Source organism: Desmodus rotundus, chromosome 4 (genome assembly GCF_022682495.2).
Source record: "Desmodus rotundus isolate HL8 chromosome 4, HLdesRot8A.1, whole genome shotgun sequence".
In the NCBI taxonomy this organism is placed as follows: Eukaryota; Metazoa; Chordata; class Mammalia; order Chiroptera; family Phyllostomidae; genus Desmodus; species Desmodus rotundus.
This window is the reverse complement of record NC_071390.1, coordinates 32,025,876-32,097,964: the sequence shown is the minus strand read 5'-3', so window position 1 is coordinate 32,097,964 and position 72,089 is coordinate 32,025,876. Positions and strand designations below refer to the sequence as shown.

Sequence of the window (72,089 nt, the reverse complement as noted above, 5' to 3'; positions counted from 1 at the left end):
AGGCAGCTCAATGAATACATGTCCACCAAACCAGTTCTGCAAGAGATGCTAAAGAGACTACTTGAAGAAAAGGAAGAAAAAGAATGAGAGAGACAGGAACACAGGTACAAATGAAGTAAAATGGCAATGAGTAAGTACCTATCAATAATAACCTTAAATGTAAATGGGTTAAGTGCTCCAATCAAAAGGCATAGAATAGCTGAATGGATAAAAAATCATGACCTACATATATACAATCCACAAGAGACCCACCTCAAAACAAAAGACCTACACAGACTGAAAGTGAAGGGCTGGAAACAAATAGTCCAAGCAAATGGACAGAGAAAAAAAAGCCAGAGTAGCAATACTCATATCAGACAAAATAGATTTCAAAACAAGGGCCATAAAAAGAAACCCAGAAGGTCACTTCATAATAGGTCAAGGGAAGACTCCATAAAGAAGACATAAACATTGTAAATATATATATATATATATATATATATATATATATATATATATATATGCATCCAACATAGGAGCACCCAAATGTATAAGGAAAATCTTGGAGGACTTCAAGAAAGATATTGACAGCAACACAATTAGAGAAGGGGGTTTTAACACCCCACTGTCAAAAAGGGATAGATCTTCCAAACAAAATATCAAAAAAGATATTGTGGCATTCTAGATCTAGGACATCTAGAACAATGTCCTAAATCAAATGGACTTAACTGATAGACATATAGAAACTTTCACCCAAAAGAAGCAAAATACACATTCTTTTCAAATGCACATGGAACAATTTTCAAAGATAGATCACATGATAGGACACAAAAGAAGCCTCAACAAATTCAAGAAAATTGAAATCATATCAAGCATTTTCTCTGACCACAAGCGACTGAAACTAGAAACCAACCTAAAGGAAAAAACTCAAAAACACTCAAACTCATGGAGATTGAATAGCATGCTATTAAACAATGAATGGGTTAAGAATGAGATCAAGGAAGAAATCAGAAAGTTTCTGGAAACAAACAAAACATTACTCATAACAATCCAAAACTCATGGGACACAGTGAAGGAAGTCCTGAGAGGGAAGTTCATAGTGATATAGGCCTACCTAAAAATGATAGAAACATTTCAAATAAACAACTTAACCCTACACCTACAAGAACTGGAGGAACAACAACAAAGACAGGCCAGAAAAAGTGGAAGGAAGGAAATAACCAAGATCAGAGCAGAATTAAATGACATGGAGACTAAAAGCACAGTTCTAAGGATCAACAAATCCAGGAGCTGGTTCTTTGAAAAGATAAACAAAATCGACAAGCCTTTAAGCAGGCTCATCAAGAAAAAAAGAGAGAAAACCCAAATAAACACAATCAGAAATGAAAAAGGAGACATTACAACTGATACCACAGAAATACAAAGGATTGTAAGAAATTACTATGAACAACTATATTCCAAGAAATATGAAAACCTAGGTGAAATGGACAAATTTCTAGAAAAATATAATCTTCCAAAACTGAATGAAGAAGAAGCAGGAAGCCTGAATAGACCAATAACAGATGATGAAATTGAAGCAATAATCAAAAAACTCTCAACACACAAAAGCCCTGGACCAGACAGTTTCACAGGAGAGTTTCATAAAGCATTTAAGGAAGAGCTAACCCATATCCTTCACAGACTATTCGAAAAAATCCAAGAAGACGGAAGACTCCCAAACTCTTTTTATGAAGCCAGCATCATCCTAATCCCCAAAACAGATAAAGACACAACAAACAAGAAAACTACAGGCCGATATCACTGATGAACATAGATGCTAAAATCCTCAACAAAATATTTGCAAACCCTGTCCAGCAATAGGTTAAAAAGATCATATACCATGATCAAGTGGGATTCATCCCAGGGATGCAAGGATGGTACAATATTCACAAATCAATAAAAGTAATACATCACATAAACAAAAGCAAAGACAAAAACCACTTGATCATATCAATACACGTAGAAAAAGGATTTGATAAGGTACAGCACCCATTTGTGATAAAAATACTCAGCAAAATGGGAATAGACAGAGCATTCCTCACATAATAAAGGCCATATATGAAAGACCTACAGCCAACATCATACTCAGTGGGCAAAAACTAAAAGCCTTCCCACTAAAATCAGGAACAAGACAAGGATGCCCACTTTCACCACCCCTATTCATTGTGGTATTGGAAGTCCTAACCACAGTAATCAGACAAGAAAAAGAAATAAAAGGCATCTAAATTGGAAAGGGGGAAGCAAAACTGTCATTGTTTGCAGATGACATGATAGTGTACATAGAAAATCCTATAGATTCCACCAAAAAAAACTACTCAACCTAATAAATGAATTTGGCAAAACAGCCGGATACAAAGTCAATATTCAGAAATCAAAGGCACTTTTGTATACCAACAATGAAATACCAGAAACAGAAATCAGGAAAAAAATCCCATTTGATATAGCAACAAGAAAAATAAAGTACCTAAGAACAAGCCTAGCCAAGGAGGTAAAAGCCCTGTACTCAGAAAAATACACAACACTGAAGAAAGAAATTAAGGAAGATACAAACAAATGGAAGTATGTACCATGTTCATGGATTGGAAGAATTAACATCATCGAAATGTCCATACTACCCAAAGCAACTTATAGATTCAATGCAATCCCTATTAAAGTACCAATGACTCCTGTGTTCCAGGCAGACACAACGGATGACACCATCAAGCCGTGCAGGAATAAGGTCACACATGATCTTCCAATATGGGGCGGCATCGGCACTGAGGAGAGGCTGGTTCTGCTGCCTGCTGAGATGCCTTGGCAGTGGAGTCTAGTTTCTATCCAGCCACAACCTTGTGCCACTACCCCGTGGTACCTATCAGTTATGCCAGCCAGATGGAGAGCTGCCCCTGTCCAAATCCTATTCTTCTGGAAACAGAAAAGGCTTTCTCTCCGGCTTGCTAGATAATATCAAACAAGAATTAGCCAAAAACAAAGAAATGAAAGAAAGTATAAAAAAATTCCAAGACAAGGCCTGGAAGTTGGAAGAGTCAGATGCACTCCAGGAAGCCAGAAGGAAATACAAAACCATTGAATCCGAAACTGTGTGGATGAGTGAGGTGATCACGAAGTTGGGGGCTATCACTGGCACTGTGAAGGAGAGTTTGGACAAAGTCAGTAAAAGCGACCTTGGCTGGAAAATCAAGGAGGGTATGGAGGAAGCAGCCAAGACCGCCAAACAGTCAGCTGAATCCATGTCAAAGGGTGGGGCCTTCAAAGCCCTCTCCCAGGGGGTGGAGTCAGTGAAAAAGGAGATCGATGAAAGTGTGCTGGGCCAGACTGGACCCTACTGCAGGCCCGAATGGCTCAGGAAAAGGAAGGAGTTTGCTGGACAGAAGTTCAAGGAAGAGAAAGTGTTTGAGCCCAATGAGGAGGCCCTGGGGGTCATGTTGCACAAGGACTCTAAGTGGTATCAGCAGTGGAAGGACTTCAGGGACAACAATGTGGTGTTCAACTGGTTCTTCCAGATGAAGATGAAGTATGACGAGAGCAACAACACATTTATCTGAGCCTCCCAAGCACTGACAGACAAGGTCACAGATTTGCTGGGAGGCCTGTTCTCAAGGACAGAGATGTCAGAGGTGCTCACGGAGATCCTGCGTGTAGACCCCGCTTTCTACAAGGAGCGGTTCCTGCAGCAGTGAGAGAGTGACATCATCCTCAATGTCCTGGAGTCCATGATTTCTGGAGAGCTTGACATTCTCAAAGACTGGTGCTATGAAGCTACCTACAGCCAGCTGGCCCACCCAATCCAGCAGGCCAAGGCGCTGAGCCTCCAGTTCCACTCCCGTATCTTGGACATTAACAATGTTGACTAGGCCATGGGCAAGATGATGGGGCTGGGGCCTGTGCTGATCGTCACTTTCCACGCCCAGCTGGTAATGGTGATCAAGAACCCCAAAGGCGAGGTGGTTGAGGATGACCCGGACAAGATACTATGCATGCTGTATGTGTGGGCACTATGCTGGAACCAGGATTAGCTCAACCCCTACACGGCTTGAACACTTCTGTACATCTCCGCTTCCAGCACAGAGCAGGTCCTCTGAGCTCAGCGCCACAATGGGGACTCCAAGCTGTATCATTCAGGGCAGCTGCACGGCATGAGACCGATGTCCACCTATGGCAACAGACCTCTGGGGACAAGACTGTGGACTCTGGTCTACTCTGCCATAGTGGCTGCAGAACCAGCTGGGCAGGGAAGGGCCAGGGACTGTGGAGGGCTGCTCCCCACAGTGCCAGCCCCTGCACCAACCTGTGCTGCACAGGGGCTGCTGGCAGGCAGGTCACCAAGGCACACAGGCCAGACAGTGCCAAGAGGCCCTGGCCCAGAGACAACTCTGGGGGTGGGGTGGTGGGGCCTGCTGGCCACATCAGCCAGGCTGCTTAAGCTCTATTTAAAAAAAAACTTTAACAGTGCTCTTATTATCCTCTATGTATGCCTGAGATTTGGAAGTGATAATAAAAACCAAAGAGCAAGAGAGCAAAATAAATAAATAAATAAATAAATAAATAAATAAAATAAAATAAAGTACCAATGGTATATTTCACAGATATAGAACAAACATTTCCAAAATTTATATGGAACTAAAAACAACCCCAAATAGCTGCAGCAATTTTGAAAAAGAAAAACAATGTAGGAGGGATCATAATACCTGATATCAAACTGTATTACAAGGCCACTGTAATCAACACAGCCTGGTACTGGCATAAGAACAGACACATAGACCAATGGAACAGAACAGAGAGCCCAGAAATAAACCCAAGTCTCTGTGGTCAATTAATATTTGACAAAGAAGACAGACGTATAAAATGGAGTAAAAACAGCCTCTTCAACAAATGGTGTTGGAAGATCTGGACAGCTACATGCAAAAATATGAAACTCAATCGTCAACTTACACCATACACAAAAATAAATTCAAGGTGGATAAAAGACTTAAATATAAGTTGTGACACCATAAATGTCCTAAAGGAAAACATAGGCAGGAAAATCTCAGATATTCCCTGCAACAATATTTACCGATATCTCCCCCAAAACAAGGGGCATAAAGGAAAGAATAAACAAATGGGATCTCATCAAAATAAAAAGCTTCTATATGGCTAAAGAAAACAGCATTAAAATGAAAGGAGAATCAAATGTATGGGAAATCATATTTGCCATTGATACCTCAGACAAGGGTTTGATCTCCAAAATATATAAAGAACTCACACGAGTCCACTCCAGGAAGAAAAAAAAAGCCAATTAAAAAATGGGCAAAAGACCTGAACAGATACTTCTCCAAGGAGGACATCCTGAGGGCCCAGAGACATATAAAAAGATGCTCCGCATCACTAGCCATCAGAAAAATGCAAAGTGAAACCCACAATGAGATACCACTTCACACCAGTGAGAATGGCCAACATAAACAAATCAACAAACAAATGTTGGAGAGGATGTGGAGAAAAGGGAACCCTAGTGCATTGTTGGTGGGAATGCAGACTGGTGCAGCCACTGTGGAAAACAGTAGGGAATTTCCTCAGAAAACTAAAAATGGAACTGCCTTTTAACCTGGCAATTCCACTGCTGGGATTATATCCTAAGAACCCTGAAACACCAATCCAAAAGAACCTATGCACCTCAATGTTCACAGTAGCACAATTTACAATAGCCAAGTACTGGAAGCAACCTAAGTGTCCATCAGGAAATGAATGGATCAAAAAACTATGGTACATTTACACAATGGAATACTATGCAGCAGAAAGAAAGAAGGAGTTTCTACCCTTCGTGGCAGCGTGGATGGATCTGGACAGCATTATGCTAAGTGAAATAAGTCAGGAGGTGAAAGACAAATACCATATGATCTCACCTATAAGTGGAACCTAATCAACAAAACAAACAAGCAAGCAAAGTATAACCAGAGACATTGAAATAAAGAGCAATCTGACATTAACCAGAAGGGAGGTGGGAGGGGATAATGGGAGGAAGGGGAGAAGGGTTTTCAGGAACATCCATAAAAGACACATGGACAAAACCAAGGGGGGGGGTGGCATCAGGGGAGGGAGGTGGGGATGGCAAGGGTGGGTGGAAAATGCAGACAAGTGTACTTGAACAACAATAACATTTTAAAAAATAGAAAGTCAATGTTACCTTTTCAAAATCCCCAGGGCAATTACGAAAGACTAAATGAAGGCACATTTTCTTGGTCCAGAAATGTGCTTTTCAAGTTAGTACAGGATCAAATTCAAAGGCTATTACCTACAGGTAGTGTGATACTCCATTACAAGGCAAGGGTAATAGAATGATACTAAAGTAGTGGAAGAGACTGGCTGTTCCAGCATTATAATGAAGTGAAGAAATGTTAACAGGTGTTCTTTCTAGTCTGTCTTGTCAAAATGAAAAAAAAGGATCGATTTTGATACTACCTCAGTCTAAATTTCCAATGACTCTCACTTCACCTGGAGTGGAACCCAATGGAACTGAGACACTGGCAAGACTAACTAGAAAAAGAAGTGGGACCCCGAGTGAGAAGAACAGAGGAGGACAGTGCTTCCTACCCCAGACTTTGCATTTCCCTCGGGGAATTCAACAGAACAAAGAAATGCCCAAGGCCTCGCCCCAAACCAAACTAATCAGACTCTCTGGGATTTGGGCCTAAATGTTAGTGTAATTGAAAAACTCCTTAGGAAAGTTCAATGCACAGTATGGATTGAAAATGTCTGGGTTAAAGGAATTGAGGGGCCCTGAAACACAGGGGAGGGAAGAGAGAAAGGGCACAAAGGGAATGGGTGCCTTGAGAGACTAAAGGAGCTACGCCCCTTGAAGGGCTGAGGGACCATTGAAGAGAATGAAAGAGCCACTCCCCAGCCCCTCACTCCCTGTAGACTTTGTGTGGTTTGAAAGATATGATTAAAGCATCAGTTAACGAACTGTGGCTTCTTTTGGACTATTCACGTGTGACTGACTGAGATAACAAAGTTTAACTAAACCATCCCCCCTCTTATACTTTTAAGTACATAATACTGAAGTTTCATTATTTTTCCAAGGTTGTTCTTAAAATGGAAGTAGGAAAGTTCCAAATGGATTCACTTTCTCGCCATCCAACATACATTGGTTGTCACCTCTCAATTATTTCAGTTTGAGTTGGTGTTTGAGTACTGACTGGGTTTTGGTTGCTAAGTATCTGTGCTAACCCGCCTTCACAGGCTGACATTGGAGTATTTGCATTGCAAACTTTATGTTGGAGCTACTATCTATGGTTAATGGGAATAGATTACAGAGACTCCATCATTGTTACTAGTGCCCACAAAAAGAAATTCTGAGGAAACAGAAATGTTTTTTTCAGGCTTTAGTTGATGAAAGTTTCAGGCAAATTCAGACTAGGAAGCTGAGATTTTAAGGACTCCAGGACAGCTCCTTCCCACCCAATATAAAATGTTTCTACTCATTCTGGTATGTCCCAAATTGATCATTGAATAGACCTCAGTACAAGTGCAAATGTTACCACAAATAAATAGCATTAGCTCAATTTACCCCATTAGCTAGTCAGCTGGCAGAACCCTGGGAGAACTGGAAAATCAGTAATTTCCAATGAATTACAAGAAAGATCTGAGGTTTGGGATGCTACCCTGGACTGGTAAGACTAAAGTGGGAAACTCGACTCAATCAAGTCCCCTGAACTCAGTGGAGTCTATGTGGGTGTAGAAGAAAGGGAGCACTGGAAGAGGAGTAAAGAAATCTGAATGTATGTGTTGGCTACTTTATAGTTGTTAAAAATTCTACGGAATGCATTTTCAAGATCTTACAGTCTCTATTCAGCAATTCATGAATGGGGCAGCAGCCAATCTAGCAGATAGAAATGAATTCTGAGGAACTGTACAAAATGAAGCACTTTTTAACCAGGGTGCCCTGATCATTCAATAAAAAGAAAAAAATAAAATGAAACACTTTTACAGGCAGAAGGGATCAAGAATGAGGGAGTTATACTAGGAACAAAAGCAGGCTGATTATTGCAAGGTTACTTTCCCTGTAGGGGATATCAGAGGCTTATCAGGCAAATTACCTAACAAATACTAATCAGGTATTTCCTGATTGGCTGGTGTGGTGATGTGGGGCTTAGCATAAACACCTCTACGTTGGGCCTATTATCTGGTCTTGAATGTACTCCTTAACCAGGAGACTGAACGTGATGAAACCTGATCAACCAAGAGGAAAACACAGGGTTAAGAGGAAGTCTCTTGAGCTCTTTTCCCTGAGGTTCATTGTAAATATGAGCTCATGCCAAGAAATGTGCTACATACTACCTTTGGATCAGTCTTTGAATGGCTCTTTGTGAATCACATATTGCACTGAAGACTTGGCTAATGGATAGTTAGAAGTTTATACTTTCCTCTTTGACAAACAAGGAAATATTTTGGTTACACCTCTCAAAACTTTCAAATAAACAAACTATGCTAGGGATGGAAGTTACAAGTTTAGACAATATTAAGGACCAATCTTTAAGTTATTTAAGTTAAGGACCATATGAAGTTATAATGGGGGAATAGACTCTGATGTGGCAGCAAAATATTATGTGTCTAACATTACATTTGTGAGACATCTATCTTGTCTTTCACTTTGCCATACTGGAAGTTTTAAGATCCTCAAGCGTGCTCTATACTCTAACTAATGAACTAGATTTGAGAATGCATCTCATAGTAAGAATCTCAGGAAGAGTAGAAAGGTCGTATTTCCTTAGAGCTGCAAAAGAGCAGACATCATCCCATATGGTACAGCCAATTCTGATAACGTAGAGAACTTAGAACATTCACCGAGTATCAATCACACTCTCGTGTACAATGTGAAGGCCTGTAAAAACTGTAATCTTACTCTGACTTTCTTCTGTTTAACAGAAAAGTCTTTTAAGACACCTGGACTTTTGAGTATGCTGCTGAATGTCCTCTGTAAAGAACCTTATAATTGCTAGGAGTCTATCATTCTGATCGGTAAACTTATGTAATAAATTTTTTCTCAAGTAATAACCTCTGTTTTCATAAAGGTATAAATGTTTACAGGATTTCTTCACTAAGCACAAAGAGTACCATAATGTTCTTCTTTTCCCTTTATATATAAAACTGTAATAAACCCAGGATTCTGTTGTGTTCCTTAGTCAAACCAAGAGTGTGACAGTCTTCATCTCATTTAAACTCGCACTGCTAAGTGCTGTGATAGAGGAAAAACTAAGGGTCACAGCTGTCAACAGAAAATAACACTTCTGTTTGAGGACGGGGACCTGAGACCGCTTCATACAGGAGGTGACGTTTGCTGTGCTGTGCTGGAGCTGTAAAATCTCTGCACGCAAAGCAGAGGGGAAGGGTAGAGGGGAGAGCCTTTCCAGTGCGACGAGCTGTAAAGCCTTGAAAACAGAAAGTGCCTTTTGTTTAAGCACTACTGCCTGTTGCAGTGTGGTAAGGGGTGGGGGCCGGTTGCTGAATTAAGCTGAAAGAGTTGATTGGGTTGATCAATTAAACTCTTAATTAAGGGTTTAAAGTATTACAGTATTTACTTGCCTAGTTTACCTATATTTCACTTTTAAGAAATTCTCTCCTAAAGTACTTAGTTTTAACTGTTTTTCTTTCCTGGCTTGCCACATATTTTCTTATGTATTTATGATTTGGGTTCAGGAAAGGAAACTTGTACTTTGTACCCTGTTGTCCCCTAACTCTGAGATTGTCCGGCCTTAACATTATGGGGCCTAATGGACTCTTGGTTTTAAAATGAAAACTTGGAGTCCTTGTGGCTTTCGGAGTGGTGCTCTACAGCCACATAACCGACAGCTAGGAGTGTTGAAGAAGCGAAGTCTGCATTAGGAGGGAAATAGATGATCTGGGGCCCCTTTCCAACTCTGAAGCTTATGATTATATCAAATAACTTACTAATTATTAACAACACTAACAATCTTTCTTTTTAAAGTATTAAGAATATCTTTAATAAACAAAGTAAAACTGCAAAAACAATTTTATGCCTTTTTCATGAAGGGCACTGCTTCAAAGTGCTGTCATGCGGACTCAAGAATCGTCAATTTCACTCTTGAAACTCATTGAGAACAACTTCAGCACAGCTGTCAGGCGACAGTAACAGGAGACTAGATGTGGGCAAAACATTAATAATAGCATTTAAAGAAGAAATCCAGAGCCACCAGCTGCAGGTCTGGATGGGTGAAAAAAAAGACAGAGCTGTGGAACTGGGATTCATATCTAATTTTGAGGGTGTGGATCTCTGGGTACCTTGAAGATTTGATGGATCATTTTTTAGCAACTTTAGACTTTCCTGGGAATCTGGGTGCTTCATGTCACAAGTAGACTGTTTCTATCTGAAAAGGGTGACATTCCGTTCCTAAAAAAAGAGTTCTGAAGAAAATCTCTTATGCATGACATGCTACACTGATCTCAGAATATGTTGGAAATACTTTGGACCAAATCCACCAGCTAATTCTGTGCTGGTAGATGCTGATAAATGGAAGAAGAATGATGATTGATGTTTTTCAGTTCAAGTTGATAGTGATATTCAAAAGCATTGGGGTTAACATTATCACCTAGGGAAGTTGAAGCAGGCGTAGCTGCTATGAGCCAAGCTGCTGCCTTTACAGATTGAGTGGCATTCTCTAGCGTCAGCAACTTATGGTTCATTGCTCCATGTCTTTCTCTCAGAATCTTCACTTCGAGGTTTTTCTTTCTGAGTTCATGTTCATATTCAGAAGCATTGGGGTCGATGTTTTCGCCCAGTGATGTTGATGACATTGCTGGTAGGAGGCCAGCTGCCTCATTTAGACATTCAGTGGCTTTCTGTAGCTTGAGCAACTCACACTTCAATGCTCCGTGTCTTCCTCTCAGAGTCTTCATTTCGAGGTTTTGCTGCTGGAGTTCATGTTCATATTCAGAAGCATTGTGGTAGATATTATCACCCAGGGAAATCAAAGCAGGCGTAGCTGGTATGAGGGTAGTTGTTGCGTTTATGGATTCAGTGGTTTTCTGTAGCTTGAGCAACTTACGGTTCATTGCTTTGTGTCTTTCTCTCAGAATCTTCACTTGGAGGTTTTTCTCTTCGAGTTCATGCTTATATTCAGGAGACTTGGGGTCGATGTTTTCACCCAGTAATGTTGAAGACAATGCTGGTACGAAGCCTGCTGCCACATTTAGATATTCAGTGGCTTTCTGTAGCTTGATCAACTTGTGCTTCATTGCTACATTTCTTCCTCTCAGAATTTTAATTTGGAGGATTTGCTGCTCGAGTTCATGTTCATATTCAAAAGCACTGTGGTCCATATTGTCACTGAGGGTAGTAGGAGGAGACATAGCTGGTACGAGGCCAAGTGCCACATTTATAGATTCAGTGGCTTTCTGTAGCTTGAACAACTTGTGCTTCATTGCCACATTTTTTCCCCTCAGAATCTTCACCTCGAGGTTTTTCTGTTTGAGTTCATGTTCATATTCAGAAGCATTGGGGACGATGTTATTATCCAGTGATGTTGATGACGTTGCTGGTAGGAGGCCAGCTGCCTCATTTAGACATTCAGTGGCTTTCTGTAGTTTGAGCAACTTACGCTTTATTGCTACATTTCTTCCTCTGAGAATCTTCATTTCGAGGTTTTGCAGCTGGAGTTGATGTTCATATTCAGAAGGACTGTCGTCAATATTATCACCTAGGGAAGCTGAAGCAGGCATAGCTGCTATGACCCTAGCTGTTGCCTGTATAGATCGAGTGGTACTCTCAAGCTTCAGCAACTTACGGTTCATTGCTCCATGTCCTTCTCTCAGAATCTTCACTTCAAGTTTTTTCTGTTTGAGTTCATGTTCATATTCAGAAGCATTGGGGTCAATTTTTTCACACAGTGATGCTGACATTGCTGGGAGCAGACTGGCTGCCCCACTTAGACATTCAGTGGCTTTCTGTAGCTTGAGCAATTTATACTTCATTGCTACATTTCTTCCCCTCAGAATCTTCATTTCGAGGTTTTTCTGTTCAAGTTCATGTTTATATTCAGAAGCGTTGTGGTGCATATTATCACCCAGGGAAGTCGAAGCAGGCATAGCTGGTACGAGACCAGCAGCCACATTCGGATATTCAGTGGCTTTCTGTAGCTTGAGCAATTTATGCTTCATTGCTACATTTCTTCCTCTCAGAATCTTCAGTTCCAGATTTTTCTGTTCAAGTTCACGTTCATATTCAGAAGCATTGGGTTCGGTGTTTTCACCCAGTGATGCTGACATTGCTGGGAGGAGACCTGCTGCCACATTGAGACGTTCAGTGGCTTTCTGCACCTTGAACAACTTTTGCTTCATTGCCACATTTCTTCCCCTCAGAATCTTCATTTCGAGGTTTTGCTCTTCCAGTTGATGTTCATGTTCAGAAGTGTTGGGTTCATTTTTTTCACCCAGTGATGCTGACGATGCTGGGAGAGGACCTGCTGCCGCATTCAGACGTTCAGTGGCTTTCTGTACCTTGAACAACTTTTGCTTCATTGCCACATTTCTTCCCCTCAGAATTTTCATTTCGAGGTTTTTCTGTTCAAGTTCATGTTTATATTCAGAAGCGTTGTGGTCCATGTCATCACCCAGGGAAGTCGAAGCAGGCATAGCTGGTATGAGACCAGCAGCCACATTCGGATATTCAGTGGCTTTCTGTAGCTTGAGCAATTTATGCTTCATTGCTACATTTCTTCCTCTCAGAATCTTCACTTCCAGATTTTTCTGTTCAAGGTCACGTTCATATTCAGAAGCATTGTGGTCCATATTATCACCCAGGGAAATCGAAGCAGGCATAGCTGGTAGGAGACCAGCTACCGCATTTAGACGTTGAGTGGCTTTCCGTAGTTCCAGCAACTTATACTTCATTGCTACATTTCTTCCCCTCAGAATCTTCACCTTAAGGTTTTTCTGTTCGAGTTCATGTTCATATTCAGAAGCATTGGGTTCGCTGTTTTCACCCAGTGATGCTGACGTTGCTGGAAGGAGACCTGCTGCCACATTCAGACGTTCAGTGGCTTTCTGCACCTTGAACAACTTTTGCTTCATTGCCACACTTCTTCCCCTCAGAATCTTCATTTTGAGGTTTTTCTGTTCCAGTTGATTTTTATCTTCAGAAGCATTGTGGTCCATATCATCACCCAGGGAAGTCGAAGCAGGCATAGCTGGTACGAGACCAGCTTCCGCATTTGGACGTAGAGTGGCTTTCTGTAGCTTGAAAAACTTACGCTTCATTGCTTCATGTCTTTTTCTCAGAATCTTCACTTCAAGGTTTTTCTGTTCAAGTTCATGTGTATATTCAGAAGCATTGGGGTCGATGTTTTCACCCCCTGATGTTGAAGACATTACAGGTACAAAACCTGCCGCCGCATTTACTGATTGAGCATCTTCCTGTATGTTCTGTAATTGTTGTGTTACAAGTGTCTCTGTTCCAGTGGACAGTTTGATGTCTAAGTCCCTTTGTATTAGTAGATCATTGTAAGCTGCAGTTTCCTGCTGATTTTCAAGTTTTGGATCAGTATAAAATGTCATACATCTTTCAACCTTTGGTCTTATAGATTCTTCAGTGGTTTCCACCTCCTCCCTTCTTAATTCATTTGACTCCTTCTCTGTTTTGCATTCTGTCATCCACACATCTTTAGTGCACCTAGAGATGTGCCTAGTTAAGGACACCACACTGTGGCCCATTATTTCCAGGTAACAGCCTAAGCTAGAGCTAAGGCCACCAAACCAGGAGGCCATCACTGCGGGTTTTAGGACTGACCTGGTCTGCTCTGCCAAAAGCATCCACTGCCATTGAACAACTCTGCCAACTGTCGCAGAATGGCCTCTCTGACAGACTAAGAGTGAAATCACAATGGCCTGTTGCTAGGCAACTCCTGATTGGTGGGCCTTCCGTGTGGGGGCAGTTGGGAAGAGACTTGCTTTGGGCCTGACAACAGGTCCTTCTCCAGTGATATTCCCCCAGGGGCCTCCTCGGTTTCCTGTCTTGGTGAATACACATGGCCTGATATTGTTGGCACACAGCTCATGTTGTCTTGCAGCTTGTGATTTCCATGCCACCACTCTTTTCACAATTGAGGTAGAATTGACTCAGTGCCACTCATCCATCTTAAGAGCACAGTTGGGCTCATCTGGCAAATGTCCAGGCCTGTGCATCAGCACCTACGCTGGTAATCTTTCGGTTGCCATTCCTAATGCCCACCACTCCTGAGCTGTCATTAGGGCTGTCCCAGAGTCTCCCCACCTGATGGCCTTGTGAGCCTGGCTTCAATCACTGATGTAGGAATTGACAAAATAAGGAGAACATTTGCTATGTTTGTATGTGACACCGGATTGGAAGATGAGGTAGTTAGAATTGGGAAAAATTAAAGTGAATATCTTAAAAGATAAACAGAACACACAGTGATAGATAAGTTAGAGGTGCATTTACATTTTTAACTAAAGAAATCTAAAGTCAAAATAGTGTTATTTCTGAGGAGAGGACTCAAGAAAATACTTCATACAATGGTGAAGGACTTAACTGTTGTAAATCACAGTGGAAAACTGTCTACTGTACTATAGTTATAATAAGGGTTAATATTATAACATCACAAATGTCTTCACTTAGAGAGCTGCTATGCAGCATCAACACTTCCTTTCCCCATTGGAAGTTTAGTGATGTTGTTTAAGACCCCACTTTCTATAGTCATACTTTCTAGAATTAAAGCAGGGTCCTGCTACAAATCACTGTTATGTGGGCAGGTCATGGTTCTGTTTCCTGGTCTATAAAAGGAGTAAAAGATAGAGCCTGGTTTATGCAGTGTTCTGCAGATTCAGTTATAATATAAGGTGCTGAGCTCAGGAATTGGTTTATAGTAAGTTTTCAAATGCTATTATTATTCAGTTTTAAATTAGAGTACTGTATTACGGGTATCAGAATACTTATTATTCCTAACCTAGGAAGTTTTAAAAGGTAAAAATTCTGACATCACTTAAGCAGCTTTTGAGATCTTTACCTTTTTGATGGCAGAGTTTTCGGTCACATTACTAACCTATAAGTATCTTTAGGGAAAGCCGAATAACTGTAAATGGAAATTTTGTTTAACAGCGTTATCTTTATTCTAACTTGAAATAGTTCATGCTATCATCTATTCTAGCCCTTAATTACACAGTCAGTAGGAGGCAGAACACAGAGCATGGGGATCACGAAGACATACACTGAAGATAAAATTAAAGGTAAATTTTTAAATAAAATTTTCATAGTAGGAGTGACAAGTGCTCGAATATATTATTATATTTGTTGAAGACATCTGTCAACAATGTACGACTTAATCAGAGTATTACATCCTGCTACACAGAAGCACCATGAAGGCAAGGATCTTAATATGCCTGTTCTCTGATGTTACCCCCACATACACACATGGAACTGTGCCTAGAGCATAGTACGCACTTAATAGCTATTTGAATGATTAATGAAATTGTTACTTAATTCAACATACAGTATTGGCCGAAATTATTAAATTCATTTCAATAGCTCCTAGTGTACATTTCTTTGCATGAAATAGACTTAAGTATTTGTTGAATTGATTTATATTAGGCACATTATTTGCATTCCTTATTTTAGCTAAGGAAGATTAAAGGATGATATTTGCTTACAAACTCCTAATGAAGATGAACTTACTTTTAAAGAGGAAGAGATAGTCCATTTGATCAATAAGGTAAGATATTTCTCAGTTTTTCACTGGATCATGTAATTTATTCATAGAAAGATTTCTCAATATTCTAACATTTTCCCTAGAATGTAAGCTCTATAAGAACTAAGACTTTGTTTGTTTCTGTGCCCTGAGAACCTGGCATGTAGTGGCTGCTCAGAAAGTTCTTTTTGTTTTCTTTTTTGAGGAAACTTTTATTGTCTATCTTTGTTATAATTGATGTATTGGGAATTATTTTTACCATCATGTAGTGTTTTTTCTCTAAGCCTAACCCCCTTCCAGGTTTCTGGCCTCACTTCTTCCACCTCATTCCTTTTTTTCCCACCTAATATTTCTTGTATTATTTATAATATAAAAGGACAAAGAAAAATAAACAATTTAAATGTCCCTCAACATGTAAATGGTTACGAAACTTCATACTGTAGAAAATGGTGCAGCAATTTAAAAGAATGAGGTAGTTTTATAACTTGAAATGAATTAAGGCAAAAGAAAAAGAAAACCCAGTAGTGTTGGGATATGGGCAGAATCCTATAATTACTATTTGCAATAAAGCAAAATTTTTAATATTTTGTTTGTGATATAATCCTATAGTTTTTCAAATTTCTTCCCATTGTTTTACATTAATAATCAGATTAATTTATAATATGCACATAGTTTGGACTAATGTCTCACAGGAGGTTGGCACTTGGAAGGAATTGAAGGAGATCCTGTTAATTTCTAAAACAAATGAATAGTGTGATTAATTTTTAGTATATAGTATGTTGAGAAAAATGTTACTTAAGACACAGTTTGGAAATTCGTATTCTCTCTGCATTCTCCTCTCCCATTTCCTTTCCTTTTCCCTTCTCCTCTCCGAACTTTTCATCCTTGTAAATTAAATTGAAATGATTTCATTTATTTAAAATTAATTAAACCAAATTTATAACTACTGCTAGAAGCCATATGTGAGGACTATTTTCTGTTTGGATGACCTCATGATTTGTTTAGATCTTAATTTTTTTTTTCTTGTAAAAACAATGAAATACAAGTTTCCTTTTTTGTAATATTTTTCCTTATTTAAAAATAATCCCTATTGTCTTAATTATTCTTCACTGTGCATTTTAGGAGACTAGAAAAGCTGGGTGGTGGGAAGGTAAGACACAGTCTTTGCCTTCTTATAGAATTTAACATATCTACATCATTCCCATTCCCACAGTGAATAAAGTGAGGCTGAGTCATTCATCAGTGATCTTTTGCTTTTTCACAACTTGATCCCTTTTATCCTCCATGGAGGAATGGATCTAATTTAGTTTTTAAAATACATATAAAGAGAATTAGAAGACACACAGAGCAAGACAGTCTACCATACTTGATTAAAGCCAGTGCAGAAATCTCTAACCTTTTCAATCTTTCATTTAGTTAGGTAAATTACTAGAGGTTACTCTGTGGAGGTTTACACTGTCTGAGGACCTTCCTTTGCTAAATTTCATTCACTAGTGATTCAGCATTCAGTGTGATTTTTGTTTTTATACTTTCTTTTAAAATATATTTAAATGATTATGCTATTACACTTGTCCAATTTTTCCCCCCTTGCCCCCTTCCACCTGGTACCGTCCTTTCCTCCAGCAATACACGCCCCTTTGTTCATGTCCATGGGTCATGCATATAAGTGCTTTGGCTTCTCCATTTCCTATACCTTGCTTAATATCCTCCTGTCTATTTTGTACCTACCAATTTGTACTTCTTATTCCCTGCACCTTTTCCCCTATTCTCTCTCTTCCCCACCGAAACTGATAACCCTCAAAATGATTGCCATATCTATGATTCTGTTCCTGTTCTGGTTGTTTGCCTAGTTTGTTTTTTAGATTCAATTGCTGATAGTTGTGAATTTATTGCCATTTTAACATTTATGGTTTTGATCTTCTTCTTTTTCTTAAAGATGTCTCTTTAAAATTTCATATAATAATGGCTTCCTGATGATGAACCCCTTTAGCTTTACCTTGCCTGAGAAGCACTTTATCTGCCCTTCCATTCTAAATGATAGCTTTGGTGGATAAAGTAATCTTGGTAGTAGGTCCTTGCTTTTCATCACTTTTAATATGTCTTGCAAGTACCTTCTTGCCTGAAAATTTTCTTTTGAAAGATCAGCTGACAGTCTTATGGGAACTCTCCTGTACGTAATTAACTTCTTTTCTCTTGGTGCTTTTAAGATTCTCTCTTTATCTTTAACCTTTGGCATTTTAATTATGATGTGTCTTGGTGTGGTCCTCTGTGTCCATCTTGTTTGGACTCTCTGTGCTTCCTAGACTTGTATGTCTATTTCCTTCACTAAATTAGGGAAGTTTTCTTTCACTATTTTTTCAAATAAGTTTTCAATTTCCTGCTCTTCTACTTTCTCTTCTGGCACCCCTATGGTTAGAATGTTGGTATGTTTGAAGTTGTCCCAGAGGCTCTATAGGCTATCCTTGTTTTTTTGGATTCTTTTTTTTCTTGCTGTTCTGATTGAATGTTTTTTTCTTCCTTATATTCCAAATCATTGATTTGATTCTCGGCTTCATTCACTCCACTCTTGATTCCCTGTAAATAGTTCTTTATTTTACTTAATGCAAACTTCATTTCTGCCTAGGTCTTTTTTATGCTGTTGAAGTACCCATTGAGTTCCTTGAGCATCCTAATATCCAGTGTTTTGAACTGTGCATCTGATAGATTTCTTATCTCCTTTTTGCTTAGTTCTTTTTCTGGAGTTTTGTTCTGCTCTTTGATTTGGCCATATTTCTAATCTCTTCATTTTGGCAGCCTCCCTGTGTTTGTTTCTATGTATTAGGTAGAGCTGCTTTGACTCCCTGTCTTAGTAGCATGGCCTATTGTAGAAAAGCACACTGGTAGGTTGGATGCAGTGGAGCCTTAGGTAATCACCAGGACAGGGCAACCTGTGTGAACCAGGTTGATGGAGTCTCTGACATGGTGTTGATGCTCTGTGGCTCTGTGTGGGGAGGGCTCCGAAAGGGGACAAAACTGCTGCGTGTCCTCTGGAGTTTTTTCTGGGAGGAAGCTGTCCCCTGGCACTCATCCTGATGCCAGATGCTTCCATTTTTTCCCATATGCCACTGGTGCCCTTCCAATTGCTGCCCCAGTGCTGGAGCCCAGAGAGAGTATGTTTAAATCCTAAGAATGCTGTGGGCCCTTTAAGAGGGGAGTCCTGAGAATTCTGTGGGGTTTTTTGCTGCCCAAATCTCTACTGGTTTTACCCAGCCAGAAGTTATGGAGACTTATCTTCCTGGGACTGGAACCCTTGGCTGGGTGGTCTGGTGTGGGCCTAGGATCCCTCACTTCCATGGTATCCTATCAATTTTTACCTATCACACATTGGTGTGGGACTGCCCATTCCACATGTTTGTGCCTCTCTGACTCCCCACGCATTTCCTCTCCTCTCCTCCTACCCATCTGGATGAATGTGACTTCTTTAATTCCTTGGTTGTTGAGCTTCCATACAGCTCAATTTTCTGATGATTCTGGGTGATAGTTGTTTTGTAGTCCAATTGTAACTTTTGCTGTGGTTCTGCAAGGAGGTGAGCCATGTTTACCTAAGCCTCCATCCTGACCCTTACTTTTCTTATTAAACACATTCTCTTTTGCATTTTATTAGATGTTTTTATAACATTAATTATCAATTATTTTTAATTTGGAAAACCCAAACTCACATACTTAGGAATGTATCTCAAGTTTTTTAAGGCATTACATGAAGTCTTAAAAATAAGTGACTGCTTTTACATCTAAGAGAATTTGAATAAATTGAGGAAAAACAGATCTTTGTCTTTAATCTTCTCTCCGAAAGTTCTGGAGTTAAGAATGAAAGCTAGATGTATTCATTAGCTAGTCTATTTTTTAATTTTAAAAACAAAGTCTCTTTCTCTGCCTTTCCCTGCCACACCTCTTTCCCCACGAATTCAGTTGTTAAAAGATAGGGAAATAGGGCACAGGAATCTTAAACTAGGGGTACAGAGGAGAACATTTCTGCTTAATATTAAGAATTTGTAAGAATAAACAAATGGGACTTCATCAAAATAAAAAAGATTCTGCATAGCTAAAGAAAATATCAGCAAAATGAAAAGGGAACCAACTGTATGGGAAAATATATTTGCCAATGATACCTTGAACAATGGTTTGATCTCCAAAATATATAAAGAACTCACATGACTCTGGTCCAGAAAAACAAACAACCCAATTAAAAAATGGGCAAAGAACCTGAACAGACACTTCTCCAAGGAGGACATACAGAGGGTCTAGGAACATATGAAAAGCATCACTAGCCATCAGAGAGATGCAAAGTAAAACCCACAATGAGATACCACTTCACACCAGTGAGAATGGCCATCATAAACAAATCAACAAACAACAAGTGCTGGCAAAGTTGTGTAGAAAAGGGAACCCTAGTACATTGTTGGTGGGAATGCAGACTGGTGCAGCCACTGTGGAAAACAGTAGGGAATTTCCTCAGAAAACTAAAAATGGAACTGCCTCTTGACCTGGAAATTCCACTGCTGGGATTATACCCTAAGAAACCTGAAACACTAATTCAAAAGAACCTGTGTACCCCAATGTTCATAGCAGCACAATTTATAATAGCCAAGTGTTGGAAGCAACCTAACTCCCCATCAGTAAATGAGTGCATCAAAAAACTATGGTGCATTTACACAATGGAATACTACACAGTAGAAAGAAGGAGCTCCTACCCTTCGTGGCAGCATGGATGGATCTGGAGAGCATTATGCTAAGTGAAATATGCCAGGAGGTGAAAGACAAATACCATATGATGTCACCCATAAGTGGAACCTAATCAACAGAACAAACAAGCAAGCAAACTATAACTAGAGACATTGAAATAAAGAACAATCTGACATTAACCAGAGGGGAGATGGGAGGGGATAACAGCGGGAAAGCAGGTAGGGTTGTCAAGGAATATGTATAAAGGTAACATGGACAAAGCCAAAGGGAGGTAGGATGGAGGGTGGGAGGTGGGGATGGCTGGGTTGGGGGAGGAAACAGTGGGGGGGGAATGCAGACAACTGTATTTGAAAAGCAATAAAATAGTTTTAAAAAGAGAAAAGAAATTCTCTTGTTTAAGAAAAAAAAGAACATCTAAGGTTTATAAATGTTTGACTTTCAAATACCCAACACAAATTGGGTTTTATAGGCAATAAGCAATTGCCTATTGCTTTCCTAAATGCCTGTCTGAACTACAGCCTTGGTGTTCTGAATAAGCAATCCTACAATCCTGAAGAAAGGAAATGGTCTAACCCAACATCTCTTTCTACCTTCTTTGTTTTCTCTCCGACTTTCATTTTCTTACTGATAACAATGACTCTTAATCCATCACAGGAATACAAAAGTACTCCTAACTGTTCCACTCTCTTTCAGCACATGCGCATTTACATCACCACTACATGACCTTAAATATATGATTTAACCTCAAAGAGCCTGTTTTCTCATCTATAAAAGGGGATAATGGTAACCACCTAAAAAGGTTCGAAAGCTTTTTGAAATAAAGCACGTAAAGGTTTTAGTGTAATCCTTTCTGTTTGGCAAATGCATCATAAATGGTAGGGTTATCTACATTATTATCTTCATCAATGTTCCCCCATTAATTTCTGATTTTAATAATTTGAGTATACTCTCTTTTTTCTTTAGTTAATCCAGCTAAAGATTTGTCAATTCATTGATCTTTTCAAAGAACCAACTTTTGGTTTCACAGATTCTATTTTCTATTTCATTTTTTCTGGTGGCATGCTTATTATTTCCTTCCTCTTTATGGCTTCAAACTCCACTGAATACAGTTTAGTCAGGAATTAATTTTTCCTCAAATGACATTTCCTCAAAATGTAAGAATAAATAAGTACTTTTGGGTCATGAGGCAAAGAGCAGCCTATTTGTTAGATTTACTGTTTAAATCCCTATGAACAGCTCTCATATAATTCACAGTAGAATATTACTATATCTTGATGAAGTTGTTTAGAAAGGCAAGAGGTCATGGGGGAGAATTACTCTACACTAAATGGTAAGGCCATCTTCTATTTTGTGAGACTCATGCCAGACTGAAAGTCTGTAATACCATGGGCCTTCCTTGTGGGTATTTACAGGAAAAGGTGAAATCAAGCCGATCATTTCTAGATCATCATGTCATCATGAGAACTTGGTCTGTTTCTGAATAAAACAAGCATGACCAGAACCATCTGTTATCCCATGAACGTTGATTTTCCCCCTTGAGAAAAGAACATGGATCTAAATGACACCATTATTATAAAGTTGGTTCCACAACTTTCCCCAAAGATGTGGCTCATACATTACTAAGACTGACTTTCTAAAGGTCTGCTCAGAAGAGTTACCTTCTCTCTGATTTTCATTTGCTGCTCTTGCTTAGTTTTCACGCTTCACCTTACCTGACAGCAAATATCTCATTCTACCCACCTACCCAGTGCTTCCTATGCTTCATAAATCATGATTATTCTGAGTTAGAGACAAGATCATGTCTAAGGAGATGGGATTTTCTGTTATTCTCAACAGATAACTTCAGCAAAAATCAGAAAAGCATGAGAAAACATCCTACAAGTTAAGTGAGGTTAATGAGTACTTACCCAAGTTGAGAGGCTTTCTGCAGAAAATAAGGAAACACTGGTTTAAACAATAAAGTCATGTTTAGCTTAGATGAAAGGAATCCCACAGTAGGTATACTCCAGGTTTAACTGATCAGCTCAATAGCATCATCAAGGAGTCAGGTTTTCCACTGTGCCATCATATTGTGTTGGCTTTGTTTTTAAGCTGTCTCCTCCCTGGTTGCAAGACGGTTACAGCAGGTCTCGTCATTACATTCGGACATGCTAATGTCCAAGGCAGTTGTCTCTTCCTTCTGTGTATCTTCCTCTCAGATTTTAAAAATAAGGTTTTTTAAGATAATATTTAAAGTTATTGGCATCTCTGTGCTGTCAATCTCTTTCATCTTTCCAAATGATCAATAGTATCTATTAAAAACAAAATGTCTGTGTAAAATAATTTATTTTCATAAAATTCATGGAATAGTTGCTGAGTGAACAAGGGATTTTTAGGGTTGTGATGGGGAGAGAGGTGCACAGAATAATGGAAGGTGAGAAGCTTTCTCATTCTTAAGTGGACTTAAGTCCAGTAGGAACAGAAGTTTAGAGCTAAGAGTAAAAGTTTTGAGCTAGGACTTCTTGGCCTCTTCATTTTTTTACCTCCTTACTTCTAAGAGATTTGTATTCTATAAATTTCCTTTGCTAATGTTTAAATCTCATAATATCATTTAATAAATACTGTACCACCTTCACAATATCCATTTCAATCATTTCTTTCACCAAATACCATCTCCTTCCCTTCCAGTATATTTTACTGTATAACTGCAATATTCCTTTGACTCAGTAAGATCTCCTATTCACTGACCCTACAAAGTGTTGGCTCTTCATCACCCCATCATGGTCTATTTCTTAGAACAAAAAACTTTCCAACTGCCCAGTATACTGACCCTCATATCTAATGGCCAGAACTGAGTCATGTGCTCTTTTTAAATCAAAACTGGTGAGAAAAATAGAGTTACCCAGATTGGTTTAAAACAATCAGGATTGTTTCCTGAGGCAGGGATACAGAAATCTTCCTGAGACATGAATGCATACACCTAGATTCCAAGGAAAAAGAATAAATGTTGGGTGGTTACCAATAGTAACTGCTATAGTATTACATGTAAAATTTATCCTTTTAATCCCAGCTACAAGCAAGAGTTTTTGAACTCACTGTTCATTTTTCAAGAATAGGGTAGGTATCAGGAAAAGAAACACAAAAATAGCTATGTTTCTGTCAATCACATTCTAGAACTGGTTCTACTACATTCTTGTTGGATGACTTTAAGCACAGCATCTAACCTGTCTCAACTTCCATATCCACATGATGTAAATATTGTTCTGCTGTGGGATAGCTGAAAGAATGATTAACACACTACATAAATGCAAAGTAATTGCATTTCCAGATTTTAGCTACCCACACTGCCTGTTTGTTTTATTTTCATGTATTCATTCATTCATACCAGTTTTCAACAAATATTTGCTCATGGTCTACTTAATGTAAGATATTGGATAAACATTTTGGGATCAAAAAAGTTGTCATCATATCCCTGCATCTAAAATATTATTCAATGAATGACTTTGCAGTAACTATTTTATCTCTTGGAGTACAGAATGAGATGAGGCAGTGTAGGATATAATATGAGAAAGATAAAGTCGGGACTTCTGTTCAAGATGGAGGTATAGGTGAACATACCTCACCTCTGTGCACAACTCTAGCAAAAACACAACTAGACTACAAAACAAATATTACCCAGAACTGTTGAGCTGTGTGGAAGTTCAACAAGCAAGGATTTAAAGAAGCCACATTCATCCAGATGGGTTGGAGGGGCAGAGAGGTGTGGAAAGGTGGAGAGCCGCAGAGAGGCACAGAGATGGGAACAGGCAGTCCCACATCCACGTCTGATGGATAAAAATTGACAGGGATACCTCAGTCATGAGGGATCCCAGCCCCACACCAGACCACCCACCCCAGGGTTCCAGCGCCAGGAAGATGAGTCCCCATAAATTCCAGCCATAAAAAGCAGTAGGGTCTGAAACTTTCTTTGTTTTGGGGCAGCGAATGAAACTGCGGGATTCTCAAGAGACTCCTCTTAAGGGCCCACAACAGACTTGGGTCTCACAGAGACCCACCCCCTCTGAGACTCAGCACCAGGGCAACAGCTAGAAGGGCACCAGTGGCATATAGGGAGAAATCAAAGTGTGAGGGCTAGGAGACAGTAACTTCCTGGGAAAACCTCTAGAGGCCAGGCAGTGGCATTGTCCCTTCTCCCAGCCACCCCCACACAAAGCAACAGAGCAATGACACGGCTTGTCCCACCCTGGCAATTACCTAAGGTTCTGCCCCATCCAACTTACAGGTGCGCTTTTCTACAATAGGCCATGCCACTAAGACAGAAAGTCAAAGCAGGTCTACCCAATACACAGAAACAAACACAGGGAGGCTGCCAAAATGAGAAGACAAAGAAATATGGCCCAAATGAAAGAACAGAAAAAAACTCCAGAAAAAGAACTAAACAAAATGGAGATAAGCAACCTATCAGATGCACAGTTCAAAACAATGGTTATTAGGATGCTCAAGGAACTCATTGGGTACTTCAACAGCATAAAAAAGGACCAGGCAGAAATGAAGGTTGCATTAAGTGAAATTAAAAAAAAAATCTACAGGAAACCATCAGTGGAGGAGAGGAAGCCAAGAATTAATCAATGATTTGGAACCCAAAGAAGGAAAAAGCATTCAATCAGAACATCAGGAAGAATAAAGAATTTTTAAAAAATGAGGATAGGCTAAGAAGGCTATGGGACATCTTTAAATGTACCAAGATCCAAATCATAGGAGTGCCAGAAGGAGAAGAGAAAGAGCAAGAAACTGAAAACTTATTTGAAAAAATAATGAAAGAAAACTTCCCTAATTTGGTGAAGGAAACAGACATACAAGTCTAGGAAGCACAGAGTCTCAAACAAGATGGACACAAAGAGGACCAATCTGAGATACATCATAAACAAAATGCCAAAAGTTAAAGATAGAGAATTTTAAAAGCAGCAAGAGAAAAGCAGAGAGTTACTTACAAAACAGTTCCCTTCAGACTATCAGCTGATTCTCAAAAGAAACTTTGCAGGCTAGAAGGGACTGGCAAGACATATTCAAAGTGATGAAAAGCAAGGACCTACAACCTAGATTACTCTATCCAGCAAAGCTATCATTTAGAATTGAAGGGCAAATAAAGTGTTGCCCAGACAAGGTAATGCTAACAGAATACATCATCACGAAGCCAGTATTATATGAAATATTAAATTGAATTATATAAGAAAAAATAATATCAGAACTATGAACATTAAAATGGCAATAAATCACAAATATCAGTAATTGAATCCAAATAATAAACTAAGTAAAAATGTAGAACAGGAACTGAACCATAGATATGGAGATCATTTGGAGGGTTATCAGTTGGGAGGGGGAAGGGGAAGAATGGGAGGAAAGGTGCAGGGATTAAGAAGCACACGTTGGTAGGTACAGAATAGATGGGGGATGTTAAAACAGTATAGGAAATGGAGTAGCCAAAGAACTTAAATGAATGACCCATTGACATGAATTAAGGGACAGGATAGCTAGAGGGAATGGGGGTACCAGCTGTAGGGTGGCAAAGGGGAAAAATTATTGCAACTATAATAGCATAATCAATAATCAATGAGGGGTGTTGTTTGTGGAACCATAATGGTTGCTTCAATTGGAACATGAACTGTCCTATTTACAAAAGTGCCTATAGCCAAGTGTGTGTGTATACATTGCTTTTCTATATTGTTGGGTTTTAATATTTACTGATATGTAATAGTAAATATTAAATAGACCAACCAACAACATGGGTTTATGCTATAATAATAAACAGCCCTGGCCAGTGTCGCTCAGTTGATTGGGCATTGTCCTGCAATGTAAGAGGTTGCTGGTTCAGTTCCTGGTCACGGCACATGCCTGGGTTGCAGGTTTGATCCCCAGCGAGGGCACTTATAAGAGGCAACAGATTGATGTTTCTCTCTCACATCGATGTTTCTCTCCCTCTTTCTCCCTACCTTTCCCTTCTCTAAAAATAAATTTAAAAAATATTTTTTAAAAATAGTGAACAAAACTGAAAGAAAATTGGTTCATGAATGGACTAGTGAAACAATGTGAAATTGACATCAATGGGCTAAGGGAAAAAACAGCTTTTCTGATGAAGAACTAAAAAAGAAAGAACTTTCATTCTCAACGTTCTCTATTCTTTTGAATGATAAGGAAACACTGATGACTTTAAACTCAGCTAACCAATTATCATAAAGATCCAACAGCTCAAAGAGATTTTTCAATTTTGGAATACTCACATTTCCGAAAAAAAGGTGTTTAAACACAATTGCTTTTTTCTATGTCTCTTCTGAAAAAATATAGGGGAGAAGAAGAATTTTTTCCAGGATTTGGAACCCATTATTTACCTCTGTGATGGAATAACAATGCATTTTGAATAAAGGGGACTTCTGGAGGAAATTGTTTCTAAGCAACAATGCTGGCTTGTGTAGGAAAATCTCTATAGAACAGGGTTAGAAGGTAAATAGTTACAGTTTACCCCTATTAAATGGGAATAGCAAAGCATAGAAAAGTAATTTAAACTTACCATAATTCTGTATATGGTATCTCAAACAGTTCTGTGGATTTAGAACCAACATTTGGCAGGAAGGAAGAATTCTCAACATCAAAATACTAGGATATGTCAGACCACTAGAAGAGAATTTTTGTTACTACAAAATAACTCTCTTAGCAGGTATAATGGAGAAAGTAAAACAGCAGGTCACCCCAAGCTGTTGTATGTTCAGTGACATTCTATTCATAAACTGAAACACAACTTAAACTCAGCTTAGCTTTGATATGCTGGGAAACAATGTAGTGGTGAGCTGTCAGTGACGGTGTGGTTCCTTTTGAGCAATGCTATCTCGTATAGCCTGTGGAGCTGGAGATCTATGCAGCCTCCAAATTCAAGCAAGGCTGAAGGAACTACTGTTGAAGTATGGATCACTCCAGCCCTGTCCATGCACATAGGCAACTCTTCTGTTGGCTTCTTCTACTGCGATAAAAAAAAAGTACTAAATCAGTAACTGGCAAAGGAAAGATGAAACATTAGGGCAGTAGGATACTAGAGTTAAAACCTTCTTGGCACAAACTTAGTTGCTTAATGTAGTTGTGAGATAATAGATATCAATGAAAAACTGGCTGTCAGTTTTCTTGAATAACGGAGAAGTGATAATAAGAAGTACTCTAATGCTGCTTAAAAGTAACTGATATTTATTTGGGGCCAGGAGCCATACAGAGTTTATGTAAAATGTCCAATTTAATCCTCTCAACAGTCCCATGACATTGGTGTTATCCTCTCTCTACAGAAGAAAACAAATTGAGGCAAAAGAGTTTAACTTGCTTAAAATCTCACAGACAGTAAATGATGGACCAAATCAGATACTAGAAAGTCTAACTTCAGAAACCAAGTTCTTAATATCTTCTGTGTTTACACAGACAGCCTACCCATTTTCCCACAGAATTTAGCTTTTTCCTTGATTGTTTCTTCATCAGAAAACCATCTTTTTAAATAACCTCTTAAAAAGTATAGTAGATTGTTATAACTTAAAATACTATATATGACATCATGCAATCTTAAAACAGAATGCCTATTTTAGAAGTCCTATGAATAATTTGGCAAAAATAATCCACCCTATTTTTTAATGTAGTAGATTGAATAAAAAATAAATTCTACTTAAGACAAATTGAAATAATGTAGAACAGAGTTCAACTTTTTTCTTTTCTACTGATAGACACAACAGAATCAAGTACTCCAATCTCAGATCCTTAGAGTTGACCATCCAACTTTTAACTTGTTTCCTATTCCTCTCAAATCCTTTCCCATTACTTTCCCATTTCTCTCCGTTGAAAATCTAAGCCATTCCCAAATTCTGTAAGATTTAGCTCTCATTCCCTTCATTCCCCCATCTCTTCAGACAATTTTTGCATACTGTGTCACTGTGGAAATAGGATACAAGGCTTGAAATCCATGAATTCTCTCCTGCTAGACTAACAAATTTACCCACATATGGATCCTTCTTTCCAGTCTCTTCTCAGAAGATAAGGTCTCCTCCCCTTCTGGTTCAGATCAAATTCTCTCAGTGCTCTTGGTTCCACCCCCCCCCCAACTCTTTAAGGAATTTGAACCATTAATTTTCCAGCACATCTTTTGTGCTGTTGTAGTTTTGCCAAATACATTGCTACCATGCCCATAAGTTCTTAGGAAGTAAGGCAATCCACCCATAGTCTTTGCAAAGGAGCAGCTGTGTTTTATACCTTGTAAATTCCTGTGTATTAACTGATAGGACACTGTGAGCATCTGTTGCAAAGGGCAAATTTAAAGGCTGGACAAAAAATTAAGACAAGTCCAAGGCATGAAAAGATGAGCAGGGCTGGTTACCTTCTTAAAACTTTTCAAAAGTGCTCACTGTTTTAAGAATGTGACCCACCTTTAAGTGAGATGAGTGAATTTTTATTTAAAAAGTTTGAAATGGTCTTTTATGTATGTCTTACCTGTGAATATCATTGACTTTAATGTGAAAATAAATTTATACTGTATAGTTTCTAGAGAGCTAAGCATGTTAATATTGGAATAGTGTTGAACATTAGTAACAAAAATATCACTGCAGCCTATTATATGGGTTTTAAATACATCAATATGTAAATATAAAATATTAACCTGTGATATAGATTCTCATATTCCTAATTTTCAGATAAAGAAACTAAAACTAGAAGGACTTGGTAACTTTCTAAGGTCACTCAGTTAATGTGTGGCTGAGCTTGAAGTCTGGATCCAAGACTTTGGATACTCTTTGTCCTCTTTATACTATATCTGGCTTTTTCCTAGCAAAAAACATCAATGCATTGCTTAACTTTATCATTTCATTTAATCATTTTGAAGTCATCTTGGTTTGACTTCAAAATGATTGGAGTTGGTTTACACAACTATATAAACAACATAAAATTAACAGTTGAGTGATTAAAGGAAGGAGAATAAAATCAAGCTAGGAGCAAATTTAGTGTATAAGAACGCACACCATATGATTTGTAAGTAATTAGGGTCTGTAAAGATTGCTTTGCTTTTAGGAAGACTTGGTAGCTCCAAGACTTGGTAGCTTCTTCACTGGTTAACATTTAGAGGTACAACTCTCTGGATGAGAGAGGCACTTAAGGAGAAAAACCGTAAAGATGGGGATACCACTTACCAAGAGCAATTTAACAGTGTCTTTGAAAGGAAAGGCACACTTACAAAAACATGATCCAAATTTCCTTAAATTTAGGTCAGTCTATGACTGCTTTAATACTTACATTGTTTTTCCAAGTGGCCTATAAACTTGGGTTCAAGTGGAGAAACCAAGATATTGTTCAGAGTTATGATTTGGGGGAGATGTCAAAGATTGAGCAATAACTTATGAAAAACTAGGTCATCATTTGAGTGTGTTATTACATAGGCATGGAGTTTGGACTTGGAGTGGTGGTAAATAGCATGTTTGCTTCCCGTAGCAGATGGACTCATATTTAATAATGAAGTAAACCTGCTGGGCCATGACTCAATGCGTCCAAGCTGTCAGGATTGCTACGTCTTACTCTCTAAGCCTTCAGTATCAACTAACACAATAGTTGTGAGGTGCAGTCTCACTGAAGTCAGCTTTGCTATGGGTCAAGAGACTACCAAAGGCTCAGAAATTAAATTTCCTGGAGAACTGAGCCTCTTTCCAGGTTCTTCTCTGCCTTGCATATTGTTTATTTTCGAATACAAATGGGCGAAACACCTTGGACTTCAGAAAGCATGCTGGGGCAGGGCCCAGGGATCTGCATTTTCAACAACCACCTAAGGTGGATTTGATCCAGATGGTCTAGAGACTGTATTTTGGAAAACAAAGTAAAACGGGTAAGGATGGTGATACAACAGTTAGCTGTTAAAAGGTGTCCCGTTTTGGCGGCGTTGGAGGGTAAGGCTTAGACCAGGCTTATAAACTTAGAAACTTAAAAAGTGGAGGAGTCGCAGCGAGGTCCCCGGCGCGCCTACCAGGAGGAAACTCGCCCACGCTCCGGGCCAGCCCGCGCTGGCTCTACCTGAACCACAGGTCCCTAAGGCTTCTCCGGGTTTTCCTCCGGCCTTGTCTGACACCCAAGTCTACGCGGCGCCTCGGGGCTTCCCGCCAGCACCCGCGGCCAACGTCAACCGCAGCGCCCTCCGCACCGCGAATCCCTGCAGGCGGGCCGGAAGCGCCCTCCGCGCCCGCCCCCTGCCCGCCGGAGCCGGAAATTGGCGGGTCCGGGCCGAACGTCGCCTTCGCGGGCCGCTGGACACCATGCTTTGTGGCGCCCGCGGCTTCATCAGCGTTTCCTCTGCCCCTGCCGCGGTCCTGGCTGTGGCTCTGCTCTCGTCGCTCTCGCGGAGCTCCCTCCTGGAGCCGGAGGACCCCGTGGTCTCGGCGCTCAGCTCCTACTTCGGCACCAAAACTCGCTACGAGGATGCCAACCCTGGGCTGCTGTCGGACCCCGAAGCGCCGCGGCCGCACCCGGAGCTGCTGGAGGAGACCTGCACTCCCGTGCAGCTGGTCGCCCTCATCCGCCACGGCACCCGCTACCCGACGGCCAAACAGATCCGCAAGCTGCGGCAGCTGCACGGGCTGCTGCAGGCCCGCGGGCCCGGGCAGGAGCGGCCCGACGCCGCCGGCGGCCGAAGCCTCGGCGCCGCGCTGGCCGACTGGCCGCTGTGGTACGCGGACTGGATGGACGGGCAGCTGGTGGAGAAGGGGCGGGAGGACATGCGACAGCTGGCGCGGCGCCTGGCCTCCCTCTTCCCTGCGCTTTTCAGCCGCGAGAACTGCGGCCGCCTGCAGCTCGTCACTAGCTCGAAGCACCGCTGCGTGGAGAGCGGCGCCGCCTTCCTGAAGGGTCTGTGGCAGCATTACTACCCCGGGGTGCCGCCGCCCGACGTCGCAGGTGACCACAGGGCCAGGACCCTGCCTCTGTCCTCTTCTCAGCCCCGCCTAAACCCACCCCCCACCCCATCCCGGATTTCCTCTCACTACCCTGTGTCCCCGTCCCCGAACTCTCTAACCCCCATCCCATAGTCTGGTCTGGACTTCACTCTCTCCTTTCTCCTCGTACGTACACTTGTTTGCTCATTCCTCGGGTGTGAATTTAGCACCCTAAACGTGCATGACGTTGTAGTAGATGTTGGGGTATTCAACAGGAATAGAGGCCCCTAAGGGCTGCTTTGGATCATCCATGGCCACGTTGACTCCCCCCTCTAAGCAACAAGCCCTTCCTTTCCGTCCTCCCTGGCTGCCCGTTCTACGTAGGGCACACTTTACAAAATTTAGGGCTTTCTTCCTCGGGCTTTGCTTCTCATACTATTTGGATTTTTATTTTTGTAATTTTTTTACTTCGCAATTTTCAGATGTTGGTTCTAGACCTACCTCCTATTCTAGGAAGCTACTCTCAAATTTTCTTTACTTCTCTGCCCTTTTCTCTGTTTTGTTCTTATGTATTCGTGTACTGTGTGAGTGACCCTCATTTGTAGTTGTGGTCCGTGGTAACACGCAGCACTTTACTAATTTATTCCATTACTTATTCTTTTGCAGAATTTAAGACGTCATCTAGTGGGGCCCTTTAATTTAAAGGTGGGGCAGCTGAGCCCGCCAGTATGCCTTGTGAACTAGAGTAAGGCCCAGAGTCTCAGGTCTTTTGTTTCCTGGGAACAATGGGTTTTCCCCCCCTCAGAAAATGTTCAATAGACACAGCTAAGACTAATAGCAAACACTTAATACCTGCTATGTGCTAGGCATGCTTTACATTTATTTCACTAAATCCTTACAGCAACTCTCTGATTGTATTTTCTCCCTCTCTAACAGATGAGGAGATTGAGAAACAAACACTAAATAATTTGTCTAAATTTATATAGCTAGGTGTATGGATCTAGGAAATCTGATTATTCTCAACCATTACATTATATAGTTTCTTTTGTCTGTAACTTAAGGATAATAAAAAAGCAACATTTTTGTGCGGTAGAGATGATCAAGTGTTAATACTTTCTTGATCAGCCTAAAGATTGAGACATCATTTAGTTTCAAAGCCCAAGTGAAAAATGAAGTACACTGTTTTACCATTTCTCCAATAACATCCTTTCTTAAGCAGGTCAGCCATGTCCAAGGGTTCTTCCATGGATTGTGTGTCATGTTATTACTGTGTGGGTGATTCAGTTGGCTGGCTTGTGCTTTTTAGTTAAAGGTAGGCTTTTTCTGTTCATATGAGTGAAAATTCTCTACAAATCTGTTAAGTAAATGTTGAAAGTAGAATATACTTTAGCACAGTATATACAGGGTGAGGCAAAAGTGGTTTACGGTTGTTTGTATGGAAAATAATACAATAATAAAAAATAATTCTAGAATAAACTCTGTTTTGCATATTCACAACTGTAAACCCCTTTTGTCCAATCCTGTATAATGTCTTCCAAAAAGCGACCATTGGACCTTCTAGGTGGCGGCGTGGGGATTGGCATTGGCCTCAACCTACGAAGCCAGGGATCAAAATACTTCAAAATAAGCCCACCCCTCAGCTTTTTCATTCTCAGATTAAACCCCTTTGTTTAGCTACTTCACTATTTATTATCTACAGATAGTTGTTCTGACTGTTGTGTATATCTGGGATTTTGAGGGAGGACACAAAATTAGATTTTGTATTCTTACAGAAACAGAACAATGCTTTTGTTTCTGTTTAAAGAGCAGCAGTAATTAGATTATAGCAAGTATGAAATATCCAGATCCACTTGGGAAATTGTATCTTGAGGCCACAAAAAAATGACAGAGCACTTACTTTCCTAGTTAAGGTACTTCCTTAACAACTGTAGTCCAGTCTGTAATTAAAGTGGTGAAATGGATGCAGACAGACAGACATATTTCTCTACACACACGTCTAAAGCAAAACTATAACTAGATTAAATTTTCTCATTTTATAACAGAAATAGCATAGTTGGTGTTCTTTTCGTAAGTTATTGGAGAAATGGTGATTGAAATATGTATGTTTTTAATTATGATTGTAAAAAAAACTTAAAAGACACCTCAATAGTTCAAGCTTGAATGTGAATGCTTTTCTAATACATATTTGTTGCCAAAGTGGAGAGAGTAATATAACTTGTTAAATTCTTTGTGAGCTTCAGTTAGAAAACAAACCAAATCAGGAGCATGTAGCACAATGAAAAACAAAAGCTTTTATGTATTTTGTGCTGTTGTCAGTAGTTTTTGTCCCAACCAGGGTGTTTTGTAAAGTAAACAGGGTTAAGAAAGTTAATTGAGGAAATAAAATACTCTATTTAGATTGTACCTTAGAGGAGAAAAACAGATCCTATCTATTGAGTTATCTCTCATCTTGTATTTGGAAATTTTCCTAATTTTTAGTTGTTCTTAAAGTTTTCTGTGCCTAACATAAACAGTACTTACATAAGACAGTTTGTACTTTTTATGATTTTATGTCTGATCTTTGCTTTCTTTAAGAAAACATTCATTTCAGTTACCTTTATTGTGTAGTATCGCTGTAAAACATTTTATCTTTGATACTTTGTTTCATTAGTTTTTTCTAGCATATACTCTCATGAATTACCATGACAGATGGGGAATAGTTTTGCCCTATGTCCTCCTTGAAAAATGTGGGCTCGAATAATAGGTTTTTAGTGTTCATTTTTAGCACTTGAAACAAAGTGTTCAATAATTTAAAGTTGTCACTTATGTCATATATATGTATATTTTTTTTCCCTTATCAGACATGGAATGTGGACCTCCAAGAATTAATGATAAACTAATGAGATTCTTTGATCATTGTGAAAAGTTTTTAACTGAAGTAGAAAGGAATGATACAGCGCTTTATCATGTAGAAGCCTTCAAAACTGGACCAGAAATGCAGAACATTTTAAAAAAAGTTGCAGCTACTTTGCAAGTGCCAGTCAGCAATTTAAATGCAGGTAATGTGCCTGTTATCTTTCATTTGAATTATGAAATAGCTTAAATGGTTTATGAATTCTGAAGAGGAAAAAATATGGAAGCATAAAGTTACTCCTTTTAAAGGCCCACAATTGATTTTACATTAAGAAAATAATGTGTTCTAAGTCAAGAAAATTGTATACCTCATGCTTCTGTTTTTTAGATTCAAATTCTTTGATTTTTATGTAAATTAACGTACAAGATTCTTGCTATATCATGGGGTTATTTTGCGGACAGAGGTATGTAAAGCTTCAACTCTCAGCATTATTTATAAAACAAAAATTATCTTCCCTGTGTTCCCTCCTCAAAGTGACACAAATGGAAAGCCAGATAAATTTAGCTTTTGAAGCAGTTCAGAAGTACTTGTTAATGTTTTGAAAGATAAGTTTTAGAATGTGAAAGGCAGAGTAGTGTGGATTTTTTTGTTTTCTTTTTTGAGGCTTTAAACCTAGAGATGCTGAGAAAATGAGCGGCCATAAGGTACTGCAGTGGAGGTGGACTGGTTGCAACTTATCATGCAACCTAGGATACTTGTGAGGGCGAAAGGGACATTATTAATAATTATGCTGAGAAAGCAGGACATATGATCACCTGGAAATGGGAAGTTAGGAAAAAATAAAATTATTTTCTATTTTCTAGAAATTTATAGTGCATCGGGCAAGTATTGACAAATATGCGTACAAAGATTGTGGATTTCATTATATTGTGAATAAATCTCCAGAAGACTGGAACTAGGAGATGTTGTGGGGGAGGAGGAAGAAACATAGACTGGAATCTGTCATTCATAGAGCCTGAATGCTTTAAAGGATCAAAAAAGTGAACATACCTAGACTAGACCAGCATTTAAAATTGAGTTTTTTCTCTTTCCCCTAACTGGTTGTATACGGGGGTCACCTGGCAAGCTTTAAAAATTATTTTATTAGGGAACAACTCAAGTCTATAAATAATAATAAAAGCTAATATAATGAACGTTGATATGCCCACAATTTAGTTGTATCAAGTTTTAACATGCTTCAGTTAGTTGCTTTGAATATATTGGGGTCTTTTGGTCCCTCTGCAGGATCTCATTCATCTCCTTTTCTCCCCAGAGGTAACCGTTGTCATGAATTGAGCATTTAACTCATTCTATGCCAGTTTTTGTATTTATACTTATGTTTCTGTACATAAATGGGATATTGTTTTGCAGATTTTTAAATATTAAGAATGGTATCAATGATACCAGTCTAAGATTTAATTTGAAATCAACTTTGTGTTTTTGATATAGTGTATATAATTCTAGTACTATATTTTAAATTTATGTACAGAATTTGATAGCTATACCAGCATTAAGTCATTATTCTTTTAGTGGGCATTAAGATTATGGAAGGTTTTTTTTTTAAACTATTTTCAGGCTCTAAATGAATAAGGATTATCTGTGTTTGAATGATGAGGTAATTGAGAGCAACTTCTTTTTGGACATAATATAACTCTAGTGGTTAAAATGATGGGTGCTGAAATTGGACTATTTGTATTTAAATTTTGGCTCTGTAATACTATTGACAGACTCTATGATCTTTGGCTAATTGCTTACTATCTCTTTGCCACAGTTTCTTTCTCTGTAAAATGGCTATAAGAATTATAACTGTCTTAAGCATTACTGCAAGGATTATATAAGATTGATTTTTTAAAATATATTTTATTGATTATGCTATTACAGTTGTTCCATTTTTCCCCCTTTACCCTCCTGCACCCAACACTCCCCATTCCTTCCAGCAGTACCACCCCCTTAGTTTATGTCCATGGGTCATGCATATAAGTTCTTCGGCTGCTCCATTTCCTAGACTGTTCTTAACTTCTTCCTGTCTATTTTTTACTTAACATTTATGCTTCTTATTCCCTGTACCCTTTTCTACTTTCTCCCCCTCCCCTGTCCCTCTGATAAACCTCCAAGTAACCTCTGTATCTATGATTCTTTCTCTGTTTTGCTTGTTTGCTTAGTTTGTTTTTTAGATTCATTTGTTGATAGTTGTAAATTTACAGCCATTTTAATGTTCATAGTTTTGATCTTCTTTTTCTAAAGTAAGTCCCTTTAACATACCATATAATAATGGCTTGGTGATGATGAACTCCGTTAACTTTACCTTGTCTGGGAAACACTTTATCTGCCCTTCAATTCTAAATGATAGCTTTGCTGGATAGAGTAATCTAGGTTGTTAGTCCTTGGTTTTTATCACTTTGAACACGTCTTGCCATTCTCTTCCTGCCTGCAAAGTTTCTTTTGAGAATCAGCTGACAGTCTTATGGGAACTGATTTGTAGGTAATATTCTCTTGCTGCTTTTGAGATTCTCTCTTTATCTTTAACCTTTGACATTTTAATTATGATGTGTCTTGCTGTGGTCCTCTTTGTGTCCATCTTGTTTGGGACTCTCAGTGCTTCCTGGGCTTGTATGTCCATTTCTTTCACCAAATTAGGGAAGTTTTATTTCATTATTTTTAAAACAAGTTTTCAATTTCTTGCTCTTTCTCTTCCTTCTGGCATTCCTATGATTCAGATATTGGTATATTTAAAGATGTCCCAGAGCCTCCTTAGCCTAACCTTATTTTTTTTTTAATTCTTTTTTGTTGCTGCTCTGATTGAATGTTCTTTTCTTCCTTATGTACCAAATCATTGATTTGATTCTTGGCTTCATTCACCCTACTGTTGGCTCCCTGTAAATTTTTCTTTATTTCACTTAATGCAACCTTCATTTCTGCCTGGGTCTTTTTTGTGCTGTTGAAGTACCCAGTGAGTTCCTTGAGCATCCTAATAAGCAGTGTTTTGAACTGTGCATCTGATAGGTTGCTTATCTCCATTTCATTTAGTTCTTTTTCTGGAGTTTTGTGCTGTTCTTTCATTTGGGCCATGTTTCTTTGTCTTCTCATTTTGGTATCCTCCCTGTGTTTGTTTCTGTGTATTAGGTAGAGCTGCTTTGACTTCTTGTCTCACTAGCGTAGCCTATTGTAGAAAAGTGCGCCTGTAAGTTGGATGGGGTGGAGCTTTAGGTAATTGCCAGGGTAGGGCAACCCATGTCACTGCTGTGTGGCTCTGTGTGGCTCTTTGTGGCAGAGGGCTCAGAGAGGGGACAGTGCTGCCTTCTGGAGTTTTGTCTGGGAGGAAGCTGTCTCCTGGCACTCATCCCGATGCCAGTAACTTCAGTTTCTTCCTGTATGCTGCTGGTGCCCTTTGAGCTGCTTCCCCAGTGCTGGAGCCCAAAGGGAATGAGTCTGGGTAAGTCCCAAGTCTGTTGCGGGCCCTTTAAGAGGAGACTACTGAAAATCCCGTAGTTTCTTCTGCCATCCCAACGCCCAATGGTTTTTATAGCCAGAAGTTATGGGGATTTACCATCCTGAGACTAGGACCCTGGGCTGGGTGGTCTGGCATGGGGCTGGGATCCCTCATTCCCAAGGTACCCTCTGATTTTTATCCACCACACTTAGAAATGGGACCACCCGTCTACATCTCTACATCTCTGTCCCTCCTACCCATCTGGATGAATGTGGCTTCTTTAGTTCCTTGGTTCTCAGACTTTCATACAGTTCAATTTTCTGATAATTCTGGGTGCTACTTGTTTTGTAGTCTAGTTGTAATTTTTTCTGTGGTTATGCAAGGAAGTGAGCCATGTTTACCTACAACTCCATCTTGACCGGAAGTTGAGATTAATTTTTGCAAAGCATTAGCACAGTACCTGGCACACAGTAACTGCTCAAAGATATTTTAGCTATTTAAATACTTTTTTTTTTTACATAGAGAGGTGATGCTGTATTTTCTGTAAACTTATCAATATATGTCTCATTCTTTTAAATTCTATATTATTTCATAGGTATATGACGTAATTTCAAGGTCAGTGCTAATTAAAAACTTAAATACTTAACCCATTATCAAATTTTACTGGTGGGAGGGGCAAGTCCAGATTCTTTTTATAGGAAGTCATTTTCCTGCTGAGGTTTTCTTAGTTTCTGACTCTTTCAGAAGACACTACAGTGAACATTCTTAATAGTCTGCTTTCTGAACTTAAGAGTTTATAAGTTAGATAACTGTAGTAGAATTGTTAGGTTAAGGAACATGAATATTTTACATCTTGACATAAACTTCAAAATTGTTCTTTGAAAGTAGAAAAATTTATATCAATAATAAATGACAATGCTAGTTTTCCCTTATTTCATTCAATAGTAGATATTAGTCATTTTGACTTTTGCCAATTTGATTAATGAAAAATGCTGTCTAGCTTTAATTTGCATTTCTTTGATTACTTGTGAAGGTGAACATCTTTTCATGTTTATTACCTATTTTCATTCCTTTTGTAAAATGTCTCTTTATACTTGTTCATTTTCTATTGGATTATTTTTATGGTTTTCTTATTTATCGTAGGTACCCTTTATGTGTTATGGATCTATTAATTACAATATATATCCTTTAATTTTGCTTGATGAAGGATAAATCCTTTGCCTATTGTATTTTGCTAACATTTTCTTTAATTTGTTGCTTATCTTTTTTCTTTTTAAATTCAAGTAACCACAGATGGGAAACAAGAGGGGGGCCCCAAGCTGGGACAAATGGCTACCTCCTCCCCTGCAGAACAGGGAGAAAATGTGGCCCTACACTCTCAGCGGTCAACACAGGCCCCCTGATCGTTATTCTGCTGCCTCCTAGGGGCAGGGCCCCACCTTCCCTGGGGCTGGGGTCCTTGGCTCCCAGTCTTCTTTGCCCTAGCCCCTTCCCAAGAGCATTTTGGAGGGGAGTGTGGGCAGCACAGGAGGCAGTTAGGATGAACACTTGGCCATGGTAGCAGTGTCAGTGACAGATGTCTAAGAATGAAATGTTGAACAAAAAACAACACAGCTGTCCAGAGGTAGTTTGTGAACATTGGAGAAATGGAACCAGAATCTTGGGGGGTGGAGAGTTGTAAGGGGCGGGGGGCGGGGGGTCAGGCTAGCTCCTTCTTGTTAGTGCCTCATGTGAGGGAAGGGGAATTTTGAGGCCTGAAGTGGAAGTAGGCTCATACCCCTCTGCTTTTCTTCCTCTGCCCCAAGGAGGGCTGTCCAACCTAGTGCAGGGACTGGGCAGGGCAGGGAAGAAAGTAAAGTGGGTGTGAGCCACTCCTGGCGAGACACAGGTTGGTTGGGGCATCTCGAGTCAGAGAGTGTGGACCACTTAAAGTTCAGGGGAGCCCTCCCGGGCCCCCTAAAAGGAAGCCAGAGGTAAAAGTGGGAAAGAAAGCTCCCACCCCTAAACCAGGAGCACAGTCAGCAATGTCCCCACCACCGAGGGAGAGGGAATGCAGCAGCAGGTACAGGGTACGGCTGAGTGGGAAGTGAGCTTTGACCAAGGAGGGCAAGTGAATGCACATGGATGGGTGAGATGGGTTGCCGGGAACCCATACCAAAGGAAAACGGTTCCCTGCTTGGGCTACTTGGGGCCCCGCAGTGGCCGGTGTGCTGTGTAGTGTGGTGGTGCTGGCAGGTACGAGGTAGGGGTTGCGGGGTGGGGATGGTGATGGTGACTGTGGGCCTGGTGGTTAGGGGCAGTGGGAGCAAAAATGTTCTATCCCAGAAGGAAACTGCTCCTCCATATAGTCACTGCCCTTTTTTGATGACTCCTGCAAGATGCCCTCTTCTTCCTTCTTCGTTTTTTTGGGTCTGCCCTTTTATTTCCTCCCTGGAGTCGTGGTTTTCCAAGTCTTGGCAGTGCCCTTGTTTTTGCTCCCCTTTGGTTGGCCCCAAGGTCTCTTAGGTTTGGCACTTTGCTGGGCTCCTTCGGAGGCTGCTTGTGAGGCCTGCTCTGGCGTCTCTTCTCAATGCCATCCTTTTCCTGCTTGGAGGCCAAGGGTTGGCTTGACTTGGAGCTCGACTCACTCATCTTGTCTGTAGGGAGCAGGTGGAGGAGTGATGGCTGCAGTGGGCAAGCTCAGCTGGCCACTGGCCTGCGATGCATGCTCAGACTGCTGGAAGATACAGTATTGGGTGCTGAGGACCTGCCTGGTTCCACCACAGCTGGTAGCAAATGCAGATACCTTAGTGGAGCCGCGCCAGTGCCAGAAATAGGCCAAGAGCCTGGAGTCCCCATTGGGGAAGCAAAAGCCCCGCTCAGGAGCATTTTTAAAAAGCAGTGACTTATCTTTTGTGTCTATTTGTGGTGCCTTTGATTGTACAGAAGTTTACGTCTTTTGTATAGCTGTGGGGGTTTTTTTTCATTATGGCTTCTAAGTGTTGTATTTTGCCTAGGGATTATCTCTTACCCTGAGATTATTATATTTTCCTGTGTCTTCCTTTACTTATTTTATGTTTTAATGTTTAAATCTCTAATTCATATGAAATATTTTTGAGGTTCAAAAACTGACCAGATGTCAGAATAGTCATAATAGATGCATCAGAGCCATAACTCATCATAAAAGATTATTTGTCTAAACTCCCTAGTTGCAGGTGGGAAAATTGAGACCCAGAGAACCTAGAATAATTTGAGGAATTAGGGGGAGATTCAGGTCTCATAGCCTCAGTTGTCAAGAGTTTTTGGTAAATTTTTTTTCCAGTCAGCTCCCCTCCAGTTAAACAGTATACCATGTGGACTAACTTTCATAGTTTCATAACTAGAATTTTGAGTGCGAGAAGCCATGACCTTTCATCATCAAATATACATGGTACTTAAAAGCCACTATATTATATTGGATATTAGGGTTATACACCCTTTCATTTATATAAGCAACTTTTTAAATGGCTTTTATGTATATTCCCAATTAAATATTCTTTTTTTACTATACACTGCATCAGGGAAGTTCTGTAAACTCAAAACTAGTGCAAAAAACATGCAAGATCAATTTTTTTTCCCCATTTTTCTTAGAAAAGAAAGGCAGTAAAAGAAAAAGTAAAGCACTGGTGTCAAACCCTTGCAGTTGACTTCTTTTCTATGTAGCATTAAATGTCACCCACTTGCCCTTGACTGAAGAGCAGTACGTTTATTTGGTGCTAACAGAGGTTACCTTTTGTAGCCTAAGTATTCATTCCCTTATCACTTCTCTTCAAAACCCATGTATATCTATAAGTAATGCAATCAGCTGTTGAGCACTGTAAAAGTCCCAGGTAACTTAATCTGAAATCCATTGACCGATTGGGCAGCCAAGGTTGAAAAACAGATGTTTATCAACCTCTCTCCTCCTTCAGTGTGCAATTTTTTGTTTGTTTCTCTCCTTGATCCTTTGTTTCACCTTCCTTCTGACCCCTCACTTACTCTGACCTTTCTTCCTTTTCTACCTTCTGCACTCTTCTACCCTTTTATAACCTCTGTACTTCCTTCTTTTTAATAGTTATGATATGAATTATTGTGTAGCTAAAAGAACTGTTCAATAAATGTCATTCGTCATTCCTAATTTTCAAGTTGGGGACTAAAACCTTTTATAACTTTTATCTCCCCTCCTCCAACCCTCTTAGTGGTACTTAAAAGTACCATGTAGATATTTCTACAAAATCAAATTATGTTCTGTATACAGTAGTAAGTCCTTGGGTTAAACTTTTTGTTGGGTTTGGTAGGCAGACATGCTCTTAACAAATATATTACTTTTAAAAAACAGGAAAAAACTACTGTTTCACAGAGAAAATTTTTTAGTATCATTGGGCTGAAATTTATATCTCATCATGGTTTCTCCAGAAGGTACTAGTTCCTCCCCTTTGGATTGTACAGAATGAGTCTTAATTCTTAGATAGCCAGGAAGAAACTGAATAGTCTCCTCTCCAAACTGAATTTATCCAGTTTCTTCAGCTGTACTGTACATGGCATTTTACAGCTATTTGGAAAGTTGCAAGAATAATAACCCACAAATTTTCCCTTTTTTTTTCTCCCCCAGATTTAATTCAGGTAGCTTTTTTCACTTGTTCATTTGACCTGGCAATTAAAGGTGTTAAATCTCCTTGGTGTGATGTTTTTGACACAGATGATGCAAAGGTAAGTATTAATTTTGCAGTTTCTTTGCCTTTTTTACATGATTTTTTAATGCTGTTGTAACTTGAAGTAGTTTCTCAAAAAATAAGCAGAATATGGAACATTAACTGTCTTTGACTAACTCGTAATTTTTTTTTTTTACCTAAAGAGAGACTACTTTTTAACATAGGGCCCACCTACTTCTAATTAATTTGGATTCATAAAATTCTGGAAAACTTTCTTTCATTGTGATTTGCTTTCTAGGCCTACCCAGTTAAAAAGCTATTTAACCCAACATCAGACTTGACTACTGGGAAGGATTATACAGCTAATACAATTTAAATTCTTTTTCTTATAGGACTTGAAGGCTCAGAGAGCATAAATGTTTTTTCAAATACCTGTTTGTTTCATAACAGTTTTCATGATAAATTGAGTTCTGTTCCACCCTGATGATGGTGGTAATTCATCTACACTTTGTCTGCCTACTTCATATTTTCTCCCTTCATTCATATGCCTTCTTCGTAGACTTTTAGACTCTAGAAAGAGAAGGGCAGACAGGCCTCTGGTAACTTTGAGAGAGGCACATTCTGGTCAGTTCTGGGATGTTGGAAGCTAGGAAGGTGAGATAGAGGGCTCACTTTTAAGTATTGAGGATTGCAGCATTGGATAGAGCTCTGGTGGATGAAAGTAGGATATGTTTTGTATGGATGGATCATTCAGGAATATGGACTTTTGAAACCTTAGTCATACCTTGCATATATATATATAAAACCCTCAGTATACCGTAATAAATAAATAAACTTCAAAATTTAACTTTTAAAGTTAATTGGCTCTATCCATGAGGTACCTTACTTCTGAAGACTTGACAATTTCTGTGTCTCATTTTTTACTCATGATTAAATTGGGGTTTAAATATTTTTTTAAATATTTTTTTAATTTTTCAGTTACTGTTGACATACAATATTACATTAGTTTCTGTTGCATGACCTAGTGATTAGATATTTCTATAACTTACAAAGTGATCACCTTGATAAATCTAGTCCCCATCTGGCACCATACATAGTTATTACAATATTATTGACTATATTCCCTATGCTATACTTTACATTCTCGTGACTGCTTTGTAGCTACCAATTTGTACTTCTTAATCCCTTCACTTTTATCAGCCAGCCCAGTAGGGGGAGCGCTCAGCAAAGAAATATGGCTTCTGCCAGTACTTCTGTCTGGGAGAGAACAGTCCCTCCTCCAGCCCTCACCCTGAAGCCAGGCAATTCGCGTCCTCCAGTATGTCCCTGGTACCTTTCTAGCTGCTGTTTTATTGCTGGAACTTGGAGAGAATTAGTCAGAGTAAGTCTGTGGGACAGTCTTTAAGAGGAACATGTGGAACTTCAGTAGCCCTCTGTCTCTCTCTGGCACAATCCCTGCTGGTTTTCACAGCCAGAAGTTATGGTGATCTCCCTTCCTGGCCCTGGAACCCTGGGCTTGGGAGCTGATGTGTGCCCAGGACTCCTTGTCCCTCAGGGGAACCTTCATAGCCAAGATACTTTTATTATTTTCAACTATAACACATGGGTATGGATTATGTATGGGACAGGCTGGTTCCAAGTCTCCACCCCTCTCATCTGTCTCATTGTGGCTTCTTCTGCGTATCTTTAGTTGTAGAACTTCTATGCATCTAGACTTCAGGCAGTTGTTCTCAATGATGGTTGTTTTGAAACTTCATTGTAATTTTGATGGGGTCATGGGAAGATACAGGTACCGCATTTACCTACTTCTCCATCTTGATCAGAAACTGGGGTTTAATCGTTTTTGACAAGAATACTATAGCCCTGGCCAGGTAGCTCAGTTAGTTAGAGTATTGTCTCACTATACCAAGGTTGAGGGTTCGATTCTCAGTCAGGGCACATACAAGTATCAACCAATGAATGCATAAGTAAGTGGAACAACAAATCAATGCTTCTCTCCCCCTTTATCTCTCTCTTCCTCTCTTTCCCTCTCTTCACCTTTCTTTCCCCTCCTTCTCTTCCCCTCCCTTTCTCCCTCTCTTCCTCTCCCCCTTCCTCTCTCTCAAATCAGTGGATAAAATTTAAAAATAAAAAGAATACTGTATAAGTGATGTATCTTCCTCAGTGCATCACACCTCAGTGCATCACATTAGAAGGAATGACGTCAGTTTGTCACATCATTCATGATAATGTTTGGTTATTTGATTAAAGTGATGACTGCTAGATTTCTGCATTGTGGAGGTACCTTTTTTCCTCTGTAAAGAAAGAACTCACTTAATTGATCATAACTCGAAAATTTGAAATACATGTATATTAATTGAATATTATGAGTTTCCTTTTTCTTCTATATAAACAGCAAATAAGTTAGATGCTTCATTTAAAAATTTAAGATTCTCTTTGATTTATATATTTCTGAAGTATTTACAGATGAAATAAAATGATATCTGGGATTTGCTTTCAAAACAATCCAGTGGTGGTGGAGGGGTATAACTGAAACAGGATTGGTCAAATGACAGTTATTGTTGACATTGGATCGTGAGTACACAGGGGTTCATTATACTACTGCCCTCTATTTTCTATATGTTTGAAATTCTTTATCAAAATTTTTTTAAGTAAAAGCGAATAGACATGAAATTCTGAGAATTATGGAGATTATTAGCTGTCCAAGACCTTATGAAATGCTGGATTGTTTATGCCTTCATTCAGCAAATACTGCTTTAGTGCTTGCTCTGTGCTGGGTACTTGGTTTAACTGAAGATACTACCATAAGCTAGACATTATCCTCAAAGAATGTCACAAGGAGTGAAAGACTCAAATGAACCATTGCAAGACAGTGGGATGGCTATAATAGAAATATACATGGTATAGTAATATACAAAGGAGACAGTTGATTTAATGATAGGTAAATACAAAAATGATTCATGAACTAGTTACTTTCCTATAAGATAGTTTTTTGCAACGTTGTATGTATCTTTTACTATAATGAGTATACCTAGATTTCATGTCTTTTCTGGAGTCAGTTTTGGTATTTAATATTTTCTAATAACAATCATTCATGTCATCTAGGTTTTCATAAGTATTTATAGAGTTTGGTAAATTTATCTGTTTTTAAAAAATATTTTCCCTCTATTTCTGAGATTATTTCCCCATTATTACTTACTTGTGTATTTGTACTTTCACAGTTTCCTCGTTAGTTTAGTTTATTACATTTCTTTACTAATTAGTTTTTTTTAAAAACTTAATTTAATTTTGAACTTTATATAATTTATATTTACAGTATACCTGATATGTATTTTTCTGTGTCTAGTTTTTGTTCAGCATTATGTTTTTAAGACTTATCTATGATGCTGCTGCATGTAACTTCAGAGTCATCTGCTTAATAATGGGAATGTGTTTCTGAGAAATGTGTCATTGGGCGATTCTGGTGGTGTGTGAATATCATAGAGTGCACTTACACAAACCTAGATGGTATGACCAACTACGCCTCTAGGCTGTTTGGTGTAGACTGTTGCTCGTAGGCTGTAAGTCTGTATAGCCTGTTCTTGCGCTTTCAGGCAACACCAGACTAAATCAAAAATACACAAGAAAGTGATCCAGAGACCTGTAAACATGAGGTGTATGAGGTTACTGCCAGCATAATACAGCATACTGTTTTATAGCAAACTTTTTTATAAATGCACTTTAAAATCATAAAAAGTATATTAAATAGACCAGTGGAATAGTCATTTATTATTATTGTCAGGTATTACGTGCTGTACATAATTGAATGTGCTACACATTTCTATGACTAGCAGCACAGTAAGTTTGTTTACACTAGCATCACCTTAAACGCGTGAGTAACGCATTGCACTGTGATGTTACAATGACTGTGAAGTCACTAGGCAATAGAAGTTTTTCATTATAACCTTAGGGGACCACTGATGCATATGTAGTCTCTTGTTAACTTAAATGTTATGCAGTGTATAGTTGTAGTTCACTTTCATTGCTGTGTAGTATTTTATTGCATGAATTATCAGTTTTTAAATCCATTATCTTGTTTGTAGATGTGTAGATTGTTTTCAGTTTAGGGCTATTTTGTTCCATTTTCTGGTTATTTATGTGAGGAGGGCGTGACTGGTATCAATTATTTCATTATGGCAAATGATATATCCTTTTAATATACTGTTAAATTTTATTTGGTTATGCTTGATTTCAAAGTCATTAAATCATGTTTATAGTGACGTTGGTTTATGGCAGTTGCTATCATTTGGGAGTGATACTACTGACCTGGCCCTATTTTTCTCTCTCTGGGGGGGTTAGAAATGTAAGGGGGAATGTTTGTTGTAACAATGACTAGGAATCACTATTGGCATTTTGTGGTTGAGAGTACAGGATGCTTGCTGTCTTGCAATGCAGTGATCTGAATTTTCTCCTCTCATACCTTTTTCTTTGTGCTTTCTTTGTCCCGTGTTGGTAATAGGCTTCTATTAGCCTCCTAAAATGAATTAAGTTCTCCAACTTTTTCTGTATTCTGGAATAATTTAAATATTAGGAACTAACTTCCTTGAAGGTTTGGTAGAACTCATGGTTAAAACCAACTATGCTTAGTATCTTTCAGGTAGACCTTTGACTCTATTTTGTATAGTCAGTTCAGATAACTTAAATTTTTCTAGAAAAACCACCCATTTCATTTTTAGAGGGGAAGGGAAGGAGAGAAGGAGAGAAACATCAGTGTGTGGTTACTTCTCCTGCACCCCCTGCTGGGGTCTGGCCTGCAACCCAGACATGTGCCCTGACTGGGAGTCAAACCAGGACACTTTGGTCTGCAGGCCTGCGCTCAATCCACTGAGCTACACCAGCCAGGGCTAATTTCTTTCTTTCATTTTTTTTTTTTTAACTTTTTAAAAATGTTTACTTTGGACTTTTGTGCCAACTGCATGATTTAATTGCCTCTCTAAGTGTCTTAAACTTACGGCTTACATTTAGTTTTTCTAGGGGCTCTTTTGGGAAGAATGGCTCATAACTACTGCATAGGCTTCTCATGTACCTCTATTGGGTGGTAGGTTTTAGTTATCTAGCTTTGGTGTTTATCTGATCAAGTGATACTTGAGTAAAAAGTTTAACATTTAGATAAAGGCTGCCTTAATCACCAACTCCATTTCAAGACCACTCTACAGAGATATATCACTGCTTTCAGTTTGATGTGTAACTTTCAATCTTTTTTTTATGCTGCTGTTTATAATGCGTATCATTCTTAGAAATGTAAACTGTGTAGTGTCTACATGTTAGTACTTACAGATCTACAATATAATTTTTAGTAACTGCATGGTATTCCATAGCGTGTGTATACTGTAGTTTATTTAACCACATACCTATTAATGATATTTAGGTATTGTCAATAATATTTTTCTTTTACTCCTGTAAGCAGTGCTGCTGTAAGACATTCTTGTACATTCTCTTGTGTTCCTCTGTGAAAATTTTACTTTTTTGGAAATGGAATTAAATGGGCCTTAGAGATGTGCGTTTTTATGGGTTTTGCCAATTTGCCTTGTAGAATATCTACACCAGTATACATTCTTTTCAGCAGCATCAGTTTTCCATGTCTTTGGTGTACTTTTATTTTTGCCAAACTGATACATAAGCCAAAGCAACTCATTTTCTATCTGATATCTACCTTCCTAATATAATTTCAGAAGAAAGGGGAGGTCAGCACACGTCTTTAATAACCCATTGTTCTGAACTGTCATAGATGCTGGGTTTTTGAGTTTGTTTAATTTTTAATCCTCACCCAAGGACATGCTATTGATTTTAGAGGGAGGGGAAGGGAAGGAGAGAAACATCAATCATTCAATTGGTTGCCTCTTGTATGCACCCCGAATGGGGACTGAACCTACAACCTAGGCATGTGCTCTGACCAGGAATCGAACCTACAGTCTTTCAGTTTATGGGAAAACACTCCAACTGAGCCACACCAGCCAATGTGGATGCTGGATTTTTGGTTTGTGAGAACTAACTTGCTGTTTGCATGCCATCCTCTACATTCCCACAATTGAAATTTGTGTATCAACATATATGTCTGTTTGTCATGGATCTTTGGGTCCAATTAGTAAATACTTGAAATGGCAAATGTAAATTAGGAAATCTGTAACATGAATAAAAGTGTAATAGGAATGACTTGAAATTTTTAATTTTAGGTATTAGAATATTTAAATGATCTGAAACAATATTGGAAAAGAGGATATGGATATACTATTAACAGTCGATCCAGCTGCACCCTGTTTCAGGACATTTTCCAGCACTTGGACAAAGCAGTGGAACAGAAAAAAAGGTAAAAACTTAAAAAAAAATTTTTTTTTGATGTATATTCTGAGTGCCCAGTTAAGCTCCTGGAAAATGTTTTATAATAGGTGATTTTTTAAAATAGATTTTGCTTATTAAAAATATTTTGATAATAACTATACTTAGAAAAATTTAGATGACATATGTAAGTAATAAAACATATAAACCCCCCCATTTAACCCAAGAACTAGAATCTAGTTCTAATATGAATAATTTGCATTTTTATTTATTCCTGTCCCCTATAACAGCTTTTCTGATTTAATGTGTATCATCTCTTTGCCTCTTTCAAAAATAGTTTTTCATATGAATGTATGTGTGCCCAAACGGTAAGTCCTCTGGGACTCCCCCCTCGATATTACATTTATAATATTCATCATGTTGTTGCATATACTACAGCTTATTCATTTTTACTGTAGTGTGTAGTATTCAGTAACGTGCAATATTCAGTAAATAAATATCACAGTTTTAACATCTTCTTTGTCAGTGGGCATTTGGGTAGTTTCTGCCTTTTGCTATTACAAATCGTGTTATTGTACATGACTCCTAGCATGAATTACAAAATATTTTTATTTTAAATAAGAGTTTCTCACTGAAAAGCCTTTTTTAACATTCATACCTTTCAAGGTTTTTTGAAAAAAATCTTAATAAGTTGAACCTTTGATAGAATCTAAACCCCATTTTACTTGACAAGTATGCTTCCATGAAAGCTTATACATTTCCAGTTGGAGACAAAAGTCATGCTATAAAGATTGAATCAGAAGGACTGAAGATGGTACATTTGATTGTGTTTGCAGTATTAATTTTATATACATATTTATGTGTATATGTGTGTATGTATATAGAAAGAGGAATTTTTCTTGTGTCAATATGACTAGTTTATGGAATTTTCTTGGGTTTGATGGGAGGTTGTAAAGAACACCAGATTACTTAGTTTTCTGTTATGACCTTTGTGGGGGAAAATAGTCGACTTAAGTTTTGTTTCTGAGATAGGCATTAACTCCTTTGCTTCTTAATTTTATGAATGGTTTAAAACTCTTAGGCTTTATGAGATAACAGATCTTTACTATCTGTTCATTGTTCATCCCATTTTTGAATGAGGTGTGGCAAACTTAAAATTGTGCCAGAAAGATTCTTAATTAACTCTTGCAAGGTCTACAATTACAATTTGATACCAGACTTAAAGCTTAAGTAAGAAGTTTGTTACTGGTGTTTAAAAATAAGTGTATTTCTCTACACTGAAAACTAGAAAACGTCACAGAGAAATTAAAGATGACCCAAATAAATGCAGAAATATACTGCCATTATGGACTGGACAGCTCAGATTGATCATGTACTGAGTACAATCTCTTTTACCATCCAGTAGGTCTCTGTAGAAATTAGAAGCTTATTCTAAAATTGATATAGAAATGCAAAGGACCTAGAAGAGCTAAAGCAATTTTGAAAAAGAACATACAAATACCTGACTTGAAAACCTATTATAAAACTGTAACTATAGACAAATAGATCAATGTATTAGAATAAAGTCCAGAAATAAACTCGTAAGTCAATTGTTGACAAAGATGTCAAGGTAAATGCATTGGAAAAAAGGATAGTCTTTTCAACAAAGGATGCTGAAACAATTGGATATTCATGTTAGAAAATGATCTATAGGTCCTTACTTCACACTATACACAAAAATGGGTCATAGATTTAAATGTAATGTATGAAACTGGAAAACTTCTAGAAGAGAATGTAGGACCAATGACCTAAATATGAGCTAAAATTATGAAGATCTTAAAAGAAAATATAAGAGTGAATCTTTATGATCTTGGATTAGGCAAAGATTTCTTAGGTACAACTCCAAAATGAAAAAAAATTGATAAAGTAGACTTCATCAAAATGTAAAATCTTTGTGTTTCAAAAGGTACTATTTGAAAAGTGAGAAGACAAAACAGTAGGCTTGGAGAAAATACTTGTAAGGCGTACATATATATGATTAAGGATTTTAATCCAGAGTATACCGAGAAGTTACATCTCACCAATAAAGAGACATTGCAATTTGAAAAAGAGAGCAAAACATTTGAACAGACAGTTCACTAAAGATGTATGGATGTCAAATGAGAACATGAAAAGATGCTCAACATTATTAGCTATTAAAACCACAGTGAAATACCACTAATATATCTCCTAAACTGGCTATAAAATAATAGGAAAAATATATATTGATCTCTGCCCCAGATTCCTGACATAAGCCTCCTGAAACCTTTGTTTCCTGGGTGATAAGAGCGTCTTTCATTCTAATAACTCAACTGTGGGTTCATTCCTGGATGGCCCTGGGATGAGGACTGGTTGCGAGAAGGAACAAGTCATGATTAGAAACTTGGAATTTTTAGCCTTGCCCTTGCCCTCATTCTCTTGAGAAGGGAGAAGGGCTGGAAATGGAGTTTATGAGCAATCGTGACTATATAATGAAGCCACCATAAAAAATCAGAAAGTTTGTGATGCTGAAAGACTCTGGTTTGATGGGAGAGTGGTGTGCCTGGAGAAGGCTGGAAGTTCTATGCCCCTTCCACATACCTTACCCTATGTGTATATCCCATCTGGATGTCCATCTGTGCCCTTTATCATATTTCATAATAAATTATAAAATGTAAATAAGTGTTTTCTTGAGTTCTGTGAGCTGCTCTAGCAAATTAATTGAACCTGAGAATGGGGTTGTGGGAACTGTCGATTTGTAGCCAAATTGGACAGAAGTCATGGGTAACCTGGGGACCTACTTCTTACAGTTGGCACTTGATGTAGGGGGAGTCTCATGGGACTGAGCCCTTAACCTGTGGGATTTGACTCTGTCTCCAGTATCAGAACTGAGTTAAATTGTAGGTGGTGTCACAGAGAATTGCTTGGTGTGGGAAAAAATCCAGAAATGTGAGTGTGATAGTGTGAAAGGGGAAGCAGGAAGAAAAGACTGGGTGTTTTTATTACAGACTAGCTAAAATTTTTAATAAGGATTGTCCTAAGTGTTGATGAGATTGATTCAGGGAAACTAGAAACCTTATATATCTATGCAGACTTTTCTGGGAATGTTTACAGCAGTATGAATCATGATAGCTAAAAACTGTAAACAGTTCAAATACCCATCAACCGGTAAATGCGTATACACATTGTGGTAGTCCGTGTAATGGAATACTGCCCGGCAATACAAAAGAATTAACTGCTGTTAGGTGCAACAAAATGAATGACTTCAAAACATTATTCTAACTGACTGACATGATTATATATTGTATGATTCTGTTTATTTGAAAGTTCTAGAAAAGGCAGGACTTTACATACGAAAGTAGAGCCTGGATCTGGACATGGGAGCAGAAATTGACTGAAAAAGGGTCCAAGGAGATTTTTTAGGGTGATAAAAGCATTCCCAAACTGGACTGTGAAGACTGCATGCATAGCTGTTAGATTTTCCAAATAATATTGATCTAACTTAACAATTAAAACAGGTGAATTTTATGGTTGTTATGTTATTTGTGAATAAAACTTTGAAAACAGTATGAGTATTTAATAAAAGGAAAAGGGGGGAAGAAAAGAATGAAATAATGGTATGATAAAAGTAGAAATAATTTTTAAGGAATTTACTAATTCAAAAAAATAGAATCTTAAAGTTTTTTGCAAGATGACCCCAAAATGCTTATGACATGTAATTGTTAAAAATGTTTTTTTTTTTAAATAGGGTTCTTGTAGTCCCATAGAGCCATTACTTTTTTAAAAAATAGACTATTTTTTAGAGCAGTTTTAGGTTCACAGCAAAATTGAGTGGAAGGTAAAGAGATATCTAATATACCCTTACCCACTATCCTTCCCCACTATCAAAATCCCGTACCAGAATTAATTTTTTAAAAGCAGTTTTATTGAGAAATAGTTCACCCATTTAAAGTGTACAATTCAATGGTTTTTAGTGTATTCACAGAGTTGTGCAACCATCACCACTATTTAATTTTAGAACGTTTTCATTACATGAAAAAGAAACCCCATGCCCATTAGCAGTCCCTTTCCATTTATCCTAAGCCCTCTCAGCACTCAGCAATGACTAGTCTCCTTTGTTTCTCTATGGATTTGCCTTATCTGGACGTTTCATATAAATGCATTCATATAGTATGTAGTTCTTTGTGACTGTCTTCTTTGCCTTAGCATAATGTTTTCAAGGTTCCTCCATCTTGTAGCATATATCTGTATTTCATTTTTTTATGACTGAATAATGTTCCATTATATAAACATACCGTAATTTGTTTATCCACTCGTTATTTGATGAACGTTAGCGTTATATCCATTTTTGGGCTGTTGTGAGTAATGTTACTGTGAACATCTGTTTACAGATTTTTGTGTGGACATGTTTTCAGTTTGCGTGGGTATGTGCCTAGGAATGGGATTTCTAGGGAGTCATTCATTTTGACCGTGAGGAATTGTTAAGGAATATTAAACAGGCAGGCAGTCCCTGATGTGCACTGGTTCCTGGATGTGATCTTAAGATGAAACATACCAAGGTGAGGTTAGCCTGTTTATAGTAATATAGTAGATTACCTGCTGGGAGGAGTTACTTGTTTTTATGTTAAAATTAAATTTCAGTTTTTAGGTTATTTTCTTAAATTTGCTTATCTCACCCACAAATGAGGTAGAAGGGAAAATGCAACTGAGTATTTCATTGTGTTACGTAGTAACTGACTGTTTTTATATACTTAGAAGTCAATAATAGACTAATTTTCATGCATGGCTTATGGAGTCAGATGCAATGTGATATAGTTGGCAGATGCTTGGATTTGGTTTGGTTTCAGTCCTAGTTCTGCTTTATTGATGCTGCAGATTCCTCACTTCGAAAAAGGGGACTGTCTCATCTGACTCACAGGTTGTGATAATAAAGAAAGTTTAAGTCTGCTAAAGCATTTAGTATAAAGTGATATACCATTATGGTATTGTTCTTGTATTGGGTTGGCCAAAAAGTTCATTTAGTTTTTCCCATACGATGGCTGTAGTGCTTAGTTGTTTTTAACTCCACACAAAACAATTTTGTTAGATTATATCGTGACAGCTGTCAAATCAGCATACAGTTTTTTAAAAAACTTATCAAAATTGGTGAATTTTTGTGCAGTCATTTCAATATTGAAGATGGAAGAAGATATGCAGCATTTTCAGCATATAATGCTTTATTATTTCAAGAAAGGTGAAAATGCAGCTGAAACGAAAAATGATTTGTTCGGTATATGGAAAAGGTGCTGTGACAGATCAAACGTGTCAAAAGTGGTTTGCGAAATTTCTTGGTACTATTGACATTTTGGCCAAATAATTCTTTGCTGTAGGGCTGTCTTATGCATTGGAAGATGTTTAGCAGCACCCCTGGCCTCTACCCACTAGAAGTCCATAGAGGGAAATAACAGGCATATTTAAAATATCCAAATTAATAAAGTTATTGGTAAAAATGAAAAGTGTGTCTTTTATTTTATGGAAAAAACATACAGACTTTTTGGTCAACTCAATATATAAGAGTTCTTTGGCTAAAACATGTTCTTAATGTCTCTTCAGACATTCATATACCTCCCCCCATAGTTATGCAACTCACAGAAACAAGTACTGGGAGTAGAAACAAGTAATTTGTAGGACACACTCTTCAAATTTCCGTGGTCTGTGACTCATTTATTAAACTAATTGCCTTCATTGGCAAGATAGAGAAAATCTTTATTCCTTTTGAATGATTATACCTTCCCTGTGAATTAAAAATAAGATTCCTTCAACAATATTTTAAAAACCTACTATTATACATGTCAGGCAATGTTTTTAGGAGCTGGATACACTGATGAGTAAGAAAAAGTCATTGCACTTGTGACTCCTACAATCTAGAGAATTAGAAATACATGTAAAAGCTATGGGTCATGGTTTAACTGTTTGTGTAATATTGTGAAACAATATAAAAAGTTAAAGGACCGAGAGTTTGACCTTTTAAGACAGGAAATCATTTTGGCCACATCCTCCTTTCCTGAGCGAGGAGAATTAGCAGTGATTTTGAAGAAACTGGCAGGTGCTTTCCTGGGACTGGTTATCTCTGTACTAAAAGAGTGATTAGGGTTTTAAAAAAAATTTAGTTAGTTGAATCAAAACTAAATCTTATTAAATAGGTAAAGGGAAGAAAGCATATTTAGAGACTTCTATCAGATTTCTCTCCAAAAAAAAAACAGATTAAAGCCAATTTTATGAGCAGTGCCAAAATTAAAGTACTTCTGAAGAAAACCAACATGTGCTTGGCAAGGAGAGAATACTAGGGTTTTAAAAAAATTAATAGACTTTGTTTTCTAGAGCAGTAGGTTCAGAGCAAAATTGGGCGGAAGTTCCAGAGTTCCAGACACCACTCCCTCTTCCACGTGCACAGCCCTCCCACATTAGCATCACACACCAGTGTGACAGCGTAGTGTTTTAGTGGTCTTCTGTCTTTGTATTTTATCAGATCTGTTCATGAAAACGTTAACCTTTTTTGTCATCACTCTTAAAATCTTTTTTTTACATTTGGATTTAGAGTTTATGGTTATACACGTGTATGTATCAACAATATTTTGTCATTAATGTTGTTTGAGGAAATATTTTGCACTTAATTCTAGAGGTGCCAGGCTACTTTTTGCCTTCTTCATCTCTCCACCCTACACTGAGATTACACAAATACACAGGTCGTTATCTTTTTTAAAAAAAAGATTTTATTTATTTTTAGTGAGGGGGAGGGAGAGGGAAAGAGAAACATCAATGTGTGGTTGCCTCTGGAGCACCCCCTACTGAAGACCTGGCCCACAACCCAGGTGTGTGCCCTGACTTGGAATCAAACCAGCGACCCGTTCAGTTCACAGGCCAGTGCTCAATCCACTGAGCCACACCAGCCAGGGCTGTTATCTTTTTATATCAACATTAAATCGGAGATTATTTTCAGTATTTCTGAATACTTTTCCACATAATTTTAAAGGCATGATTTACTTCACAGAAAAATTGAAGATTGCAAATAATGTTAATTTACAAGTATCAACATTTTCGTTAAATATAACTAGCCCTCCAGATTCAGGGTCCTTCTCTCTTACTAGGCTCTTGATTTTTATTTTCCTTCTTAAACCATCATTACAGTGATGGCATTAAGCTTAAAACAAGTACACTTATATTTAACCAGCTATTGCTACTTAAGCAGCGGTGATTAGAAAAGCAGAATTCAATAGAGAAATGAGATATGTCTGGATTTCACTCTACTTTCTCTTCCCCATTATCTCTGTTTACATATGTTTATCCTGCTTTTTCAAAGTAATGTTTATATTCTGGAATATAATTACTTGCCTCATGAGATCTTCTGTTTTGTGGGGGGTACTCTCAGACACCAAAATTAATTGCTGTAAATATTTGTTATTGTCATTAAATAATTCATTATCTTTTTCTGCCTTTTCATTGGCTCTCAAATCTCTGGTATTTTCAGATCCCACTGAGTAAGGGTATGGCTTTTTAAGGTTGTGTAGTTCCATATTTTAACATAAGGTGGCAGCATTGAAATAAATGCATAAAATAGCAATATTTTGGTTAATTAGCCCATTTTAATGGGACACCCTTGTCTCTTAAAGTTCTTAGAAATGTATGCGGATTCTAAATCCTCAGAACCTATTCTTGCTTGTCTTTCTGCTAATTTTCTGAAGTCAGTGTTTCACAGAGTTTTAACTTGTATGAGGAGTCTCTTTCAGTACTAGTTATTGAAAGATAACTGGCAAAATGAGGTAAAAGTTAATATAACTAGTGTTTGTAGTCCTAATTCAGATTTAAGTATCCAGCTGCCTTCTGGAAAGATGCTTTTTGACTCTCAGTAGACTGCAGGTCTGTGATACCTGGAAATTTGTTTATGCCACTGCTCTTCCGGTCAGTGCCTAAGAACAAGCGTGGGATGCAGGTCGTGCTCAATATATATTGAAGGAACATCCACTGTCTTTTTTTTCTGTAGTCCTTATTGTAGTCAATTCCACCATCATCCTTCCAGGCATCCAAGCCACAAACCTGTGCATCACTTTTTATCGTCTCCTTCATCTTATACATCTACTTGTCATATTGTGGTTTTTTTGTTCAGTTTCCAGTTTTATGTCAATTTCTTCTACTTTTCTTCACCACCACCCCCCCCACTGCTACCACCTCCATTCACATTAGCTAGTTAATCTTGTCTCTCCTAGATTAGCACCTGCCTAAGTGCTTTCCTGATTTCAGTGTTATTCCCATTCTACTCCAAGACAACTTATGCAGGCAATAAAGGGTATACGGAAGGTGAATACATTTAATATATTGTCTCAAAGAACGCATGTCTATTTCGGAGGGTGTTTGGGAAACAGCACTAAAATAAAAAGTGCTGAAGGACAATTAATTTGAACTGTGGAGTTTGGTAAAGGCTTTATGGGAGAGAGGAGTCTTTGAGATTGGTTAGTGAAGACTTTTTTCAGTAACCTCAGCATATCAGCCCTTAATATTTGTTTTGATTTTTTTGAAAATAGCTTTATTGAAGTATAGTTGATGTAAACAGGACATATTTAAAGTATACAGTTTAATGAGTTTTTATATATGTACCCATGCTATTGTCACCACAATTGGAATAATGAAATATCCATCAAATGCAAAAATCTCTTTGTAATCTACTTCCCACCCCACCCCCATTCCAACCCTGGGCAACCACTGATCTCCTTTCTGACACTATAAATTAATTTGTTTTCTAGAACTTTATATAACGGAACGATATAATATGTACAACTTGTTCGTTTACTTTCTTTCACTCAGCTTGATGGTTACGAGATTGATTCATGTTGTTGTGGGTGTCAGTAGTTCATCCTGTTTAAGGCCGAGCAGTATGTCTGCTATGGATACACCACGATTTGTTTCTGCACTCCCCTTATGATGGACATTTGGGGTGTTTCCAGATTGAGGCTATTACAAGTAAAACTGCTGTGAACGTGTGTTACCTTTATATGGACATATGCATATCATTTATCTTAAATAATATCTAGAGATACAGATTAGCTGAATCATAGCTAGCTGTATATTTAACTTTTTAAGAAACTGCCAAACTCTTCCCATCAGTGTATCAGAGAGTTCTTGTTATTCTCCATTCTAGCCAACACTTGATACAGTAGGTCTTTTTTAATTTTAGCCATTATAAGGGGTGTTTAGTAGTACCTCATTTGCTTTTAGTTTGCATTTCCCTAAAAACTAGTGATATTGAGCATCTTTTCATGTATTTATTTCCCCATCTGTATGTTTACTTTGATGTTTCTGTTCAAATCTTTTGTCATTTTTTAATTGGGTTGTTTATCTCTCTTGTTGTAAGAGTTCTCTCTCTCTCTATATATATATTCTATGCACAAGTCCTTTGAAAGATTTATGCTCTACAAATATATTCTTGTTTTGTGGTTTGCTCTTTTGTTTTTGGAATGATGTCTTTTATGGGCTGATTTTGCCCTACCATTGAGGCAATTTTTCGTGAGCAACTATTTGGTACTCAGCCTATTTTGAGGTTTTTCTACTTTGTCTTGTGGGAACACAAACTATTCCTGGCCATGTGTTAGCTTTGGGAATTTTTTCAGCTGTTCCTTTTTAATGTTTTTTTTTCCCCTCTGAGTAGGGATAGTTTTCTCACATGTGTGTGCTGATCATTACTAGCTGAAAACTTGAGGGAAGTCCCTGGACATCTGTCTTCCCTAGTACTTTATCCTGAGAATTCTAGCCAAATAAATCCTCGGTCCTATCTCATCTACTCCTGGAAAATCGCCATGCTCTGTTTGGACCCCCTTCCCTGTACTGCAGCCTGGAAACTCTAGGCAGCTGTCTGGGACACTTGTTGGGGTTCACCTCATTTGCCTTCCCTTGCTCTTACTCTGACTATTGTTAAATGTGTGAAAATTGATGTTTCATATATTTTGTCTGGCTTTATAGTAGTTAGGAAGGTAAATCTGGTCCCAGTTATTCCATCTTGAATGGAAGCAGAAGTTATTTCTATGTATGTTTGCTTGAGAAAAAACTTTATGCTTGAGTCACTCTCGTTCTACATTTGTGTCAAGCTGTCAAACATGCTTTTCTAGATGCCTCATTGAAACTGATATTTCAATCAGATGTATAAGATTAAATTTTTTTTCCTGGTAATTTTCTTCCCAGGGCATCTTATATCTTTGGCAGTTTGTGTTACTTACTTGTGTACTTACATAAGTATGGGGATTATATGGATCTTGTTTAAAAACACACTTTGTGTAACATTAGCTGAGTGTGAACACAGGAATTAAGAGCTTAGAAAGGTGAGTACATTTAAGAGAAAAGCATGCAATTATTGGTTTTTTTCTGGTTGAGCTTTATGAAGTACTTTTTGGGGGTGTTTCACCTACTTTGAACATATGCATAGTCATCAACCCTTATATAACAACGTAATTTTAGACTTCAAATTAAATTTCATTTTTAATTAAAGATTTAACAAAATTTCCTTACCAACTTACATAAGTAAAAGACGGCTATAATTTGGAGAACTGCATTCTTAATCTTGCTAGATGCAATTAGGCAATTCCCTTGTCCTACTTTTTTTTTTAAATGAAAGGGTTTGCCCTGATCTGTGTGGCTCAGGTGGTTGGGTGTCATTTCCCAAAGCAAAAGGTCGTTGGTTTGATTCCCAGTCAGGGCACATGCCATGGGTTGTGGGTTCACAAGAGGTAACCAGTCAATGTTACTTTCCCACACTGATGTTTCTCTCCCACTCTTTTTCCCTCCATTCTCCTTTCTCTGATGATAGATAGATAGATAGATAGATAGATAGATAGATAGAATCTTTAAAAAAATAATAAAATAAAATGAGAGGGTTTGACCAGATCTCAGCCCTAAAACATTGATTCCAGCAGTGTGTTCTTAAATATACATTCATATAGATTATTCATTTGTTTTCGTACATTTGTATTAATACTTTAAATTTTCTAGGTTTTTTTTGTTTGTTTGTTTAAAGCTAAACTATGCTTTTTTAAAAGTGGTTTTGTCACTTCTCAGACAATGTGATGTATACCAAGTTATTAGAAGGCATTTTTATCAGAGGGAGAGAGCAGAGTTAAAGGTGTCCTGTCCTTGCTTTTGTATTTCTTGTTCTTTAGGAGATTATTCTGCTAAGAGATTTACAAAAACAATAATCATTGCAAGTGGGAGGTATCAGTTAATTTGAGAAATGTAACCAGTAGAAGTCCCTATTTATTGATGGGTCAGAATACCGAAGAAACGGGAAGATTGAAGAAAAATAGGAAAGTTCAAAGCAAATTGTAGAACATTGATTTATTCTTAACTTGATGTTAACTATGTAAATATAAAATGTAAGTTTCATTAATCTTTTTAGACATTTTATACATAGGACTCATTAGGATGAAATTATTAGAATTTCTGAAATACATGTGATGCAGGAGATACCAACCAATGCGGGACATAATTGCAGGTGTACTATGCCTTAGGATGTCCGGTTGTAATATAATACGTAGCACAGGGATTCTTGGGATGTAGAGAGTCTGAATTCCCAAAACTGTATTGAAGTTTTTATGGCTATATATTTCTCTTGGATGCAGTCCCATTCCTTTAGTCAGATTTTCAAATGGCTTTATGTCCCGCAACATTAAAACCTACAGTTGCTGTAGGTATTGAATATGCCTCATTACTGATGGTCTTGGCAACTCTTCCTTTAAAATATATATCCATCTTCCTGCCAACAGACTGCATGCCTTTGTTAAAGATAAAAACCTGGTCCTTTCTGAATGGCATCCTGAACCTCACAACTCTGTTTATTGAATGGTCATGACAAAGCCACAGGGGACCATAGATAAGGTGGAATATAACAATCTTACCCTCTCAACAATCTTCTGACAAAATGATTGCGGTGGCCTTGTGTTGGGAGTCGAATAAAGTAACTTTTTACATTCTTGGCCCTTGTCTTCCCATGCATTATGTTTTCTTTCATTCTTACCCCAAATCCCTTCCTGCTCCCTCATTCAGACATACACATATTCTTACCCATTAGCTGTTACCAATATTTTGGGCTTAATCATAAAACAGCTTTGCTTTGAAGAAGCTTGTGAATGAAACCCAGAAAAGTACTCATGTCATCCTTGAGACTTGGGTATAGTATTCAAGGACAAGCTGGGGATTGGGTTCTTTCAAATAGCAATTGGGCTTATAGTGACTGTAGTAAATCAGTGCCTACCAGGTGTATAACAACTTCAAAGATTCAGTCTGTTGTGAAATGGAACCAACTCAACAGAAATCACTGATTTACTTTATAGAAACCTGGCACATACCTTTAATGACCTTTGATGAAAATTGGACTATCAATAAATTCTCTTGCATATTTGCTTTGACATCTTTAGAGCTAACGAAAACAAACAAACAATCCACAACCTTTTAGACCCCATTAATTGAAGGTATCGAAGTCCACATTTTTGGTATTCAGGTATAATTTAAAATAGAAATGTGTTTTTTTTCCATTTAACACTTACGCTGCCCTGGCTGGTGTGGCTTAGTGGATTGAGTGCCGGCTTGTGAACCATTTAACACTTATGCTGCTTAATTTTGCAAAGGAAAATTGAAATGTGAGTAAGTCATGTAAAAAGGGCAAACAGGTGTAAACATGAGCAGCTGTTTAAGAGGGATTATTATTAACTCTTTGGAATAAAAATATGCTCTTTTTGGTCACATATATTCCCATGGCAGTAGTTTTGTTATTATTATTTTTTTTAATAAACTCTTCTTTAGATCAGTTTTAGGTTCTAGCAAAATAGAGTAAAAAGTACAGAGAGGTCCCATAAGTTCCTTTCACCCCCTCCCCTCCCTCACTATTGACACTCTACACCACAGTGGTACATTTGTTATAATTGATAACCCTACATCGAAGCATCATTATCACCAAAGTCCATAGTTTGCATGGGTTCACTCTTGCTGTTGTAGATTCTCTGGGTTTGGACAAATGTATAATGACATGTATCCACCTTTGTAGTATCGTGCATAATAGTTTCACTGCCCTAAAAATCCTCTATTCTTTGTCTATTCAGCCTTCCCTCCCCCCTGAACCCTGGCAGCCACTGATCTTCCTATTGTCTTCATAGTTTTGCCTTTTCAGGATGTCATACGGTTGGAATACACTATGTAGCCTTTTCAGATTGGCATTTTTCACATAGTAACATGCATTGAAGTTTCCTCCATATCTTTTTGTGGCTTGATAGTTCATTTCTTTTTAGAGCTGAATAATATTTTATTGTCTGAGTATACCACCATTTATTTACCCATTCACCTACTAAAGGACATCTTGGTTGCTTCTAAGTTCTGACAGTTATGGATAAAAGCTTCTGTAAACATCCATGTTTAGGTTTTTGTGTAGACATAAGTTTTTAATTCCTTTGCATGAATATCAGGGAGTGCAGTTGTTGATAGTGTGGTAAGACTACGTAAGTTTTGTAAGAAACCACCATCCTGACTCTCACAGTGGCTGTATCATGTTGCGTTCACTCCAGCAGTGAAATGCTGTTGTTAGCATTTGTGTTGTCAGCGTTCCGGAGTTGGACACGTGGTGCTGTTTGCAGTTCCCTAGCGACAGGGGATGTGGAGCACCTTCTCATATAGTTACTTGCTGTCTGTGTATCTTCCTGAGTGAGCTTTCCAGGTCTTTTACTCATTATTTAATGGGGTTGTTTCTTATTGTTGAGTCTTTAAGAGGTTTTTTTAACATATTTTAGATAGTAGTCTTTTGATAGTTGTGTCTTTTGCAAATATTTTCTCACATTTTGTGACTTGTCTTCTCATTCTCTTAACACTGATGACAGTAGAGCAGAATTGTTAATTTTAATGAAGATTAGCTTACCAATTACTTCTTTTATTGATCATGCCTTTGGTGTTGTACTAAAAGTCATTACCGTACCCAAGGTTATCTAGGTTTTCTCCTTTGTTACCTTCTAGGAGTTTCATTGCCTTGAGTTTTACATTTAGGTCTGTGATCCTTTCTGAGTTAATTTTTTTTTGCAAAAAGTCTAAGGTCTGTGTCTAAATTCTTTTTCTTCTTTTTTCTTTTTCTTTCTTTTTTTTTTTTTTTTTTTGGCATGTCTAGTGTTCCAGCATCATTTGTTAAACTCTCTTTGCTCTTGCTCCTGTATTGTCATTGCTCCTTTGTCATAATTATGAGTTAGATGTTTTACTCCTACTTTCTTACGGACCCTTAAAAAAGATTGCTTTATTATATTCTAGTTTTAACACTTGAGCCACTAAGGATTACTAAGTTGAATTTCAGCTTGTAAAATAGAATAGTGAAGAAAAACAATTATGTTTGAGACAAGTGATTTATAGTCAGAGCTGTTATTTAATGGAAATACTTTTGAGTTAATGCAAAAAATACTTAACATTCTCTTACATCTTGTAATTTATTTAAAAGAATGCTAAATTCTGCTTCTTACACTTAAAACCCAACCTAGACATTCAGTGAATTCTGAATTTTTTTGTGAAATGCAGAAATTAAGAAGAAATAATTTTTTCTTAGTTGTATAAAACATTGATTTTTAGGGTGGTTCCTGGCTTTGATGTCACTGTCTCACGGCTGGAGGACCTAAACGGCAAAACAATAGTTTTACTACTTGTTTTTCTTCAACTTGTATCAGTATTAAATTCTATTACATTTACAGTGTTGCAGTGGTATTGGCTTTGACTTGCATATACTCAAATATATAAACGGATCATGCAAGTAATAAATGACACATCCTATGTTGGACAATGTGGAGTGACATATGTCCTGTGTAAGAGGTACATGTCTTCTCTGGAGGGTGACCCTCATTCCTGTTACGGTGATTATTGCCTTATGGGAATATACGTTGCCAGATCTCTCAGTTTTTCAAGAGGAGCCAAAATCTGGATTTTTGAGAATCTGAAGTCTCCCAATATTTTAAATACTAACAACTAATGTAAAATTGAAAAATATTTATGCAGGTCAAATCAAATAGAGCTCTGGTCTGAATGGTACTGCTTTGTAACATCAGACCTAAGGACATGCTTCTTGGAAGTAAATAGAGGTTTTAGGTACCTTAGATGACCTAATTAATTTATACCAGTTAAGAAGAGAGGCTTATAGTCACCTGTTGTTTAGAAAGTTGTAAACTGCTTCTGAGTACAGATACTATGTTCTGTGACATGAATACATTTTTTTTTCTTGATTTCTCATTTAAGGTCTCAGCCAGTTACCTCTCCAGTCATCCTTCAGTTTGGTCATGCAGAGACCCTTCTTCCACTGCTTTCTCTCATGGGCTACTTCAAAGACAAGGAACCCCTAACAGCTTACAATTACAAGGACCAAATGCATCGGAAGTTCCGAAGTGGTCACATTGTACCCTATGCCTCAAACCTAATATTTGTGCTTTACCATTGTAAAAATGCCAAGACTCCTAAAGAAGAATTCCAAGTGCAGATGTTATTGAATGAAAAGGTGTTACCGTTGGCTCACTCTCAAGAAACTGTTTCTTTGTATGACGATCTGAAGAACCACTATAAGGACATCCTTCAGAGTTGTCATACCAGTGAAGAGTGTGAATTACCAAAGGTGAACAACACATCTGATGAGCTATGAGTCCTGGAGAACATTTTTAATTCATCAAGGATGTAAAGGGAGTGATTACATGCTTAGAATAAGTGGGCAGTGCCTGGCTCAGAAAGCTTTTACATTACTTGGGTATTTCTGTCTTTTCATAGAAAAACATTGAGTTTCTTTTTGAGTCTGGACATGGAAGTGTAAGAAATGATTCTTCACTGGAGCATTTTTCTTAAGGGGAAAAATCTATTCAAAGAAATACTGCAAATGTTTACAGAAATTAAATACTTCCTATTTATATGAGAAATCTCACACTGAGAATATGTTTTCAAAATAATGCTTCAAAGTGCTGGAGTAACAAAATATATCAGTTGGATGATCCACAGCTTGACTGAACTGAGTCTAGGAACTTTACCAGTTGTGTTGCAATTCTCTCTTTTTTCCTCAAGTGGCACATTTCTGGTATTGTCTTTCTTAATCAGAAGTCTTGTGATACACTGGGAGTACCATTTTGGAAGAAAGCTAACATCTCACTGTTTGAGAATTTGAAACAATATTAAGAAAGTCTGATTTAAAGGATGTTTTCGCTGAAGGAACACAAAACGTATAATAAAATAAATAGTTTTGTTAATAGTATTTATAAAGTATTTCAACACCTTTTCAATAATTCCTTTTAACCTTCTACTAAGTTCTGCAAGGCCATTCTCTAATTATTATCATAACCTGTTTTACATATATAACAATGGAAGGACAAAGAGGACCATTAGCAATGTCAGATGGATGGAATCAAAGTTTCTTCAACACCTTGCTTAACAATTTTTAACATTGTTACTTTGCTTCTATTTTTCTATTTTGCGATTGTGTGAAATATTTTTTGGTTGAATTTCTTTGTAATTCTTTTATTGTTTTTTAAAGATTTTATTCTGGCTGGCTTAATTTCACAAATATGAACCCATTAAAAAAAATAGTTCTGCCTTGACAGATGTGGCTCAGTGGGCTGGGCTTGGTCCCGCAAACCGAAAGGTCACCTGCCGGATTGCCGGTCAGGGCGCGTGGCTGGGTTGCTGGCCCGGTCCTAGGTTGGGGTGTGCAAGAGGCAACAGATTGATGTTTCCCTTTCTCTCTTTCTCCCTCCTTCCCCCTCTCTCCAAAAATAAATAATTGAAATCTTTTAAAAAAATAGCACTGAGTTCTGTCAGATACCATGGAAATGATTGCTATAATAATAAACAGAATTCTTGATCTTTTTTATTCCTTGTGTTGATAAACAATCAGTAATTGATGATAAAGGGTTGGAATTTTAAGCAGCTTTGACTAAATCAGGCAATATAAGGCAATTTTCTTCTAATGGAAATATTCTCAAATTTTAACTTCTTAAAAAGTGAAATCCATTTTATGAAAAATCTAGAAATTATCACAACTGCATTTTGAAATAAAAGAAGATGCATGGATCATTGTTCTTCAAATAAATAATGTTTATAAAGTAGATGATTAACTGGTAAATCCTGTTGATTCATCAATATACTGTTGGTTGTTCCTGCAAAAAGGTCTGGTGGTTGCTTTTTCAAATACATTTTTAAACAGGCAGATGAGAAGAAAATACTATAATGAACATTCATGCCCATTGTCCTGTTTTGTCAAAATTAACATAATATTTGGTTTAGATCCCAATTAGAACATTTGAGGATTTTTGTATGTTTCCCTGATGCTATTTGCCCTCACTCCCTGCCTAGAGGTAACCACCGGCATAACATTCAGTAATCACCATTCCATCGCACACTGGACTCAAAACTGGTAGTAGTATTGTGGGAATTTTAAAATACTCTGTAAAAGGACATGCCCTACATATCATTCTTGAATGAGTGATTTATTTTAGCTGCTGTATTTGTTTTTCAGGACCTCTTGATCCTGATCATTTGTCACAAATGAATGCTATCAATTCATCAATGCCTGTTGAGTACTTTTTATGTACAAGCACTAGACTCAGTCTGTGGGCCTCTAACAGTGAATGAACCTAGTTCTTTCAAGGGGGTTTGCTTAAAAAAAACCTTGAAACAAAAATTTGCTTGACGTCTGATGCTTTAAATAATTTTGATTCCTATGCTTTATATAGAATATGAAAGTTTTATAGGAGTTGTTTAATTTCATTGTTAAAGAGAACCATATCTTTATAGTCATTGGTAAATAAAATATTTCAGGATGGAGGGTATGGTTCATTTTTGCTAATGTTGCAGAAGTTGTTATATATTCTGGTGCTATTCTCATTTTGGAAATGCCTGAAACAAAAGAATGTCGTGATGAAAATTAAAGGTCTTATTTAGCATAGGATATGTAAAAAGTTGAACATCAAAAAATAATCTTTGACTAAATAGTTCGTTCACAATAGGTGGTCAGATTACTCAGTTAAGCCAAAGTTTAAGCACTGTTTGACCTGACATTGTAGTCAACTAATAAATAGCCTATGGACGTGAGCCGTTTTTCCGTCTCATCACCTTGAGGTGTGCATTGTATTGTACTCACTGGTTTTATAGTTATCATTTTGAAGTTTCTGCTCTCCAACACATAATCATTCACTTGGTACTGTTTTTGTATATAATCTTGATGTTAATTTTAACACTGACAGCAGAACTCAACTTCTATGATGTCTTTACTTGAAATGCTTTTCTTTTGTAAACTGCAGAACTGATGCAGGCCCTTAAATGTTTGGAAGTTATAAACAGACCAGAATATATAAATACATAAATTTTTGGAATATATTTCTCTAAGATGGTTTTTCATGGGGTTCATTAATTATCCTTGGAATTTGGACTGTGTTCTGCCAAATGTAAGCTGAAAATAAATATTCGCATTGCCGTATGATTTGCCTATACCTAGCTCTTCTGAAACACTTCACAGATCGCTTCTCTCCTAATCATTCTTTCTATCTTAAGCATTTTCCGTAAGCAACTCAATTCACTTTTAAGCACTTTCACATTACTCTATTCAGCTATTTTTAATTGGTGTGTTTGTGTATTTTTGAGAAAATTTCACAGCAAGAAAACAGATGGCGTACTCTTCCAGTTAAAATATTTGTAGTTTGAGCTTCATGCCTGCCAATTTAGGGGGAGGTTAACTTTAAAACTTTGTTTCACTATCATTGCTGAAGGAATACATTTTAAGATAGGATTCTTTATTTTATTTTTTCTAAAACTGATTCATAATTCAGTACCTCCCCTGTTCTCTTCCCAGATTTTAAACCACTATTTAGATCCAAGCCGTTCATGTTCACACTGTTGTTTGTTATACTGGGAGAACTATTTGTTCATTAAAATGATAGCCTTCCAAATTGAATAGTATTCCCAGTATAATGAGAAAAGTTTTGTTAGAATGCTCACTTTACATTATTTCTGAAATAGCTAATATTGAAAATGAAGTTGAGATGACAATGTAGAGATTCCTGTCCTTTCATTAGAGGTCATTCTACCAGCCTCCGTTCTCACTGTCTTTTGACCAGACATGAACAATTTGGGTGCTTTTGGAAACCTTTTCAACAAATATTCTCATTCTGGAGAAAAAAGTCCAGTTTTGATGTAAACAAAAATATACTGGTAAAGTATATCTTTGGATACATATAGGTGAGAAAGTATATATAATAAAAAACATTCTTAACTGGAGATAGGAAGAACACTAATTTTGCTCCAGCCGTAGTGGCCCTTCCTTTGGGAGACCATTAGTTTCTTAGATTTTTTTCCCTTTTCCTTGCCCTCCTGAGGAAGTGAGAAGACTAGTCCTGGCGAGGCAGAGTAGTCCTAGTCCGTCCTTCCCTCCTGTCTGCGGGGTTGCTGCCTCACATCGTCTCTGGAGTATGGAGATTAGGGTGAGAGCCTGGTTTTCTAATTTGACTTACAGTTTTGCAGTCCCCTTAAGGACTGCTATCCGTGGTGGGGAAAATATAATTGAGTTTCACAGCTTTTGCTACTCCAGTACTAAATGACTGAAAGTCTGAGGAAAGATACCGAGATTTAGGGGGCAGAAGACTGAAGAAATGAGATAGGAGCAATTCCCTGCCTTTTCCTTGCTGAGAGAGAAAACACGAAACTCCCAGATGTAGACAGAGAATCAAAAATAGCTGGGGTTTTACATGCACTTTAGTTGCAAGCTGCTGTATATATACTATGTTTTCTCCCATATACATGTACCTTTTCACTCACAGGAAGCACATTATGGCTTCTCTTTGGCATATCTAAATTGCCAGCATTGCTACTATGGTACTTAGGGGTCATTATTCAGTAAAATAAGTTACTTTAACACAAGCACTGCGATAATGGCAACAAGTTGATGTGATGACTAAGGTGGGTATTGAGTGATTAGCAGGCAGGGAGCACATACAATGTGGATGCACTGGACAAAAGCAGGATTCACATCCAGGTGGGACAGAGTAGGATGGCATGAGATCTCTCATCAGGATACTCAGAATGGTACCCAATATCTGAAATATTTAATAGTTTTAAACCTCAGCTAACAGTGGGTAACTGAAACCATAAAAAGTAAAACTAGAAAAGGGGGCCTACTGTACTTGATTTTCAAGTGTAGCAGCTACCAGCCTGGCTCTTCAAAAAATAGAAGCCTGACTGGAAGATTCCTCCAACCCATAGGCCCATAGGCACTGCAAAGAACTGCTTTCTTTGACAAGTCTAAACACTCTTTGGTTACCAAGTATTTTATAAGCACTATTGTAGATATGGGTACATGTATTTGGTAGCATTTGCTCAACAGATGTGTGAAGTCTACTGTTGAGAGAGAGATCATCTCATGTTATGGAGCCATAATGTAACAGTTACGTTACAATTCTTAATACTCAGCAATCTACCTGATGTTAACGAGGTTATCTGTAAGATACTCATGTGTGAAATAATAGTTGCCATTGGGTAAGGGAAATACCTTCACCTGTCAAATACTATAGAAGGTGCTTTACCTGTTATTCCACTTAATTTTTCTTCATTATAGACTATGGAGTTGATAATATGAAACCCATTTTGCAGATGAGAAAACTGAGGTTGAGAATGAAAATGCATTTTTTGTACTGCAAGCTCTGTTCAGATTTGTTAGGTCGTGATAAAAGTGGAATTTGGACCTAGGTCATTTGGGCACTTCGGTGTGCAGATTGAGTAATGCACACTGTAAACTACTTACATCTCTTGATTTTGCTCGCCACTGCAATTAAAATGCCTTTAATGTTGCTGCCACCCTTTGTCCTTCTCTGTAGCCATTGACTGTAATTGCTGAGCCCAAGAAATTGCACACTCAGCCGGAAATGGAAACCAAAGTAAATCATAGTCTCGTATATGACATTTTCCAAGACAAATCAGTTCCTTCTATCTCCCCAGGCTCGGCTGACTGCACCACGCACCTGTTGCAGAAGGCTTTCTGAGTTAACCAGGAGGGTGGGGCAGGTTAATCGATTGTTGTGTTATAAACCATCTCTTAGAATCGTATTTGTAATTCAGAGCAAAGCACAATTTAGACCTTATTGGAGATTCTAGATTGTTTGAGTTGCCGAATAATGGGAAATATATTGTATATTTTCCCTTCCATTGCTTCATTCCGTGAAGCAACTACTTATGTCAGCCTTCATACCCTCACTCCCATAACTCACCTGTCGAATCCATAAAGCCAGGTTCATTGAGCACACAGCAGGCAGCTGCTTCATCATGTATCGACGATGCAGAATTCTAAGGGACGGAAAAGGCAAGATTTCCTGCAAGTTGCCTCTGGTACTCCACGTCAGTGATCTCTGGCCCATTCCATCATATAAATTGAGGTGCCACTTTAACCCTCATTGCAAGAGCAATGTGTGTAACAGCAAGCACCACGTGCATACCCAATAGTTTGGCTCTTTTTTCTTTTGGGGGGGTTGTTTTGAGTTAAAATTGGTATATAACATTATATTAGTTTTAGGTATACAACATAATATTTCAATCTTTATATACACTATAAAATTATCACAATAAATCTAATTACTATCTGTCATTGTATAATTGACCCCCTTTACCCATTTTGCCAACCCCCCCATGCCCTTCCCCTCTGGTAACCACCAATATATTTCTGTATCTAAGAAATTTTTTTTAGATTCCACAATAAGTGAAATCACATGGTATTTATCTTCCTATGTCTGAGTTACTTCATTTAGCATATTACCCTCAAGTCCATCTATGTTGTTGCAAGTGGCAACATTTCCTTCTTTTTACGGCTGAATAGTATTTCACTGTGTATACAAAGGGGGAACCCCGCAAAATGGAATTATCTTCTGGAGGGTGAGCCCCTTGTAGTACAGTCCACTTGTACTAGGTGACAGTTCTAGGAACCCTTCTGTATCAGTGGACCAACTGGCATTGTCATGAAAGGCTGAGTTTGGCTTCAGTAAATTTTTTTTGAAGACTCAACCCATTTGCCCATTTCATGATGGGTGATTTACAAATACACCTGCCCACTCCACACTGTGTTCAGCAAATTTTGACCAAAAATGCCATGACCCCCATGCCCTGCCCTCCTATTAACCCAATCTCACCCTGAGCAACTTTCTTTGTTGTTTCCCCAAGGGGAACAAAATCCTCAAAGGGAAATGTTTTGCTGATGTGGAAGAGGTGAAACAAAAAATGGCAGAAGCTCTAAAAAGCATCAAAATCAATAAGTTCAAAAACTGTTTTAAGCAGTGGAGAAAAATGTTTTGATAGGTGTATTACATTAAATGGAGAGTATTTTGAAGGTGACTGAAGTTTAAGCATGTAAGAATAAATACACTATATTTTATAAATAAATTCTTGTTTTGGGGGGCCCCACATCTCACTTATACACTCTTCTATGATGGACACTTAGGTTGTTATATATTTTTGCTATTGTAAATAATGCAGCAATGAACACAAGGGTGCACACATCTTTTCCAATTAATGTTTGCATTTTCTTCAGGTAAATACCCAGAAGCAGAATAGCTGGTTCATTGGAGGTTCTATTTTTAATTTTTTGAGGAACCTCCATACTGTTTTCCATACTGGCTGCACCAATTTATATTCCCACCAGCAGTGGGAGTTACCTTTTCTCCACGTCCTTGCCAGCATTTGTTTCTTCTTGTCCTTTTGATAATAGCCATTTAACAGATGTGCAGTGATATCTCATTGTGGTTTTTATTTGCATTTCCCTGGTAATTAGTGATGTTGAACACTTTTTTGTATGCCTCTTGGACATCTGTGTATCTTGTTTGGAAAAATGACTATTTAGATCCTCTGCCCATTTTAAAATCAGATTATTTTTCTACTGTTGGGTTGTTTGAGTTTTTATATATTTTGCATAATAACCCCTTATCAGATATATGATTTGCAAATATTTTCTGCCATTCAGTAGGTTGCCTTTGAATTGGGTTGATGGCTTGCTTTGCTGTGAAGAGCTTTACAGTTTGATGTAGTCCAAGATGTTTATTTTTACTTTAGTTACCTTTGCTTTTGGAGTCAGATCCAAAAATTTAGAGCCAAGACCAATGTCAAGGAGCTTGCCGCCTATGTTTTTCCCAAGAGTTTTATGGTTTCAGGTTTTACATTTGGATCTTTAATCCATTTTGAGTTAATTTTTGTGTATGGTATAAGATAGAAGTCAAGTTTCATACTTTCACACATGGCTGTTTGGTCCTCCCAGCAACATTTATTGAAGAGACATCCTTTCCCCCTTGTATAATCTTGGCTCCTTTGTTATAAAATAATTAACCATATATCTGTGGGTTTACTATGTATCCGTTTTGTACCAGAACCACCATATCACTTTGTTTGCTATAACTTCGTAGTATATTTTGAAATCTGAGAACATGAAAACTCGAACTTTGTTCTTTTTTCTCA

The 72,089-nt window shown here is 38.0% G+C and overlaps 1 protein-coding gene and 2 pseudogenes across 2 annotated transcripts; 2 read left to right on the top strand and 1 right to left on the bottom strand.

The window, feature by feature from the left end:
* The first annotated feature begins 2,530 nt into the window (after window positions 1–2,530).
* LOC112307347 (mitochondrial import inner membrane translocase subunit TIM44 pseudogene) lies at window positions 2,531–4,597 on the top strand (annotated as a pseudogene).
* Window positions 4,598–30,534: 25,937 nt separating this feature from the next.
* On the top strand, window positions 30,535–67,083 carry MINPP1 (multiple inositol-polyphosphate phosphatase 1). Of its 2 annotated transcripts, XM_024563403.4 has the most exons (5): window positions 30,651–31,358; window positions 34,177–34,374; window positions 42,248–42,345; window positions 48,500–48,633; window positions 63,870–67,083. In XM_024563403.4, the coding sequence occupies exons 1-5, from the start codon at window positions 30,722–30,724 to the stop codon at window positions 64,264–64,266; spliced, it is 1,464 nt and encodes a 487-aa protein (XP_024419171.2). In that variant the 5' UTR covers window positions 30,651–30,721; the 3' UTR covers window positions 64,267–67,083. The 2 variants fall into 2 exon arrangements, with proteins under 2 accessions (XP_053779404.1, XP_024419171.2); XM_053923429.2 differs by lacking the exons at window positions 42,248–42,345; window positions 48,500–48,633 and having other exon boundaries at window positions 30,535–31,358; window positions 63,870–64,121.
* LOC112307317 (high mobility group protein HMG-I/HMG-Y-like) lies at window positions 39,920–41,895 on the bottom strand (annotated as a pseudogene).
* Window positions 67,084–72,089: the final 5,006 nt, after the last annotated feature.

Bases quoted from the DNA above. Each gene is read 5' to 3' on its own strand.
- MINPP1 (XM_024563403.4), top strand. From the start codon at position 30,722: ATGCTTTGTGGCGCCCGCGGCTTCATCAGCGTTTCCTCTGCCCCTGCC. The intron at 34,375-42,247 runs GTAATGTGCCTG...TTTCTCCCCCAG, and splicing joins AGTCAGCAATTTAAATGCAG to ATTTAATTCAGGTAGCTTTT. The intron at 42,346-48,499 runs GTAAGTATTAAT...TTTTAATTTTAG, and splicing joins TTGACACAGATGATGCAAAG to GTATTAGAATATTTAAATGA.